A 71,728-nucleotide genomic window follows, 5' to 3' on the forward strand; every position below is an offset into this window, starting at 1 on the left:
AATTAAATCCTACAAAATAAAACAAACTAAAATTAAATTAAATATTTTCATTTATAAATTTAATCATATTAATTTGATGAAAATATTAATTAAAACTTAATTTATTTTGATTATTAAAATCAATAAATGTGTATTTTTGGGCACTAATCACCTATACTAATAATATTAGAGCTAGTAAAGAGAGGATTATATTTAACCAAGTGGGGGAATGTTATGATTGCTTAAATATAAAGTTAAGTGTATTTTCACAAAGTGGTGCAAAACACGTAACAATTTCACGTAATGGTAATGTGAAATTTGAATTTTTGTTGTAGGCATTAAAAATTTGTCTATTCTGGTCTAAAGTGATACAATGAGCTATCTAAGCATGGCAAAAAAGTTTGGGAATATTTGGAGGTGCTTAAGGTCATTTTTGAACAAGTTGGACAGACCTTATGGCGATGCATCCCCCTTATGTAGGCAATGCATTGCGCTCACGCAATTTGAAACGCTGAGATACAACAGATGACACATCACCTGTTGTAGGGTGATGTGTCACCTACTGCGTTTGTACGAACTACATTATTTTCCTCCAAAATTTGTTTTAAAAAGGTTTGATCCTATTGGTGGGACCCAAAGTCGGTGCCAAATCTATTTAAAAAGTTTTTTTTAGAGTTTTTGGGACTTGATTACTCATTCAAACTTTTTCTTTCTAGCTCTCCAAGACTCTCAATTTTCTCCAAGAAATTCATCAAGATTACTTGACTTGAGAATTTCGTAAGCTTGTTGTATCTCACTCATACTTCATAGTGGAAGCCTCAAGCAACTTGCTAGTGGTTTGGAATAAAATTTTTGGAGAAGAATATACATTTCGTGTAAGCCTTTTGTGGTTTTGTGTTATTATTCTAAGTATATGTTGAATTCCATTGTTGAGTTATACCACTAGCCCCAACATTTTTCACCTCAAACCTTGTCTTTTCATGATCTTGATTCAAGTCAACTTCTTTGCCCTTTTTCATTGGCATGTCATCTTCTCTAAAATTAAGTGACATCTCTGCTCATTATGTAATGTAAGGGCAAAACTTGACACCAGGCCTTGGTCCAGCCCATTAAAAGCCTAGAAATCTTGGTAGGCTGTACACACTCCATTCTATAAAACCCACATTCTACAAACAGAATAATCTTATTGTCTATATAAACGACTTGACACATTGGTTCAGAGAACTAAAGCCTAAGGTTCTCAATAAATCTTAGATGACTAGCCATAGTTGAAGTTTGTCCAGACAACAATATGCCCACTTTATTATATGTAGTGAATCTTACATTGCTCATTTAATTAAAGGTTGTACAGACTACGCGACCCAAATGATGGTAAACCCAAGGGCCTTAATGTTGGTGTTGATTGTGTGCAGTAGAGGGGTGACAATAAAAATGCAACCAATACCAGATCCAAGATCATACATGGACCCATACATTAAATCAAGATTCAGAATCATAGAATCATATGTCTCGTAGCCTATCAAGATTCATCGCTATCTTTTCGCAAATCAATAACGATCATCTAATACAATAAGACAACTTTGAGATCCACTCCAAGTTCTTCCAAGCTAATCCTCAACACACAAGGATGTGTGTATGCACGTAGGATATTTTGGACAAAATTTAGACTTTCTTGATGTTCTCAACACATGAGATCAAGAGAGGTTTGGAGAAGACAAAGGCTATGAGAGTATCGTGGTTTTTCAGGTTTTCTTAAAACTTGATAACTTTTATTGCTTATTTTCACAATATATAATTTAAACTTTATAAACCTAAAATTAATCTAACAAAATTAGAGTTAGTCAAAACTGATTAAGGTTTTAAAATTTTAAATTATTTTAATAAATATTTTAATAAAATTAAAATAATTATTTAATAAATAAATAATTCAAATTCTTAATAATTAATATTTGAATTGAACAAATTGAGTTGTGACATGTGTCACACGCCTATCATTGTGCAAGCATAGTGTCTGGGCGTGTGGCACACATGTGCCTCCCCAATTTTATCTCATTTATTTATTCAATTAATAAGACAAAGTATTTATGCAATAAAATAATATAGTATTTCACAAATGCATAAATATAAGTTAATTCAAAATTAACTTTATCTTATTAAGAAAAATAACTTATCTTATAATTCAAATAATTTATTATCATACAATAAATTAACTTTATCTTGTGAAAAAAAAAGCAACATTATCTTATAATTTAAATAATTTATTATCATATAACAAATTAATATTTTTCTCTCTCATTATTAATTAACCCAAAGTTTATTAATATTTAATACAACTAATATATAGCTTTCAAATACAACATAGGGTAGTCAACCATTCGGTATCTGTTGTTTTTGCAAAGTATCATTTTGGTACCTTGTGTTTACAATAATGTTCATTTGGTACCCAGTATTTTGAAATCGTACATATTTGGTACCGTGTATTTTAAAATCGTACATATTTGGTACCTTAAACTCAAATTTAATTTATAAAATTTTACCAATTTAATCAAACTACTCTCAATTATATAAGTTCCAAATTTAAATTTAATTACTTAATTACATATAACTGATGGCAGTTTGTTCATATTGACAAAATTTTATCTATCAAATCTGAGTCAAGGGTATTGTTGACCCTTGATTTGGCCAACGACACGGAGTCAAAAATACGACAGGAAATAGGATGACAATTAAGAGTGTAATCTAATGGTAAAGAATAAACACAAACGATTTATAGTGGTTCAGCCCCAATGAATGGTAATGACCTACGTCCACTTAGTGCTCTTATTAATATTGAATCCCAATGTCCTGATCAAAGAACTAGGGTTCTTGAGTTTCACAAACCTTGGGAGAATTACAACAAGACGATAGATAATTGCACTCTATGCTCTCTCTTTCAATATTCAGAAAAAAAGCTTCAAAGATCAAAAGTCCCCTCCTTGAGCTATTTCATGCATATTTATAGGCTCAAGGGGGGTTACATGGGCCAATGGGCCTTAACTATCCTTAATATCCGTGTATCAAGGCAATAAAGATGAAATAATCAACGTAATTATTACAAGATTACAATCTTAGAAGGAAATAAACTGAATCATACGACCAGCCTGGTCGTATCTAATAGTCAGGCTTGATGAAGCATTGTATAGCTGGTCGATAATCAAACAACACCGCCTTATTTCGACTCTGCCACGTGTCATCCACATGTGAGAAATCCTTGCCACGTCATAAGCAGCCATTTTTGGGTAAACAGGTATCAAGTATGTATGATTTTAAAATACAGTGTATCGTATGAGCACTATTGAAAACAGAGGGTACCAAAATGATACTTTGCAAAAACACAGGGTACCAAATGAGTAAATTCCCTAAAACATATTTGTTTATTTAAAGGTAGGTAATTTTTGACTGTCTTTTTCACTGTCAACTTAATCTGAAAGATTAAAGGAAAAACAAGGAAAGAACGCAGGATTTTACTTGGTTTAGGCTGTAAAAGAGCCCTAGTCCACGAGTCTCTATTATTTAGTGAGCTTGAAGCTTGTAGTAGTAAGCTTTAATGGTGGTTCTCAGGCAGCATATATATTGCACTGAGTTATAGAGTTTCTCTCTCTAAAAAACTGAACCCCTTACAAGTAGATACCCCATCCCTATTTATAGGGGCTGAGGTCATTAATGTTAATCATCTATCATTAATAAAAAAAATTCCCCACTTTGGGGTGTTAATGTCGAATTAACACATAAAGTCTTTTCCCTAACCTTAGATAGACTTAGGCTATAAAGGCCTTCAAAAACCAGAACCAAAGCAAAACACTCAACTCACATTCCCTCTCTCTCTCTCTCTCTTGAAGTGTTGGGGAGCTCTTGAATTTTTTTTAGGAGAATTGGCCTGGAAATCTAAGGAGCTTGGAGCTAGGATTGGTTTAAAGGCAGGTTAGGGTCGAAATTCACAACTAAGGTAAGAATTCATACTCCATTTTCTGGTGAAATTATGTATTGGTTCAAGTTTTGGCTGAGTTTTAAGTGTTAGCATGGGTTTGAGTTTTTAGGACTTTAAGTTATAATTGATGTGTTTTAGAGGCTATGGATTGTTATTTATTGTATATCTGAATTGCTGGAATAGTTTGGGTGGTCAATTTGGGGTGGAAACTGAGTTTGGAGGGGTTTTGGAAGAGATTGCGATTTCTGAAATCGCTAACTTTTCTGGGTTTGCGGGGTTGCGCTGAAGCGCTGTTCCTAGAGCGTCGCGGCCCGCATGAACTCAAGGCTAGGGCAGTTCTCTGAATTGCCTTAGTGCCACGGCGCTGGGTGGGTTGTGTCGCGGCGCGTATCCAAAGAATTAAGGGTATTGGCTCTCTGACTTGTAGAGAGTCGCGGCGCTTGTGAGGGGCGGCGGCTCAAATTGGGATTTTGGCCAAATAGGGTTTTTGAGCACTGGAACCCAAACCTAAAGGATCGGGAAGGATTCTACTATCCGATTTAGTAGAATTTGAGGTCCCGGAGGCTAGGAATTAATCCTGAAGCTTTTAATTATTTTAGTTCTTGATGATTACCCGTTATTATGTTGTGACTAGGTTATATCGTTAGGGCTCAAGAGTAAGGATTGCGATCGGGATCGCCATACTCTATCTACTCGGGACTCGAGGTAAGAAAATTGCACCCTGATTGTAATTAGGGCTCGAGCCCCTTTTAATGAATATGACTATAATTATGCATGTGATTACTTGATTAGGCAGGCTTGTATACGCTGTATCTGATTGTGTGTTGGGAAAATTGTATGTTTGATTATACCTAATCTGAAAGCTTGGCCTAAGAGAGTCGGGGTCGACGATAAGCGTGCAGAACGCATGTCGTTTTGGCTAGGGCAACCTGGGAGTGCAATAAGCACTTGTCTGGCCTGAATGCCACCTAAATAATTAGAAGTGCAGTTTGCACTTGTCCAACTCGTTTAAATTGGACTATGTGTTTGATTGAGTAGGGTTATTACTGCTAAGCATGTTATTTATATTTTGTTGCTTATTTGAATCTTAAGTTTTCTTGCTGAGCCTTGGCTCACGGGTGCTATGTGGTGCAGTGATGGCTGTCGTATACCACACAAATTTAACAATGATTTTTCTTTCAATACTTCCAATTATTTCAGTATAATAGCAAGCACAGGTCGAACTCACGAGGACTATTGTTCACTTTATTATTCAATAATTAACACTAAAACTTAAAAGGGGATTTTGATTTTTAACTCAAAATTAAATAACATAAACTAGAAAGCAAATAAAGATTGATATTACGATATTAAGAAACAGTTAAAAGTTAATCTCCACACTCAACAATTATTCCTAATCATTAATAATAAATATTATTCTAATTTCTCAATTAAACTATTAATCCCGCAGATAATGCTGAAGCAGTCAATTATCCCAGTCTCCCTATTATAAGTAATCAAGGTGAAACGCTCAATAATTAACTCTTTTATCTAAGCAATAAATCTATGAGGCATACAATCTATTTAACTTAGATAAAGCATTAAGTCCTATGGAAACAAGTTAATCTAGGCAATAAATTAATGAAGCATATAATTCATTTAACCTAAGTTCTATTTTTCATCACAATCAACAATTCTTTTGACATCACTATCAATTGCAATTTATCACATACACTTAGAATCCTAAACTATTAGGTGATTAGTAATTCTAAGATGACAACTGAACAATGTAAAACCTTAATTAGTTGGCCACCTAACAAGAAATCACAAAATTCATAGCATTCAATTAGAAAAATTGAAACAACTTAATATTGAGAGAAATTGAAGAATAATATTCATTATCAACAATCAAGAATTCATGTCTTGGATTTTGAATTAACCCTTAACCTAAAAAAAAAACCTACTCCATAATAGTAATCATAATCACAAACATAATTATAATTAAGATTGAAGAGATTAAGGGAAGAAAAGAAACTAGATTGATGAACAAAAGTAATGTAGCCTTGTAGTCTTCTCTTCAGCCCTTTCTGAGTCTTTTTCACTCCTAAACCATCATAAAAAAAACCCTCCTAAAATTAACTTTAATAATCCTTTATAATCTCAATTAAATTCTAAATAAAAAGTAATAAAAAATCTGAAAACGACGTCGCAAGCCGTGGCCTGGAAAATGCGAGCCGCGGCCTAGAACAAAATATGTGCATTAATTGGTCTCTCAGGCAGCGACCTAAAAAAACTGAGCAGCGGCCTGTCTGGAAAAAAAAAATTCTAAAACTCCAATTCCATTTAAAGTGTCGCGGCCTGAGTTTTATGAGCCGCGGCCTTCCTCCAATTTCTTCAATTCTTGATCTTAGATAGCTTGTACGTTGCCGCCACTTCAACATTTCAATCCTGAAAGCTTTGAATACTCCTAAAACTTTATTTTAACTACACTTGCCATCAAAATGTCAGATTTATCATCATAAAATGCAATGTAGAAAATATGTTGTAGAATCACGAAATTAAGTTAAAACTATTAAAAATGCTATCATAACACCATCCAAGCATAGAAAACTTAACAAATATTAATACAAAAATGACCTTATCATGTAGGTGAGGGAAATGGGGGGTTGAACCAGCCATGAGTTGGAGAGCTTTAGGGGCGGTGTGTACATTTGCAGTTGTTCGACTGCCACGGCCGAGGATTCAAGAGGGACTAGAGTCAAACTCTAATTTTTCCACTTAGGCCAGCTTGTGTTGTAATTACCTTTGGAGTTGTAAATGACTTGTAAATATTTATTTTGGGTTCCCATGTACAGACTTAAACTTTTAAATGAAAGTAACTGTTCCTATGATCAAAAATTTTAAACCCTAATCTGCCAATTAAGATTACTCTTAGTTACACGTTTAAATCCAAATGACTTGATTAACAAGTCCAGCACTATTTAAAATACATAATGTGATGGTATTGGCTATCCAGGACGTTACACAATGTGATTGAGCTTAGTTCTATTTCTAGTTATAGTCATATCTTTTAAAGATTGTTTTTGTATTTAATTTGGAATCTTATAGTTTGTGTCTCTTAATTAGCTATGTAATAGTTAGGAATAAGGAATGATGGAGGCTAAGTATTATTTTGGTACTTTATGACTTATTAAATCTAATTGTTTGGTAATGACATAACTGTGGGAATATTATTGTTCTATGTATATTGATAGATGATCCTGCTTTTATCACTAATATTTTATATATGATTGTAGGAGTTATTCCATTATTTTTTTACTTATAATTTATGGTGCTATATGGTATAAAATAAAGGATCAATTATATGTATTATTTTCCAACAGAGGTCAAAGTTTGACCTTTGACCACGCAAGTTATTGATATTACATGTCAGCCACGATCTAGGGCTGGGGTCGTGATAGAAAAATGGTATCAGAGCATCGGGTTTATATGCCTCGAAGTGTGTCACCAAATACATTAGATTTATTTTTAAAATAAAGTATTTTGATATGTAAAGGCATATGTATATAGAGAAGCATCCATTCATCACTAACTGTTTAGTTTTTTATTCTCAAACCTAAGATAATGTCTCTAAAAGGAATCATGAGGAGATGGCTTATAATTGGTGTCCCTGAGGTTGAGGTTCCCCCTCCACCAGCTACATTCCCTATGAATGTCATTCTCGAGGCTTTAAGAGGCATTCATGCCCAACAGATGGATCCAGCCACTCGGCAAGGTCATCATTTCCAAATCTTTCATTGGATCCAAATGCCTGAGTTTGAAAGTGGACAAGATCCCATGGTAGCTGAAAGATGGTGGAGGCGGATAAAGGAAAACTTCAACACTATGGGAACATCTGAAGAGTATCATGTAACTTTTGTTGTATCCAAATTGGAAGGTAGTGTAGTAGATTGATGGGAAATTTTGAGCAAGACAATTAAAACTGATGGGATGATTTGGAGAGATTTTGAAAGGGTTTTCAAGGAAAAATATTTTAACTCATCTCATCGGATGGCCTTAATTAGATCATTCGCTGGCTTAAGGAAATGAGATATGATAGTGAATGAATTCTACATGAAGTCCATAGAGTTATCTTCTTATGCTTATACTGGTCTCGTCGATCAACATTTTCTGATCGAGTTGTTCATGAGTCGCTTGAATCCTTCGATACTTGGTCCAATTTCCCCTGTGACCTTTGCCAACCTAACTGAGTGTGTGATAGTAGCCCTACAGACTAAGGCACATCAAGAAGGAATTGAGAAAAAGAGTTCGGCCTGAGAAAGAGGAAATGACCGAAAGATGAACAAGAAGAACCAAAGGCAGTGGTTTTCCCAAGGACAACAATTTAGTGGGGGTAGCATAAGTAGTGGTTCTTCAGGGATGGTTCGCATTGGGTTGTATGGGTGCTTAGTTGTGGCCAATAGGATCATAAGAAGAAGGACTACCCACAGCGACAACAGAAGTCCCAACCATCTCATGGAGGACCCACAGAGAGCTACGCTGGGTCTACTTCTTCCAGGAGTACCAGTCTCATTCTTCACCTTATGGTTTCACACCCTCACCAGTACAAAAATCTCAATACCAACATCAGTTTCAACCACAGAGTTTAGGATTCAACTAGGGGTACTCATAGAGTTTCCAGATTCCTATTTCTATTAAGACTCAAAGAGGGCTCAATCAGGGAGGAGATTTTGGTGCGAGCACAAGCCATCTTGGTCAAGGAAAGGAGAAAGCATTAAGAAAAGTCTCTAAAAAGCCTATGATCTTGGTGGCGATGATGTGTAGGAAGGTACAAGCCAAGGAGTTCTGGATGTTGTGGTTCTTATCTCACACTCTTTGGCTCGTGTATTGTTTGATATTGGTGCATCACATTCTTTTATATCCTTAATGTTTGTTAACATTTTGGGTTTGAGTTGGGAACCTTTCAGTCCTGCCTTGCAGTTGAATGTACCTATGAGAGAGCTTGGTGAGTTACCCGCCATATGTAAATCAGTTTGTATTATGCTTTATGGGCACAAGTTGTCAAGAAGTTTGATAGTGTTACACATGAGATAGTTTGATGTGATTCTTGGTATGAATTGATTGTCTAAGTACTAAGCCATTATAGATTGCTCACGCAAAAAGGTGACTTTTTTAACTCCAAGTGGCGATTTCATTGTATATCGAGCTAACATGAATGTAGTGAGGCAGAATCTTATCCTAAAGACTTGTTTAGGTGTGGAAAAAAACTTAAAGTATTATAGGAGGATGTTTGCAATTGAGGTTGAGGATGAGTCTAGGTCTCTAGACAAGTTTCCTTGGATATCAATGGTTAATGTCCTTTCAGATGTGTTTCCTAAGGATTTTCCAAGACTACCACCTAATAGGGAGATCGAGTTTTGCATTGATTTGATTCACGGGGCTCAACCAGTTTCTATAACACCTTATCGCATGGCACCTGTAGAGATGGCTGAATTGAAAAAATAATTGGGTGAGCTAATGGATAAAGGTTATATCAGGGATAGTACTTCCCCATGGGAGCTCTAGTCTTGTTTGCCAAAAAAAATATGATGGATACTTGTGACTTTGTGTCGATTATAGGAATTGAATCAGATGACAATTAAGAACAAGTATCATTTGCCAATGATATATGAGTTTTTTGATCAGCTTGGAGGTTCAAAGTTCTTTTCCAAGATTGACTTTAGGTCATGCTATCATCAATTGAGGAATAAGTAAGAGGATATTCCTATGTCTGCTTTCAGAATGTGTTATGGGCACTTTGAATTTTTGGTGATGTCATTTGGGTTAACGAATGCACTTGCAGCATTTATGAACCTTATGAATAAGATCTTTAGATCCTATTTGGAAAAGTTTGTGGTTGTTTTCATTGATGATATTCTGGTGTATTCCAAGACACCTGAGGGCCTGCTAAGCACTTAGCAATAGTGTTGCAGACTTTGAGGGATCATCAGTTATATGCTATGAAAGAGAATTGTGACGACTGGATGACTGAGGTCAAATTCTTAGGGCATGTAATCTCTCAAGAAGGCATTATTGTGGATCCTACAAAGATAGACTCTATCTTGCAGTGGGAAAGACCAAAGAATGTTACTGAGGTTCGAAGTTTTCTTGGGTTGGCATGTTACTATCATCGCTTTGTGGAGAATCTCTCTCGAATTGCTACGCCTTTGACAAAGTTGATAAGAAAGGGTAAGTTTGTGTGGGATGAAAGTTGCGAGGAAACTTTCAAAGAATTGAAACAAAGATTGATTACGACGCTTGTTCTAACTGTGCCTAATAGTGATGAATTGTATGTCATATTCACTAATGCCTCTGGTACTGGTTTAGTTGGAGTTATCATGCAGAATGCAAGTTTGTTGCCTATGTTTTATGCCAATTGAAGCCACATGAGAAGAACTACCCAACACATTACTTGAAACTTGCAACAGTGATCTTTTCCTCGAAATTTTGGGGATGTTACTTGTATAGGGAAAAAATTGAATTATATTCTGATCATAAGAGTTTAAAGTATCTATTTACTCAAAGAGACTTGGATTTGAGGCAAGGACGATGGGTTGAGTATATGGAAGATTATGATTTCACTTTGCAATACCATCCTAGAAAAGCAAATGTTGTCGTTGATGCATTAAGTAGAAAACCTCATGGTACTTTGCCTTATTTGGCTCTTGAGGACTGGAAGAGGACAATCAAAGTGGGTGATTATCATTTGTAGTATTATAAAGGGAAAGAGGTTGTTTGTGTTTCCAACATGGTGGCTACACTAGTGCTACTTTAGCAAGTTAAGTAGTGTCGGCAGCAAGATGAGAAATTGAGACATATAGAGAATTGAATCCAAAATGGTGAGTAGTTAGATGGATGGACAGTAAATGTTGAAAGGTTCTTATACTATAAGGGAAGATTGGTTGTTGCAAATATCCCTGATCTTAGAAAGTCTGTTATAATTGAGGTTTATAGGTCTAAGTTTGTTGTACATCCTGGAAGTACAAAGATGTAGTAAGACTTGAAAAGACAATACTGGTGGGAATGTATGAAGAGAGATGTGGTTAGCTTAGTAACTAAGTGTATGGTTTTTCAGCAAGTTAAAACTAAGCACCATTGGGACCCTTAAAGCATGACATTTTCTGGGTGATTGTCGATTGCTTGACCAAATCTGTTAATTTTATTATAATTAGAAAGGATTACAAGACTTCCAGACGAGCTCGACTTTATGTGGATAATATAGTTCGACTACATGGGGTGCCTTCAAGCATTGTTTCTAATAGAGTTCCTCGATTTACATCAAGGTTTTAGTGAGCCTTGCAAAAATCTTTGGGGACTGAGCTTAACTTGAGCACTGCTCACAATCCTTGGATAGATGGGCAGTCTGAGAAGACCATCCCAACTTTAGAGAACATACTTTATTCTTGTATTTTGGATTTTGGAGGTAGCTAGGGAGGACATTTTCCTTTGGTGGAGTTTACTTATGATAATAGCTAGTAGGCTAGTATAGGCATGACTCCTTATGAGGCCTTATATGAGAGACCATCTAGATCACCTTTGTGTTGGGCAGGGCTGGATGAGCATGTCACTATTGGACCTCAAATTATCTCTAGTACCACTGAGAATATCAAAGACATCCAAGAGAGACTTAGTATTTTTCAAAGTCGTCAAAAAAGTTATGTCAATCTCCATTGACGAGAAGTTGAGTTTGAGGTTGGTGACTATGTCTTCTTGAAAGTTACTCCTATGTGTGGTGTGAGGAGATTTGGAGTGAAGGATTTGTGAAACACCCTATTCTACTATCTTTTGCAAACGATAACTATTCGATATTTATTTAGAAAAATAGTACAATTGTTTAAAAGTTCAGCGGGGCCTTATCAAATCATGCAATATGGCCCATTTGTTAAAATGAAAACATAATGTCTTTCATGCAATTTAAGATAAAATGTAAAGTCCCACTAAATATATAATTCTACAAGATAAACTCATAAAAATATTCATAGGCGTTGCTAGATCGTTTTTCGTTCATCAAAGCCCCACGACATACTGTAATGACCTAAATTTCCTAATAAGGTTTAGGACCTTGATTAGGAGGTCGGGAGGACCATAATTGATTTATTATGTCATTAAATTATTATATGCATGTTTATGTGAATTATATTATTATATGATGATAAATGCATGCATATGGGTCCACTTTTCATTATAAGGGCATTTTGGTAATTTGGCCCGTTGAGGGCATATTTGTATATTTTCATGCATGTTGGTGAATTATGAGTAAGACCACATCATAAAGTGGATTTTTTCAAGCCATTCAGCATGAGATGATCTTTGAATGCAAGTTATCGGTTTGGTCATAACATGGTTAATTTCGGGGCTCGGGGTGAGTCTCGGGGTAATTTGAGGATTAGTACATTACTGAGAATTAAAGGGTAATGGGATATGCTTTATTAGCATTTAAGAATATTGGGAATAACAATAATTGGAGGGCGTTAATTATGATTAGCAGGATTAGAGGAGAAAGGACGGTCTTACCCTTGGTAGCCTTAAGAGGACTTTAAATGACCTAGGGGCATTTTGGTCTTTTTACCTAAAGGATATATATCAGTTAAGAAGATGTAGGAAGCTTAAGAAAATAGAGCATAGTTTCTTCCTCTCCCAATCATCATTTTCCCTTCTTTTCTCTTTGAATTTTGAAGCTCCATTTGAGGAACCAAGCTAGGGAGTTGAGCCTTGATGGTCTAGGGTTATGTTCTACCATTGAAGAGGGTGTGATTCTGAGCTTGAGGTAAGATTCTAACCATTGAAACTTTAGTTTATGATCTGTTTTCCTTTTGATGTTCAATTGGGATTTTGAGTTGGATGGTGAGAATTCAATGGATTTTTTGGCAAAGGTTGATTAGGTTTTGATGTCTAGGACTTGTAGAGTGGACATTTGGCTTCATTTGGGAGTTTGAATGAAGTTTGAGATCAATTTGTGAAGCTTGGAATTGGAAAACTCGAAGGAGGAAGAACCAGGACTGATTCAGCCTGGTCCTAGCACTATAGCGCCCAAGGAAGGGCGCTACAGTGTTGCCAGGGACAGTCAGCTCTGGTTGTGGCGCTAGGGGGGCAGCGCTGTAGCACTACCCTGTTTTTCCTGGTTCCTATTTTGGGCACTTTTGAGGGTTTTTGGCTCGGGGTTTCAATTCCTAAGGCTCGGGATTGAATCTACTAACTGTTTGAGTATGATTCGAGGTCCCGGGAGTGAGGTTTAGGTTAAGAACCTTTTATTGTTGATTTCATTAATTGGATTCCATATTTGGTTATGACTAGGTGACCACTAAGGGATCAAAGGATTGATCATTCTCAATGGTCATTCATTTGTTATTTCTCGCTCGAACCAGAGGTAAGAAAACTGCACCGAGTATGTGATGCATGAGATACATGTGATTAGGGCATGACATGAATATTGAATATGAGATTGATCAGAGCTTGAATCTCTGTAAATGTGCATGATCATAATTATGCTAGTGATTGTTAAGTAAGCATGTTGAATGCCCTACATTTGGATATTTGACATATGATATATGCTTGGTTGCATTGCTTACTTATGAATGGAACTGACATATGAGTCAGGAATCGGCAATGGTGTCAGTATTAACTGTGAAGCTGTGACTTATTAGTCAAGTTCAGCAGTAGTACTGAGCACCGGTCATATGAAATTGGCCTATGAGTCAAGAACGATATTAGTGTGTTTAATGCAAGCCGAAAAGATTAGATCTAATCGACATAAGCATTGAATGAATCATCATGAACATTAATGCTTGACCGACCTTAAGTTCGATGAAAATTAAAAGTGCTTGTCTAGTCTAATGGCTAGTTACTTAGAGCCAGGGCCAGAAGGCCAGGTGATTGCATCGTCACATGGCTATGGGCTACAAGCCCCAACATGATTATTAGAATCTCAAGTGTTAATCACTCATCTGATTAGGGCTACACGCCCTAGCATGATTATCAGAATCTCAATTGTTAATCACTCATCTAATTAGGATTGAATTGATATTCATCCATACAGGAGGGCAGGATCCACCATCATTATCTGGACTTATTTGCATGCATGAATAGGACTATTATTGCTAGGCATGCCTATTATGATTTAGTAACATGTTATTACTTGTTCACGAGCATATTAAGTTTTCTTACTGAGCTTCGACTCACGGGTGCTATGTGGTGTAGGTAAAGGCAAAAGAAAGTTGAACCATCCTTTAGTTGGAGAGCTTAGGTGATGATGTGTACATATGCGGCTGCTCGACCACCATGGCCGAGGGTTTAAAGAGGAACTAGGAGTGAACCCTATTTTTCCGCTTAGGTCGGCTGGTTGTAAATATTTTGTTGTAATTAACCTTTAAATTATATTTTTGGGATCCCAATGTATACAGTAAACATGTTAGTGAAACGTTGTATCTTAACCAAAAAATTTAACCCTAAATTGCTTATCATACTTAGTTACACGATTATTGCCAAATGACTCGATTAGCGAGTTTAGCATTGTTTAAAATGCACACCGTAACAGTCCCTAGGTAGTAAGGCATTACACATACATACTTAGACCATGGAACGTCCTTCATCACCATGCGTGCCAATCAAAAAACCTATCGCCTACCTGAAAGGGGGAAAGTAAGGGGATGAGATAAAATCTCAGTAAGGAAGTACAAACAAGAACGCCAATTCACATAAGTACAACACAAAACTATTCTCATCGTACATAAGCTTAAAATGACATGTCATAGACATATCATAATCTCATACACTTTATCTGAAAATTCATCATAACAAATAAAGCAAACAATTCTATGAGGTAACCAATAAAGCATAAACCAGTAAATTCTCCTCTGTGAAGTAATCGGGATCTCAGGTCTGAGAATAACCTCGGCGTGTCCACCCTATGAGTTACGACATACTTTGTAACTCATTTGTTGTGTCGCGTTCAGCACGCTAACAATACTCTACTTTTCATACAGTCATACATCACATACATATAGAACAATTTATCTCACGACTGATATCTCATACAGTTCAACATAATAGCATAAGAATTCTAGCTATCACTACCTCAAGTCCAAGCAATATTAAGAGTAGGAAAATTTCACAACGAGCCTAGGGCAACAATCAAGCACTTGTCTTAATATCATGTAGAACACACATGAACACGTCAATACAAGTTTCACCACTTTCTTAATTCTAGCAAAGTCCATACATCAAGTCATGCTTGCAAGTCTCACATAGAATCATGAAAATAATGTGATTTTACTCATTAATCCTTAATGATCTTCAAACAAGAACCATGAATTTAATCAAATAGCATATATTTGAATGTAAAAGTAAACTTGCATGTAACATGCGTACATGGGACAGGTCTTAAAAACTCACTTAAAGTTGGTAATATTTATTCTTCTATTTTCTTGTCAATTTTCACAAAAATTCAGCAAGCATAAAATAATTTACCAACTTGGTTACTACTATTTTACTTTTTTAAGTCATACAATTACTACTCATAATTTTTTATTACAAAAATTATTTTACTAAAGTAATTCTTAGCTTAAATTGTACTATATAATATATTATTTATTATTTAATAACAATAAAATGTGACAAAAATTTATAATTATTTATAAAATAATTAATTTGGAAAAATTAATTAACTTCATAAAAGTTCTCTTTTAATTTGGCAAAATTAAGTAAATAATACAAATAAAATGTGACATATTTATTTTCTTCTCAAAATAATTATTAGGTCATAAAATTCACATTATTTAAATTTGGAAAAAGGCTCATATTATTTGTATTTCAAAAAACCAAGTTCTAAGCACTTCTTAAATAAAATCTTTACAACTTTTAAATATTAAAATTCAGCATATATTGTATTTTGAAACATACAACGCTCATGTATGAAATTACACCATTTTCTTGTCTCAGTTTTAAAATAGGAATTTAAGACATATTTTACTTTCTTATTTTTAAATCTTTTTTTACAAATCACCATAAGCATAAAATAAAATCAGCAAGCATAAGTCATTCAAAATATACTCATCATCATTTTTAACACATTTTTAACAAGTTACTCTAACATGTTTCTATACTCGAACAATTCAAGAATATATTTAAACATGCAAAACTAACAACAATATCAAAATAAGCCTAAATCATAATGTATGTGCATGGTCAAATTACATACAACATAATAACCTAAAATATCACAAAAAACAAAATACTCATTACCCAAAATTTAAAAATAAAATAAAGAAACCAAAACACCACTCACAACCCTTTAATATAGCACTAGGCTGAAACCCTTATACGTACTTCTATTTTCAATTTTTCATTTTAACCACCCAAAACATCATGACCCAAAGACATGATATAAATCTTTTAACAATTAAAATCAAAGCCCTAACATGTTTCTTATCTTTCAAAAATCATAATCAAGTTTATAGAGTATTAACTAAATAAAATCAATTTCTATATGCATAAATACAAATATACACAAATGAATCTTTTATTCATAGAAAATACTCATGCATGTACCACACATAACATGGAGAACAGTCATCACACGCATAGAACCCAAAAATCTTAACACAACAATCTCATTTACATATACTTATCAAACTCATATCTCTTTTTGAAACATAATGGATTTAACATAACATCATCATCTAAAAATATAAACATGCTTTTCTTTTCATGATAACCCATTCGAATCTAAAAGAGTAACACAATCACAACAAACTCAAATTCATAAGCATGTTTATCAAAATTCAAAAGAAACAAAATGAACCCTAAAACATACACTATGCTGAAACCTAGCCTCACAACAAGCCCATCAAGAGTACAAGGATCAATACACCATCATACATCATAAGCATGCTTTCTCAAAACGTCAAACAACATTTCAAAATCATAATCAAGAATATAACAACATCATAACAACAAAAGGGGTAGGATTCTCCACTACCTCATTAATGGTGTTCAAGAACACAAAAGCTATGGTTAATCATCTTGCACACCTAGGAATTTTGATACCTAAAATACAAAGCCTCTTAGAAATAAGAAGAAGAGAAGACATTGGCTAAATGATTCAAAGCACAATACAAGATTCTTACCTAGGGATTTTCGAAACCCTGTTCCCTTTCTTCTTCTTTCTTTCTTTCTTCTCTTTTCTCTTCTTTTTCTCTCTTCGTTCCTTGTGAATTCAGTAGCCACCTCTAAGAAATGATGAGTAGAAAGCTCTCAAGGGTCCTAAGGTTCTATATATATTGTGTACTAGGTTTTCTAAAATAATAAAAAAAAAATTATTACTTATTAATTTATTTAATTAAATAAATAAATACATTTTGATCTATCCTAAAAGGAAACTGCAAATATCATTTCCCCCCCTTTCCTTCATTGGCTTTCCACACTAATAAGGAAAGTGTAATTTTCGTACCTCTAAGGTTCTGCCACTTTGGGGCTCGATTTTGACCATGTTATCTTGCGAATTAGAGAGTGGTTCCTTCTATAAAGTTTTAGGTTACCGAATTAGCTTTCCAACATATCAAGTTTCTAAATCAGACACCTACAGCTCGAGCTATGACTATTTTACTGAGGCTGGGTCTAGAGTTACGAGAACTCCAAAAAAATAGCAACTCTCTTCCTTGCTCACCACTTTTCTCTTTGTCTCATTTTCACAATATGAACACATGCATTTCTAGAACCTTCTCCCTTTAATTCTCAATTTACTTACTCAAATTTGTCAAAGACAACTAATAAAATAATCATCAAATAACATAATATCAATTTATTAAAATAATATTGATTTTTCTTTAATTTAGACGAGGAAAATATGACAATGCATAATTAAGGAAAATTCTTCTTTCCTTGCTCTTCCATGCTCACCATGCATGCTATGCTCTTTCACACACACAATCAAGAAAGCCTATCACTAATAACCATGCACACACATGCACATAATCAATACACATGCACAAAAATTCATAAATAAAACAATTAAAATCAATTTAAACAATTACACATTTAACACTTAAATAATTAAATTAAAAAATAACCAAACAGATAATCAAATAATAAAAATTTGTGTGCTACAGTAAGCTAGCCCCGAGCTATGTTGAACCTTTCGAGGTTATCGAGAGGGTTAGGGAGGTTGCTTATCGGTTGAACTTACCAGCGTCGTTGAGGCATGTTCACAATGTGTTTCAAGTATTGATGTTGAGGAAGTATACTCTAGACTCGTTGCACATCATTGAGTATGAGGCTATCCCTCTTCAGGAGGACGTGACATATGAAGAACAACCTATTAGGATCCTGTCAAGAGCTAAATGTACTAAGGATCCTAGAGATTCCAATAGTCAAGGTCTTATGGTAGAACCATAGAGAAGACGCGAGGATACTTGGGAGTTAGAGTAGGAGATGTATGAGAAGTATCCTCATTGTTTAATTTTTACCTTGAGGTTGTACTTTGAAATTTCATAAAAAAAATTCTTAACCACTACAAGCCACAACCACAACTCGATCAACCCCTCACAGGACCATCATTTCTGACATGCACTAGAGTTTTAGAACCACCATCCGGCAATGATAATAACCCCCAAGTTTAGTGGCAATCAGAGATAAGGCACACCTAAACGAAAGCTCCAAAGTTTCGCTGTCAAAACTTTAACGTGTCATTCTGGCCAACTCCAGCAACCGTTTGATGAGTGGTTGACATTGTTGGAATCAGTGTCACGAGAAAAGCATTGTCCACTAAACCATTTCGATCAATTCACCATTATTCTCCATCGAGATTTTTGGATCTCCTCCCCTTTAGGAGTGTTGTCCAGCGACACCAATGGTTTTTTTGGAAAAATGGGTTGTACTTCCGCGATGTACTCATCGAGAAGATCGATTTGATATATATAAAGTCAATATTTCTCACCATTTCCAGAGCACCACCACGATCCGCCACTATACGCAACTGAGGTGAGATTTTTTAATGTCATTGAATGTAATAAGTTTGAAGAGTAAATTGCGAAGTTGATAATTGTTTGTTCGATTAAGGATTGTAGGACAAGGTGACTTTGGAGTGGACTGTGCTACTTGGAACCTAGGAACAAGGGGCTTAGGAGAGTCTTTTTGGACAGATGATAACGATCATATAAGGAGGTATGGACTCAACTTGATTATTGAACTTATTTTATGTTTTGAATAGCATTAGACATATTCTAATTTTATGATTTTTAAAATTTTTGAAAAATTGAAAACATATTCTGCATGTTTTTCTGAATTGTTCTGAAGGCTCTGAGTGCCAAATATATATACATATATATATATTTGTATACTTATCTATGCAGGTTATGATATTTTATTTTATTCACATGCAGCCGTTATGCTGCCCAATTTTCTAAAATAAGGGGAATATATTCTTTTGTTATTCTATTTGCATGCATGTGATTATACTGATGAGAATCATGTTGATCATGATTTGTGCATATTGTTGTTTCAGGACCTAGTCTTTGTGCCATCATAGGTAGGTCAGGAGTTCACTCATCTGTAGGTGTAAAAACCTAGGACCTGTACAAGAAGTGATTGAGCCTCCCCTTGTGGTGGTTATCAGGCCCACGACCACCCAATTTAGGGTGTCGTTTTTCTATGGTGGGTATCGGGAGCTAGGGATCTAGCAAACGGTGTGATGTGCACGTGTAGTTTGTCTCTTGTGATTATTTGTGGTATCTCTCTATTTTTAGTTTATACATAATAATGATATATTTTGTTTTAAAAACTAACCATGCAGGGGTTTTATTAAACTATTGGTCAATTGATATTGGATGTTTTCCTATTGGGCTATATAAGCTCGCCCCTTTATCTCTCCTTTTCCAGGAACACAGTATGATGTGAATGGGTGATAAGGTGATTCATTGATGGGGCCAATGTGATTTTGCTTAGTTCTATATCTAGTTATAGTCCTATCTTTTAAATATTGTTTATGTATTTAATTTGAAATCCTTATAGTCTGTATTCTTTTAATAGTTAGAAATGAGGAATGATTGATGCTAAGTATTATTTTTTGTGCTTTATGACTTATTAAATCTAACAGTTTGGTAATTACATAATTGTAGGAATATTATTGTTCGATGTATATTGATATAAATGATCTTCATTTTATCACTAATATTTTTTTTATAATTATAGGAGTTATTCTATTATTTTTGGACTTATAATTTATGGTAGTATATGGTATAAACTAAAAGATCAATTATAAGTATTATTTTCAAACAAAGATCAAAATTTAACATTTGACCACTCAAATTATGAATATTAACGAACTAAGGCTCATGTTTTTAATTAATAGATATTTAGCAAGCCTATTAGCTCGAATAGATATATAGTTTAATTTTTTGACCAAAATCTCAAACTTGCCAGGGATTGAAATCATATTCTTCCAATGATTTCTGTATCAACGCAAACAAATGATTAAATATTAAAATGCATTTAGTGACAGTTCATTATATATATAAATATATATACACACACTTGCCCTCTTTTTTTAATAAGTATTTAGCAAAATTATCAATAGCTCAAATAAATCTAGTTTTCTGTCCATAGCTTTGCCTGCGTCGTTTTTCTTCAACAAAAATCATTTTTTTTATTTTAGCTATATCTTTCAGCTATTTTGAATCAACTTTTTCTTAGGCAACAAAATATATATTCTTGAAGAAAAAAGTAAAATATTGGCTATATCATTTATTATAAGAGTTTTTATTCATCACCAAACTTAATTAACTTTTAACCTAATTTAAAAGTATTTTGATAAGGATTTGTTGTTTTTGTTACCGAGATTTGATGTCAATGATTGGTGTTTCAAAAGATGCAGACGAAGAAACCTGCTCATGCGGCTCTTTATTAAATTTTTTATTTGTTGTTTTTTTTTTCATTTCCACATCGGTGCACAATCCGTTAACTAAACGTAAATGTTTGCTTTAAAATAATTGATGTAGCAAGATATAAGTGGACAGAGAATCTGTACAGAGGATTAACAAAGAAGCTTATTATTATTAGTTATAATTTTGTCCAGAGGAAAATATTTGAGCTAATAAAAACACTTATCGAGTATTTAAATTGACATTGGAAGTATCGCAAAACAAAACATGCATGTGCTATTTCCTTAAATTTAGTAACGTTATTTTGTGCACCTATCAAAATAGAAGTCAAAATATTAATTTTACAAATCCCCAAGGCCAAACGGTGCTTTATTTTTAATTTGGGTTGGAAAATGTTCATTTACATGTCACTTCCATAGAAACTTAGCCAGTGAAATGTAACTGTTATTATGATATATTATATTTGGCAGTTTTTTTTTGTTTTTATTTACGGTAGATAAAATAGTATATATAATACCAGCTGGGATCTCAAAGAAAATAAAGCAATCTCAAAAACAGATTTGATCAAGATGGGAAAATTCACTGTCTTAAATATGATATTCCTTGTGATGTTTATTGGGTGGTTAATGGTTTGGATTTTGTTACCTACAAAATCTTCCGAACTCAAGTGGACACCCAAACTGCAAAGCCAACTTAGCTCAAAATACTTCAGAGAACAAGGTTGAGAGATACATATATGAATTATTTATATATATGCATGTTGTAACCATTTTACACATATATATATATATATTCTTTTATTCTTAAAATTATTTATGCTAATTAATGAACATACTTAATTTGCAGGGACAAATATTCTGCTTTTCACATTCCCTATAATGTTCATAGCAGCTTTGAGCTGTGTTTATCTCCATCTCCACAAGAAATCACCAAACTCCAACATGTAGAGATAACTAAACATAAACTACTATAATGAATTTTTCTTATTGCAAAATCAATACTTCTATGAAAACTGCTGGTTAATATTTTTATTCTTAATTATTATAATATATATGTTTCAGTGGTCAAATGAGCGGACTTGGTCGACGTTTGGCCTCATGGAGAAGTCCAGTGTGTGTTAAAGCACCTCTGGGGATTGTTAGCTCAGTGGAGCTATCTTTTGCAGTCATGTTTGTTGTTCTCCTAATATGGTCTCTGACCAATTATTTATATTTCAGCTTTAATGGCCACCTCCACATGCATGCAGGAGAAAAAATGTAACATTTAACATTCTATAAATATAAATATATATATATATATATTAAATTTCTTAATTTGGTTCCAATACATGCATGTCTATATATGTTGTTGATAATAAATTAATAATTAATAACATTGGTGGTGTATATCTTGTCTACAGATGGCACGCAAAACTCCGGAGTGTACCATTGAGACTTGCTTATATTGGAAACGTGTGTTGGGCTTTTCTTTTCTTTCCGGTGACAAGAGGCTCTTCACTTCTGCCTCTGGTTGGACTCACATCAGAGTCTAGTATTAAATATCACATCTGGCTTGGCCATCTCTCCATGGTTCTCTTTTCTGCCCATACCGTAGGAGTCCTCATTTCCTGGATCACGGCCAATCAAATGTTTAAGGTACGTAATAATATCATATATATTACTGGCCATATAAGTATATTATGAATATAATAAAACTAACACATTTTTAAATATAATATATATATATATGTATGTTCATGTTGCAGGCACTAGAATGGAGCCAAACCTATGTATCAAATGTAGCAGGAGAGATCGCAATGGTAGTGGCATTAGTGATGTGGGTGGCGAGCATTAGCAGAGTAAGACGAAAGATGTTTGAGGTGTTTTTCTACACACACCAACTCTACACAGTGTATATCATTTTCTATCTACTACACGTTGGCGTGGCTTACTTCTGCATGATACTGCCTGGTATCTTCCTCTTCCTCATCGATCGATACTTGAGATTCTTACAGTCCCGGGACAGAGTAAGATTACTCGCCTCTCGTCTTTTGCCTGGTGGTACCTTCGAAATGACTTTCGCCAAAACCTCAGGTTTAGTGTACATTATAATATTAATTTATATATAGATTGTAAATAACTAAACCTTCTCTTTGTTACTAATGAAATAATCTTATAATTAACTCCAGGATTGCAGTATAATCCGACGAGTATTTTGTTCATAAACGTGCCATCCATTTCCAAGTTGCAATGGCACCCTTTTACAATATCTTCCAACAGTAATATGGAGACAGATAAGCTTAGTATTATGATCCGAACTGAAGGAAGTTGGTCTCAGAAGCTTTACAAACAACTTTCTTCTTCTGTGAAGCACTTGGATGTTTCCGTTGAAGGACCATATGGGCCATCCTCGTTTTCCTTCCTGAGGTTATTTTTCACACTAATATGTTACATATATTGACTAGACATGACATGAAATGACATGCATGCATATGTATAATACATATATTTGTTTATAATGCTAACTTGGTTGGATTGATTTGGTGTTGTGATGCAGGCATGAGGCTCTGATCATGGTGAGTGGTGGAAGTGGGATCACTCCTTTCATATCTATAATCCGAGAGATTATGTTCCAAAGCACAATACCCAACTCTCATGTTCCACGAGTTGTTCTAGTTTGTGCCTTCAAGACCTCAGCAGATCTTGCCATGTTAGACCTCTTGCTTCCCATCTCAGGCTCACACGCCGAACAGATTTCCCAAATAGAACTCCAAATAGAAGCCTATGTCACCCAAGAGAACGAGCAGCCCACCTTAGAAGCCCAAAAGACCATACAGACTGCATTCTTTAAGCCCAATCCAGTGGACTTGCCCATCTCTGCAACTCTAGGCCCAAACAGCTGGCTGTGGCTGGGTGCAATAATCTCCTCCTCTTTTGTTCTTTTCCTCCTCGTGTTGGGTCTCGTGACTCGTTACTATATTTACCCAGTGGATAATTCAGGAGGGTTTTACCACTACTCGTACAGATGTCTTTGGGACATGTTTTCGGTGTGTGCCTGCATTTGCTTAGCCTCCAGTGTGGCTTTTGTTTTGTCTAAGAGTTGTAACGGCGGGTTAATGGGCACCAAGCAGATTCAGAATGTGGAAATGGCAACACCAACTTCGTCTCCTGCAGCATGGTGTTACGCTGGTGGGGATTATAGAGAGGTGGAAAGCCTTCCCATTCAGTCATTGGCACAAGCTATGAAGGTCCATTTTGGTGCCAGGCCTGATCTCAAGAGTAAGTCACCCTAATCTTTAATTTTTTGCAGTTGAAAATTAAATTATATATGGATGGGATTATAGATGATACATATATATAATATATTTATCAATGTTATGTCATCATTAAATTAGAAAATAACAAGTTTTAGTGTTACATGTGAGCCTAGTTAGTAATATATATTTTAAGTACTTTAGAGGCATATATACCATCATTAGTTTTATATAAATATATATAAAGAAATAAATAATAAAAAAAAAAAACTGACTGGGCTTCCTCTTTGCATGCATGCAGAAATTTTGTTCGAGTCCAAAGCATCTGATGTTGGAGTTCTTGTTTGTGGGCCAAGAAAGATGAGACATGAGGTTGCCAAAATTTGTGCCTCTGGTTTGGCTGATAATCTACACTTTGAGTCCATTAGTTTCAACTGGTGAAGAAAAGAAATGAATTTGATTGTGAAATGTTTAAGATTTGGTGTTATTCGTTGTTCGATTATTTGCGGTTGCTGCTTATGATATCATTATCATATATATTAGTTTTTCATTAGAACAGGAGATTGAACTCTCTTTCTCTGTAATAGTGTCTCTTCTGAATTACTGGACCACGGTCCATATATATAAAAGATAAACTTATTTTACTTTATTGAAAGGAGTCTTTTCACCATCGGAAAACCGTTGCCAAAGTCTTTTGTGCTTTTGTTTTTTAACGTTATTATCTATAACCTTCCTTTCCTTTAACGAAGAAGCTTATTATTAATTATAATTTTGTCTAGAGGGATATATTTGACCGAAAAACAAATAAATTGAGCATTTATACAAATAAACTTACATTGGACGTAACGTACAAGGCACAACGAATATGCATGTGCTATTCTTTAAATTTATTAGTACGTTATGTTGTCTCACTTGTCAAAATATAAGTTAAAATATTATTTTCACAAAACCCCATTGGCCATACGATGCTTTACCTTTAATTTGGCTTTGGAAAATGTTCATTTACATGTCAATTACATAGAAACTTAGCCAGAAAATTGTAGCTGTTATTATGATAGTTTTGGTAGCTTTTTTGTTTTAAATCATGTGGTCCAAGTATTTTCTTTATAGTAACAGAAAAAAAATAGGCATGTGAAAGATAAGGAGGTATAAAATACCCGGGATTTCAAAGAAACCAGACATATTTATAAGGAAAAAAAAAATTGTTTCTAATCTGGAATGGAGAAAGAAACTGATTCCTTCCTAGGAATGAAGAAGCTCCAATCAGCAATACTATATACTGTGATGATGGTTTTTGTTGGGTATATTTTTATTTGGTTCATAATGCCCACCAATACCTTCTTTCTCCATTGGTTGCCTGACATTCATGCAAAAACTGATTCAACCTATTTTGGGCTACAAGGTTTGAATTTGACATCGCATTTCTCTTTTCTTTGTTCAAGTTTATACTTGTGCGACTACAAAGAATCTTTGTGTGATCATATGTATCTTAATATCTCTCTGTTCCTTTTTAATTTTTGTAGGGGCAAACATTCTTATTTACTCATTTCCCGTCCTTTTCATAGCTACTTTGAGCTGTTTATATCTTCATCTAAGAAAGAAAATGGTTGATAATAATACAGAAAGGTACTTGTTTTATACTTGCCTCTGGTATATATCCCTAGTTTACACAATGAAACAGAGAAACTAGTCGAAATGACTTGAGCTGCTTTGTTTTCCTTGTTATAGTATCATGAAAAATGTAAATTGGATGCCATGGATGAGACCTGTGCTAATGAAAGGGCCACTGGGAATAGTTTCTTGGATGGAGCTGTACTTCTTAGCCATGTTCATTGCTCTACTTGTCTGGTCTTTATGCTCTTACTTGCATGGTATGTTTACCAATATCAACCAACAGGCAGCACAAATGAGTGAGTCTGTGTAAGTAAACCTCCCTAGAAATTCCATTTAACTTGACCAAAAAAAATCGCATTGGTTCATTGCTCTCTCTCTCTCCATTGAAACATACGACATAGACATATCTGATGTGTTGCAAAATCAAAAATACAAATTTTCAGGTGGGAAGCAAAGTTGAAAAGCTCAGCTCTAATGTTAGGTCTAGTTGGGAACATTTGCCTGGCTTTTCTCTTTTTCCCTGTGACAAGAGGATCTTCAATTTTGCAGCTCATTGGACTCACATCAGAGTCAAGCATTAGATATCACATCTGGCTGGGGCATATTGCCATGACCCTCTTCACAGCACATGGTTTATGTTATATTCTCTTTTGGGCAAAGACAAACCAAGTTTCAGAAGTAAACTACCATTTTATGTAAAAGATTATAACATCTGCAAAATTTGGCAACTCAGTCATAAAAGAAATTGTGTTGAAATTGCAGATGATGAAGTGGGCCAATGTTGGCATATCAAATGTGGCTGGAGAAGTAGCTTTGGTGGCTGGACTAGTAATGTGGGGAACAAGTTTTCCCAACATAAGGCGAAAGATTTTTGAGCTCTTCTTCTTCACTCATCATCTCTATGTTGTCTTTGTAGTCTTCTTTGTTTTACATGTGGGGTTCTCCTATGCTTGCATAATGCTCCCTGGCTTTTACCTCTTCTTGATTGATAGGTACTTGCGGTTTCTACAATCCCATCAAAAAATTCGAGTCCTTTCAGCCCGGTTTTTACCTTGTCAGGCTGTTGAATTAAACTTCTCCAAGTGCCCAGGTGAAGAATTCAGAAATAAATTTAATGTCATCACTGACTGCTATAAAATCCAAACTTCATTAAACACATTTTCATAACTTGATTGATTATAGGGTTGAGCTATTCTCCAAGAAGCATGGTTTTCTTAAATGTACCCGGAATTTCCAAGCTGCAATGGCATCCTTTTACTGTTACTTCTAGCAGCAACTTGGAGCCTCATAAGCTGAGTGTTGTTATCAAAAGTGAAGGAAGATGGTCTCAGAACTTGTGTGAAAGTCTCTCATTCTCTCCACAAATGGATCGCGTAGAGATCTCCATTGAAGGACCTTATGGACCTTCTTCATTTGAATGTCAAAGGTAAAAAGTCCTATCAAGGGACTTCAACTCAGTAAGTTTTACGACCAATTAAGGCCAAATATAAAGTACTTCAGTAAATTCTGAGTGCAGGCATGAAACACTTGTGATGATAAGCGGAGGAAGCGGAATAACACCTTTCATCTCCATTATCCGCGAGCTCCTCTTCATAGCCAACAAGACCACCGACAAGACTCCAAGCATATTCCTCATTTGCACCTTTAAGACCTATGTGGATCTCACCATGTTAGACTTTATCATCCCATCTTCAGGCATCAGTTCTGACATTTCTCGCTTGAAACTTCAAATCGAAGCCTATGTCACAAGAGAGAAACATCCCCCAACTGAGACATCTCTCAACCTCCCCCAAACAATAGTCTGGTTTAAACCAGACTCGTTAGATTTGCCAGTTTATGCAATTTTGGGACAGAACAGTTGGCTGTGGCTTGCATTGATTATTTCAGCTTCTTTCCTCACTTTCCTTGTGCTCATGGGAATCCTCACAAGATATTATATATATCCAATTGACCATAACTCTGATATGATGTACTCTTTCTCTACCAAATCTTCTATCAACATGTTATTCATGTGCATCTCCATAGTCACAATTGCAACTGTGTGCTTTCTTTCAAACATGAAGCAAGGGAGGAACGCAAGGCCAAGCACATTGTGCCACAATGCTGGTGATGATAGGGAGTTGGAAAGCCTTCCTTACCAGTCTTTGATCCAAGCCACAACAGTGCACCATGGAACCAGACCTGATCTCAAAAGTATTTATAGACGCTTGCCATCTCTTTTAGTACTGAATCTTTCTTTCTTCACAAACCACAGTTGAATGGAGAGCTTTAACATGTATCTATTCTTCTTCTACAGGAATTTTAACAGAGCTCAAAAGCTCAAGCGTTGGGGTTCTGGTGAGTGGGCCAAAAACAATGAGGCAAGAAGTGGCTGCAATATGTTCTTCTGGTTCGGCCAACAATATACATTTCCAGTCTTCAAGTTTCAGCTGGTGAAGACTAGTTAACTGTAGCTTTCATTCAATTATTATACCGCTTGGCCGATCAATGTACTAATACATGCATAATTTTCAATATTAGGATTTCATCTTACTGTCTAGTTCCAGTTAACGAGAAAGATAAAGCACCAAGAGCAAATCAACCACTAAGCTTCTTCAAATATGAAGGGTATAAATGTAATAAGCAAATAGATATTTACAAGAGAATATGTAGAGACAGTAAGAAGACAGCATTTTGCTTAATCATTATAACTTTATAGCCTCAACGAGATTACATATGGCCAAAAGAAGTAAAATAAAATTTCCTACGAAATTAAAGATTAAAAAAGCAGGATAAAGACCCTTAAAATAATGGGAAAAAAATGAAAAATGAAGGGCCACAACAGGCCTACCCCCGAAAAAATGCCAAGGGAATAAAGAGGTGAACATAAGAGCTCCCAAAAGCAGTGCCAGCCGCCAAAGAAGACAAAAGCACATGCTTTCAAAGAAAAAAGTCACATTAAGAAAGAACTCCTAACCTAGCAAAGAGTGGATTTGACCAACCCAAGGTGGGAAAAAAAAAAAGAAACCTGTATAAATAATAAGGTTTTTCCTTAATTGACCTTTCTCTTCAACTCGTCACTGCCCAGGTAAACATTATTCCTAGGCCGTCTCTCGGCACCATTGTTATTATCACTATCGCTGTTTAAGTTGTTATTATGAGTGTTACGAGTTGCAAAACTATCTTCTTCATCATACCGAAACCTCCGCACGACACCATCTGAGTCATAACGCCTTGTTCTGGAGAACACCTCAAACCTGTCATCATTATTTCTTCTCTCATCAGCACTGCCTTCATATCTGCGTGCTCTACCACCTCCTCTTCCCATCTCGTTAAACCTTGCAGGGCGCATTGCAGGTTCAAAATAATCATCTGAATTCATTCTCCGAGATGTACCCACAGAATCAAACCTTTGGCCCTGCTGCTGCTGCTGGAATGTTCTTCCAGGCAACCTCCTTCCCCTGAAGTGATCTGAACCACCATTTGGATCATCAAACCATCTGGAATTATGTTGTGGCGAGAAACGTCGCCTTGGTGGGGACATAAATCCCATTTCGCATTTGGCTCCAAAACCTTGCTTCTGAAACGGTAATCTCATCCTCTCCATTCTAGAATCGAACCTATAATCTGGAGACCTGCTACTGCGGTGTTTTGTATCATGTTCCCTTGACATCCATGGACCAGGAGAGCGACTTCTTGATCTAGACTGGGATCTCTTAAATGGTAGTGGTCTTCTATAATAAACAGGTCCTCTAGGAGGGGGTGAAGCATTTTGGTCTCTCCTGACCATACGATTCACATGATAAGGATATTCATCGGAAGTACCATTTGGATCATTAAACCATCTTGAATTATGTTGTGGCGAAAAACGACGCCTGGGTGGGGAAATAAATCCCATTTCGCATTTGGCTCCAAAACCTTGCTTCTGAAACGGCAATCTCATCCTCTCCATTCTAGTATCAAACCTATAATCAGGAGACCTGCTACTGCGGGGTTTTGCAGCATCATGTTCCCTAGGGGGTGAAGTATTTTGTTCTCTCCTGACCATTCGATTCACATGATAGGGATATTCATCAGAACCATTTTGGGGCATGGTCCTGTGATAATCCTCTCTAAAACCCCGACCAACTCCTGGTGGATATCTTCTAAACCTCCTTCTGTCAGGACTTCCATCTCTGAAAGGTCCCACTCCCCTTTGAATATTGTGTGCATCATCCCTGCTGCACGGTGATCTTCTAGGTTGGTGCCTATAGGAACCATTAGAAGAATTTATTGACTGACGGTGTACATGATTATCAATGCCTGCAAATCCTGCTTCAGAATATCCACGACCCTCAATAACACTCTTTGGCCTGGGACGATCAGCACCAAAGGAACCATTATAAGTGGGCGACTCTCGGCGTCTTGAATCCCAACAACCTGCTGGACTTTTACATTGCATCTGCAACAAATCAGATCTTTCCTTTCCCATAGAATGATCGGCACAAGTGTCATCAGGTTGAGTACACAAGTCAAAATTGCTGGATCTGAAGCACAAAATTGGTAATTGAGCACAAAACCAAAAAGTGAATATAAGTTAGGAAGAATAATCTTTTTATATATAAAAAAATTAACCAGATCTCATTGAATTTACCTGCTCCCCTGTACAAGAATATTGTCACTCCTATGTAAGGTGTTAGAAGATGATTCTACAGTGCCAGGCAGTTCCTTTCGGGAAAACCCAGAACCAACTACTTTAGCAGAAGTATCCTTCTCATCAAAACCAGCCAAGCAGTCAGCACCATGTTTTCTAGCCATGTAGCCCTCAGGTATTTCAGCAGTTATGTCTGAAGACATTTCTGAACCTCGGGGCAATTCGTCAGATCCAGAAGTTAATACCTTTGAGCCCACAGACTGTCTCAAAGCATCTCCTGCAGCACCATGTTCAAAAATTTCACACAAATAATTAGATCCAGAACCCATTAACCTTTCGGCTTTCATATTCCTATCTAAGCTCCTAACTTCTGTGACACAAAATTCTTCTTCACTGCATTCTACTTGCATACCAAATTTACTGGACATAGAATAGTCACCAGTATCATCACATGTATCAGTTCCATAATCAACACATTCAGCTTCCCCATCCTCACAATCATTATCCTCCCAGCATGGAACATCTGACTCTCTCAACTCTCCATCCTCATATTGAGAATCATAACCAGCATCAACATCCGTATTATTTTCCTTCCCAACAATATGATCCTTGTCACAATCCGTAGTGTTCCCCTTTCCAACAGAAATATCCTTATCACAAATATCCAATATGTGGCTGTCATTGCAAGTATCTTCAGTAGTAACTCTATCTAAGCTACTAGCAGAACTGCCACCACATCTTTGAGATACCTCATGGGAATTAGAACCAACTACTGACTCTACAATAGGCATGGAATTTCCTTCAAATTTATGCACTGCCTTATCAATGCAAGGTACTAACGTATCTGTAACTAGTCCCTCTACATTCACTGTAACTATTGATTGACCTTCTCCCAAATATACACCTGATGTAGATATATCTTCATTACAAAGTTCAGTATGGCTTATACCCACATCCTCTGTTTTATTAACAGGCAATGGTGGACAACTGCCATCTGAGCTTATTATGTCTTGAGATTTCAAACCACCATCAATGCTACAGACAGTAGCAGAAGCCATACCATTTTCACTTAGAGTATCAGCCCCTTCTAACTTTTCTACCTTGCTCAGTTGTGCAACCACAGAAAGATCTTCATTATACTCTTTGGCAGAACCATCAACAGACAATGTTTTCTCAATTTCTTCTGACAACACTGAGCCTTCAAACTTATCAGATTCCTTGCAGGGAGAATTTTCTACAACAATGCCTGTAGATGTGGAAGATTCAAGGACCTTCTCAAGAGGGACACATTTATCATCACTCTTGTTAATGTCAGAGATTGATTCAAATTTATGTTCCTCATTGTCAATGATAGGCTGCACTGGAGTTCCAATATTGTTTTTATCATCTCCCAATTCCTTCTGTAGTTCACAAGCTTCCAAAACCTGCGGCTTTTCACCCTGTACATCTACTACATTTGTTTGAGAATCCACAATAATCGTATCACAAGGCTGCTCCCAAGCATCCATTTCAACATTTAAGTCCCAATGTAATCTAACATCTCTAGACGAAACAGATCTTTCCACTTTTCGTGTATCTACATCATTACAATTGTCATTAGCACCACCATGATGAGTTTTGTCTGCATGCTCAGGGAAATCTGAATCCTCTGATGCAGCTTCAACCACTGTATTTCTCGAAGAAAAGCAAGTTCCTTCCTTCGATGAAATACACTCTTTAGGGGGCAAATCATCATCCACACTGTTGTTGCACGCAGCAGCAGCAGCCAATATTTCAATACCAGAAAAATCCTCATTAAAGTCATGCTTCACATTTTTTATTTTCCTAGATGCATCCATTGCAATGAGTCGTTTCTTTGTAAACAATTTCAGACAAGAACCCTGATCTGAAGAATAAGGACCATCCAAAAACTGGTCATCGTGTTCATTAGGAGAAGAAAAGCAAGGTGGTGGTGATGGAGACCGAACTGTGAATCTCCTCTTCTTAATTGGAACTTGCTCAACTTTTTCACTGAACCGATGTCCAAGGACAGCCACACCAAGCTGCAAGATAACGTAAATAAACCATAAAATAAAGTAAGATACAGTTGACAAAATAAAGTAAAGAAACAGTTGACAACCAATACGTTAAAACCTTTATAAAAGGTGGAGGGAAAGGGAAAATCAACCTTCTCAGATTCAGACACTGTTGTCTCTGAAGGACTTTCTGTGCCCTTATCTGTTTCAGCATCGGATTTGGGGCTTCTATCAACTGGTTTCCTTGATCGCCTTGAAGATCTTCGATAGCCCTTCGAAACTGTTTTCCATGTCAAGTCAGGATTTATAAAATTTGTAGGTTCTAAACCTTTTGCACTGATCATGCTTGCAGAGATAGACCCTATCCCAATAACTGGTGATTTGCCACTACAAGTTTTGCAGTAAACTGTTGCCTGGTACTTTAGACTTGACACTAGAGTGGTGTGCACAACCCCAGTGCAAGTACAGAGACAAGCCTACACATTAAAAAATATATATTATCAATAGCAAGGTTCTGAATACTTAAATTTGAAATTCAAAATCATTCTAGCATCTCGTTAGATTCATTGGTGGGAGGGATTACTCCACCAAACCTACCCCACGAGGACAAAACTAAAAGCATTCAGGGTAAATAGAGAAACAACAATTGAATGCTCAGCTCAAAAATAATCAAGGGGATTGAATTCAAACATCTTCATGCTATAATTAGAAAAATAACCGTTATTGAAACCTAGTCTAATCACTAATTGATTACTAAAAAAAATTGAGATCAGCTGAACTTACAACTGCCTTCGGTCCTTTAATCTTTGCCGGATAGTTGACAGGAAACTTTTACCAAAACTGTCAGATGCAACTGCAAAATAATTTTTAAAAAAACAAAAAAAAAACTAGGTCAGAAAAGAAATCAGATTAAGAATACAAGATACAAGATACAACTACAATGCTCATTCCACTATAAATAACACGTTATCAAGCCCAAAAACTGATAACAAGACTGCCAGTATATGCCTCCACAAGCCATTTACCTGAGGCAGGTCGTGTTAACAAGTTTTGGACGCCTGCAAAAACTTCCGCAGTTTTTATTATTCAGAGTTGGGCATTAAACTAATTATGTCTAACATCCCAAAAAGAGATATTCAGCAAATGTTTTTTTCCCTAAAAATTAAACCCACCAAACTAGTTTCCGAATAAAAGGAAAGTTTTGATCATTGTTTCAGTATATGCAAGGTTGCATAGCTATTTCATAGTAAGAGATTGACCTGTGTCCACTTATCAATAGCCCCAGAAGAAGATACCCTCTTGAGTTTCAATATCTCTAGCATCCAAAGCTTGAGACAAGTAAGGCAAAAACAAGCAGACCTTTAGAAAAAGAAAAAGAAAAAATGGTTATGGTCTTCATATTTTTCCCTGACTCCATCCATCAGCTAGGCGCACATAAAATATATGAGATTTCAAGTCCTGTACCGGAAGCATGAAGTTTAAGGGCAGGAATTTTCTATGACCAAAGTCAAGGACATGGGGATTCTGCTTACAAAACAGAAAATCACCCATAACCCTACAGATCCAATCACATAAAATTAAGATTATAAAGTCATATTGTCTAGAAATTAACTTAGTAGACGAATCAGCAGCCTCAGCAACGGCCATGCCTCCTGGGTAAAAAAAGTCCTAATTATTATTTCAAACTCCTGGACGCTTCACGAATTGGGTACTCAGAAAACAGCAACCCAAGAACATTCGCCACGAAACCTTCGATGACATTTGTCCTAAAAGATACTTAGAAGAGAGATTTGTTACATAGATATCTGGAGCTTTTCACAGCGTTTTCCGAGCAAGGAAACATGGAAAGCAATCGCCTCGATCGAGGCCTCATACCCTCCTCCAAAATTGCTATCTAATCCTAAATTTTTATATATATTTTTTCACAAATCTTCAAGAATGAGCTTCTTCCACGACGACGAAGGAAAAAATTTAATAACAACCAGCAGGCCTTCAAGATTTCAAATACCTCTTCAGAAAACAGACGGAGCTGATGGTGTTGTTCAACGATGAAGAAAAATAACCCAAAAAATCTGAGGGAAATTTATAAAAAGGCTAGGGTTTTTCAAACTCCTGGGTAAAGAAAGTCCTAATTATTATTTCAAAGCCTGGACGTGGGTATTCAGAAAAAGCAAGCCAAGAACATTTGCCAAGAAACCTTCAATGAAATATGTCCTAAAATATCTAGAAAAGTTTATTTACATACATATCTGAAGCTTTTCACAGCGTTTTCCGAGCAGGGAAACATGGAAAGCAAATCGCCTCGATTGAGGCCTCACACCCTCCTCCAAAATTGCTATCTACACCTAAATTTTTATATAATTTTTTTCACAAATCTAGATGATTCAGAATGAGCTTCTTCCACACCCACGAAGAAAAAAATTTAATAACAACCCGCAGGCCTTCAAGATCTCTAATACCTCTACGGAGAAGAGACGAAGCCGATGATGTTGTTCAACGATGAACAAAAATAACCACAAAATCTGTGAAATTTATCAAAAGGCTTAGGGTTATTCAATACCTGTTGTTTCTTATTCTCTCTTTCTTCCGTTTCACATCAAATCGAGAATCGCCGCCACAATCGAAATTGAAATCGAAACCATGAACCAAAAGATTCAACCTTCCGCGGAGATTTCACGCATCACGACAGAGCCAAAATGAACAATCACATCATCAATAAAGATTTTCACACCCCAAACGAAACGAATCACGCAGATTTGCTTCTTCTTCGCCGATTTCTTTTTCCAAAACTAAGACGACGAACCAGGCCGATCTCCTATCGTCGATTAGCGGGTCTTAGATAACAATTACTGCATCTTATCGCTTCTGACAATCCCTCTTCTCTTCTTCTTGTTCCTTTTCGTCTTCGTCTTCGTCTTCGTCTATGGCTGCTTTCTATTCTTCCCTGTTTGGACGAAAATAAAAGGAGATCTATCACCACGTATTTATGCTCCACCTTATTCCTAAACTACCCCCATGCCTTTTTTATTTCTCTATTATACCCTTCGTGTATATTTTTATTATATATATTATTATTAACTAGTAAGAAGAAATTTAAGTTAGGAATCTCGAAGTCTCGAATTGGCTGCCGGTGCAGTATATAGTCAAATAGTGACCAATCAATTACACAAATAAAAAAAAATATTACACATATATTTGTTTAAAATTAAATACATCATAAATCTAGGGGATATTTTGACTTTTGGAATTTATAGTGAGGGCACGGCAACTTACAACAATTTACGGAATAATATATTGGTCCAAATAAGTAAAAGTTTTGATTTATTTAGTAAGGTTGGATAATTATTGGGTAAATACTTATGTAATAACTCATATTTTATTAAAATACACATTTGTTATCTTATGTGTATAATAATGATTTTGTAATTTCTATTTACAGTTCGTACAGGTTTGGTTCTCTCCCCTAGAATATGGTGAACACAAATTTCAAATATGATTATATTATTTTTTATTTTAATAATTTTTTTGATATTATTTTATTTTTGTTCTTTTAAACCGATTTAAAAACATTTTCTGAATTATTAAAACAAAAAAATATTTTATAAATTAATAGATGAAAAAGTAATTGAAAATAAATTTTAAAATGAAAATAAAAATATTTGATAAAACTATTTTAATTGGTTAAATAAACATAAATATTTTTAATTCAAAATATAAGAATATTTTTAAATTAATTAAAGTAAACTAAAAGCTTAATAATTTTTTATTTAAACTATTGTGCTGGAATTCGGTTTAAATTTCAGTTTGTAAGTTTAGGGTGTTGATTTTAATTTTTTGGTCTAAGTTTAGAGGTTATATTTTATTTTTTGTATTTTTGTTTTGGCAGCCACAACACCACTATCACCATGCACCAACACCCCTCTTTTTATCTGAAAATGGCTGTCACACACCACCTCTCTCTCTACCCCTCCGAATCTCATCTTTTTTTCTCTTAACTTCTCAATGAAAGCTACACAAAAGACACTTGTAATAGTTTTGGATGATTTATAACTTAAACTCGTGACAAGTATCGTTTTACACACTAAGAATTGCATTTTGAACAATTCTGGGCATGATTTTTGGAGTTTTTTTGTAATTTTTTTCAGATCTGAAACTTTCAAATCTGCAGAAAATCAACTTTGGTCGATGTCAGCTCAATGGGGCCTTCAAAATCAAGATTTTCATGAAGAAGAAAAAAATCGATTTTTGTCGATGGTCGCTCGATGGTGGCTCGACGCTGCTCGATGGTGCTTGATGCGATTTTGCAAGAGGCATAATTTTTTACCTAAGTGTCTGTTTGGAGTGATTTGTTTTTTGAATTTTGGTATTTTTTTCGAGATCTACACGTTTAAAATATTTGTATACACATTTGGAATGTTTGAAGCTTGAAAAAAATACAAAAATGTAAACAGGCCTTATGTTTAAGACATGTTTTGGTATGCTTTCAAGTTTTAAACTTCACAAACGTGCATATGCACATCTCAAACGTATATATCTTGAAAAATTACCCAAATTCAAAAAACAAATCACCCCAAACGGACATTCGAGTGAAATATTACGTCTCTTGCAAGTATCGCATCGAGCATCATCAGACAGAATCGAGGCACCATCGAGCAGTATCGAGTCACCAGGTCAATATTGCTCGATGCTAGCTTGATTGGGCCTTCAAAATCAAGATTTTCATGAAAAAATTTGACTTTTCTCGATGGTTGCTCGATGGTGGCTTGATATTACTTGATGGAGCTCAATGCGATTCTTGCAAGAGACGTAATTTTTCACTCAGGTGTCCGATTGAGGTGATTTTCTTTAATTTAGGTATTTTATCAAGATCTACACGTTTGAGATGTGCATATGCACATTTGTGAAGTTTAAAACTTGAAAACATACCAAAACATGTCTTAAACATAAGGTATGTTTGCATTTTTGTATTTTTTTTCAAGCTTCAAACTTTCCAAACGTGTATATGAACATTTTAACACATTTTATCATAACGTGTATACGAACATTTTATCAAGATCTACACGTTTGAGATGTGCATATGCACATTTGTGAAGTTTAAAACTTGAAAACATACCAAAACATGTCTTAAACATAAGGTATGTTTGCATTTTTGTATTTTTTTTAAGCTTCAAACTTTCCAAACGTGTATATGAACATTTTAACACATGTAGATCTCGAAAAAATACTAAAATTTTAAAAAACAAAATCACCCAAAACGGACACCCGAGTGAAAAATTACGCCTCTTGCAGGAATCGCATCAAGCACCATCGAGCAGTATCGAGCCTCCATTGAGAAAAGTCAAATTTTTCATGAAGATCTTGATTTTGAAAGCCCCATCGAGCAGACATTGAGCAACTATCAAGCAAAGTTGATTTTCTAATTTCAGAGTTTTATGTCTGAAAAAAATCACACAAAAAAAAAACCCAAATTCATGCCCATAATTATTCGAAATGCAATTCTTAGTGAGTAAAATGATATTTGTCATGAGTTTAAATTCTAAACCATTCAAAACTATTATGGGTCTTTTTTGTATAGCTTCCATAGAGAAATTAAGAGAACAAAACATGAGAATCGAAGGGGTAGAGAGAGAGAGGTGGTGAGTGGCTGCCATTAGAAAGAGCAAGGGATGTGGGTGCGTGATGATGGTGGTGTTGTGGCTGCCATTTTCATAGAAAGACAAGAGAGAGAAGAGAGAAGAGGAAATGAGAGGAGTAGTTTGGGGAAGTTGGAAAAGTTTAGCATCACCCATTAAGCATAAAAAATGAAATTTTCCTTAATCAATTAATGAATTTATACCATTTGAACCCAACATATTTATAAATTATACAACTCATATGCTATGAACTCATTTATAAATAAATCGATTTTTAATTTGTAACATGATTACTAAAAAAAAATTATGCTCGGATAAATTATCTATCTATCTATATATTTATTTAAAGGATAGTCATTAGGAGATAATGTGTCACTCTAAAATTGATCCAAAACACCATTTCTATTTTCTCAATTTTTTCATATTTTAAAATTCTTCTTTTTCCAATTTATAATTATTAATTAATAATTGAAAGGGAATTTACCACAGATACTACATTTTGCATTTTTTTTTCATTTTTACTATCCTAAAAAAACTAATCACTTTTATAAAGAATTTTTATCATTAATACTACTTACTTAATTTTATATTTTCAGCTTTACGTTTTGTTCATTAGTTTTTTCAGAGGATTAGTTTTTCCCTCTTTTTTCACGCTAACCCACCACTCCAACTCTCTCAGTCTCTCTCTTTCATTCCAAATATTATGACTCAATTGTCATTTTGACCCTCAATTCATTCAGCAGATTTCTCTTACAATTTATTTCCCTTTTATTTATTTATCCATTTTCTTCTATAATAAAGAAGGTTTGGCTATGACTTGTCATGGATGAAGTGTAGAACAATTTATTTTGACCCTCGTGTTGGGGTAACAATTTGCCTTTCTATATATGGAGGTAAAGACCCGACAATGTTTGGCAACTTGCTTCTTCTCCAGTGATGAAATCTGCCTTTGACTCGTCGGGATTTCCTGCAAGAAAGACACTCCGATGCTTAAGTCAGTTCAAAGTTCGATCCCTTTTTTCTCCTCAAAATCTCATATTTATAGGATGAAATATATAAGACAGTTAGTTGGTTCAAGTGGACCTTGAAAATGAGGAAGGAGAATAACTAAATTTCCCTCCAAAAATACCAACTTTTAAGATGTCTTGCACAGAGGTCAGAGGCGCGGATTGCCTCTGACCTACAGCTTCTGCCTTTGGAACATCCCTTTGTCTAAACGCTCCGTTTTGAATATTTGATAAATGAGGCAAGTGTTTTCGGGCCGAACATTTTGGGCCCAACAGATGCCCCCTGGCCCAAGCTTTGGACAGATGTGGTATGTTAATCTGTTAGAATCTTGGGCCGACTCTTCAACACCAAAAGGTTCGCCTAAAGCCGTCGTTCTCCGTAAACCGAGGCAATCCGTAGGTACATGATCATTCGATTACCTGACAGGTTATACTTAATGCGCACACAGTTACCGAGTAAAACGTTTGGTTCAAAATTTCACCTCTCATTTAAGTAGTTTATGTTTCAAAATAATTCTTCATTCAGATTACCAAACTTTGTTCCATCTTCCAGAGAGAAGCTTCAAAGAAAACCCTAGAGATTTTCTCCAACTCAAACCTTCGTCAATCATTCCATTCGGTGTGATAATGTCTTCTCGTTCATCTCCCGAGCCTACGGATCGTGATGGATACAAAAATGCGTTCGAACGCATGCGCAAATCGTTCGATATTCCAGACAATGTGATGGTGAGGATGCTCTCGGAGGCCGAGCTTCGAGAATGGTGATTCAAAGACGTAGTGAAGCCTTCTGAGATAGTCATGAGCTTGAGACATATCGAATGGCTTCGCTTCCCTCTCCCGGCGCTGCTTGTTCAGATAATTTCAAACTCCGGGGCTCACATTTCGCAATTCCTTCCAAATGCCATTCAATCTATAGTCGGGGCCCAGATGATAGGGAGTCTTAGGAATGTCAATATTCAATCGGACGACATTTACGCGTGCTTCACCAAGTCTACGAACAAGGTGATAGAGGGAAAGCCTTGGAAAACTTTCTACCTCTCTCCCAAAAAGGATCGGACAATGTTCACCGATTTTGATAGCTCCCATCGAAATTGGGATAAGTACTTCTTTGCTGTTGGAGGAGCATGGTACCCTGAGTACGTGCCTCAGGAAATTTTTCCCCTGGCCAGGGTGTTTATAAAAGGTGAATCATGTTTTTCATTAATTTTAATGTGAATTAATCGTATCTGGATGATTGTCGAGTATTTTAACTTTCTGTACTGCTGCTTCGGTTTTTCGTGCCAGATTTTTCTTGGCCTCAGGTCAGCATGAGTTCTGAGCGACAGAGCAAGTTGACAGAGAAGGGGCTTCTTCACGAATCTAAGGAGAATGCCATTAGTATCAGGGGTGTACTGAACTCCTACTGTATGCAGATTATGACTCGGCTCTGCTTCGTGGATCGAGTCGACCCTGGAGCTGTGCGGGTTAGATCGCAGAAGGGTGACATGGCCCTAGGTAAGATTACTGCGGCATGCGCGAAGCAGCTGGGAGCTTTCCTGAAGAAATCTCCTCCTACTCCTTCAACTTTGTCACTGACGAAAGCTGAGTTCGAAAGGGCGTGCACTGAAACCTTCAACGCGTGTGCCAAGCATCAAGGGGTCCCAGAGGGTAAAAAGAAGGAGGGTTCTGGCCTAGCTACAGAGTCTTCCCCTGACAAGTCCGGCCTATCGCGCAGGTCTTCTCGCATCCAAGGGCGGTCGTCCATGCCTTCTGACGCTCTGCAAATCAAGCCTCTTCAGCAAGTGCCTTTGCCTACAGACGCCTTGGGAAAAAGAAAGGAGCGTGAGGAGTCCTCTTCCGAAGATTCGGACGACAGGAAGTGCATTTCGTCGAAGCTTCGGATCCCGAAAGGCTCTGTCCCCCCTCCTCAAGGATCTGCTCTAGCAATCGCCAAACTTTCCCCTGGTAAATTGCCAACAGGTCAGGCCCTCTCGTTGTGCAAAAAGCCACGGGGATTTACCCCTGCTGGGCGTTTACCTGGGGCATCTTATGTTACTCCTGCAACTGGATCTTTCCTGGTAGCGGGCTCAGAAGGAGTGGCTCATGTAGAGGGCGCTTCCTCTACTCCTTCCAAATTACTAGGAGAGGCGACTGGAGACGGAGTGCAGGATGGCTTACCGATGGAGGTGAAGTCGCCTGCTGTTTGCGCGAAGCTATCAGAGGCATTGACCTCTGCTTCTGATTTAGCTGAAGGGTCTGTCGTTTGCCATAAACGTGGCTCAGAGGGCAGGCGCCCTTCCTCTGCCTCTCGTAAGAACAAGCTTCTAGAGGATGCTTTCGGGGAGGGTTTTGAATCTGCGGATATTATTTCTCTGCCAGTTGAGGCAAGTAAGGTCGTTGAGCCCGAAACTATCCTTGGGGGCCAGGAATCAGGGGCTGTCAAAGTAACAAGTGTTGACAGTCTCTGTGTTGACGTTTCTTCATTGCTGCCTGCCGCTTCTGAGTTTCATCCAGGAGATGTCACTTCTATGTCCCCGAAGGGTACTAACACTTTTGAATCTCCTAGCGCTTTCTTGGAGCAGCTCACGTCTTCTGTCGTGCAGACGCCTCCCTAGTGATTTGGGTGAGGATGATAGCTTGTTTGTACGTCCTTTGAAGACACATTCTTCTGGCGCGGGGACAGTTGCGTTGGCGTCTGATAGCATTATGGTATCGACGTTAGCAGAAGGTGAGAAGCCAGTTGCCCCCGTTGCTTCTGCGGCTGCATCTGCAGGGGGAGAAGCAAGTGACAGAACAGGAGTAATGTCGGAATATGGCCCCTCTGCATCTAACGAAGTCATGGAGGAAATGCTACGCATAAGCAGACCCCATCTACCTACAGAAGCAATTGGATCTTTAAGTGGACAAGACGATTTGTTGCAGCAAGTATCAGACCATATCTGGATGGTGAGTTAATTAAAAAATTAAGCTCTTTTCGCATTTTGTTATATGTGTGTAATGTTATTTGTAATGGGCATAATCGATTTGTCACAGAGTTATGTATGTGCTTCGGCTGCAAGGCGAGAGTATGCGGCGGCTATGCAGAATGGAGCCAAACTGGCAGAGCAGATGGCGAAATTAGAAGAGGAGCGGTCAGGGAGAAAGATGGCTGAGGCGAATCGAGATGTGCTGGTGGAGGACATCAAGAGGCTAGAAGCAGAGTTGGCAGAGGCGAAAAAGAGGGTGGCCGCCACGGAGGAGAAGCTGGTAAGCACTGTCGGGCTTAAAGTAGAGCGAGACAAACTGAAAGCTGACTTGGTGCATATGACCAATAAGTGGATGGAAAAAAGCCAATTCTGCGTTCAGCATGAAGCCCGCATGGAGAAGCTTAGCAGTATGATGAGCGACCTTGAAGAAGATATTGTATCGTTGCAGTCCGATAAGGAGACTTTAGAGAAAGAGAAAAAAGAGCTGGAGCAAAGGGCGAACAGTCTTGAGGCCAGCGCAGCAGAGGCCAAGAAGCAGAAGTTAGAAACTGAACTTCTGTTTGGGAAGAAGTTGAAGGAAGCAGAAGAGGTACGCGACTCATCTTTTGTTATTGATGCATTAGAAAATTAATGGGCCCATAAAACACGTGTGTTGATTCCGTGATGTTTTTTGTTCTTGCAGAGGGCAGCAGAGGCAGCTGTTGAAGCCACTAGGCAGCGTATTCGAGATCGAGAGATCACCGAACGCAAGCTTGTGAGAGTGGCAGAGGTGGACACTGCCAAGTATCTGGATTTGGCATTACGTAATAAGAAGCAGACCCCAGAGGAGAAATGGGCAAAACTGGAGATGTACTGTAAGAACGTTGATGTAAAGATAGGAGAGTATGACGTCGACAAGTATTTGAATGAGCTTAGGGATTTGCAGATTTCTTATCCGCCGTGTCATCTGGAGAAATTGAAGCTGAGGGGCGATACGCTGGGATCGATATATAATGCCAACGGGGAAGCCGCTGAAGATAGTGTTGTCAATGTGGCTTCTAATAAAAAAGCATCAGGTTCTGCCTCTGTAGCTGAGGGCAAGTCAGAGGGTGAAAGAGGTGCCGTAGAATAAACGACTCACTTTTGTTTTGTTTCCCTTTGTCATTAACTTCTGTAAATAAATTCTTTGGGCTCTCCAGGCCGTTAGTCTGTAATTGATTGTAATAGAACACATTGCTAATACAAGTTGGACTTTGTTTCCTGTTAGTTGCCTTGGTATGTGTACTGTATGGGTTTGTTGTCGTTTTAGGGCTTAATTGAATGCGTGTTAACAGGCGTATGTCGTATGACGTACTTGGATCAGGAGCTTCATAGATCCTTTAGGCCTTTGCGTGCGAAATACAGCGAAAGATTATACAGATGGTGGGAGAGAATGCCCAGTTAAGTGTTGTATGATTGTTCCATCTTTGTGTTTTGGTGATGGGTTGGGGCTGACAACATTGTCGTTGCAGGTGAGCACCGTGAGTGGACGAAGGTTCCCTTTTTAAGGAGAATCTTTGACAACCCACAGTGGCTTTACTCAACGTGGGCTCTGGAAGAACTTATCAGAAGTGGCATCCCGTACTATATATCTTGTGAACGCTACGGGTTAGACTATCCGATGCTAGAGAGTGCGATGGCAGAGTACATATGTCATATTGAATGGGATTAATTATGGACAAGAGAATAGAGCAATTATGAAGTCAGGGGTAGATATTGCCATTAATGTAATATAACTTATAAATAACAACTTCTGATTTATTGCTATTTTTTTAGTGTATATCGACTTTTGATTCCATGCATAGCATTTGTCAATTGAAGTTACTGTACAAATATTGAGAGAGGAATTGAGTAAATGTGTGTGTGCCCGCACTTAGCATCTGCTAATTTAAGTTGCTGTGATAACTGTGTCTTACACCCGCGATGTGGGCAATATTGCTGGGTGGTGCACCTCCTTACGCATGTGTAGTAGTTGTAGTGGTCTTGTTCGGGTCTGGTCATGCCCCTGGGGATGGAAACTTTCCCATTAGATCAGAGGGGTTGACATGATCCGGACCGAGTGCGGAGGTCATAGCGTAGAACAGGGCATCGAAGCAGATGCAAAAAGGTCAAGATTGTGGGGCGGGTATCTTTCCAGTGCATTCATACTGTGTAGTGTGGTGGGGGGAGCTTGGGCTTTCGTGCATCCTGCCAGAGGCACTCATTGTGCAGGATATGGGTGCGACTGCGGGAAAAGTTCCTCCCGGCCTTGGATTGCCAAACCAGTTGGTGTATATTGGAGAGGAATCCGAAGCATGACAGCAGGTGGTTCTGCTGTGATAGTCAGGGCAGATCAGACGGCTAGAGGCGCTCCTCTTATGCGGGTAAGAGGATAGGGTTTGCAGTGCACCTCCGTTGGTCGGCCAGATCAGCATAGTCAAGGCAGATTAGACTGCGAAATGGCTGGCCGTAGCTCCCTGTGAGCTTAGTCAAGTCAGATTAGAATGCAGTACAAAATCCAGTGAAGCGTGCATGCAGAAGCGGTAGGATCTTGTATATATGCTGTGTGTAGTGGCCTTGTTGCCATGAACTGTTGAGATTCAGTCTGGTTCCAACGTGCAGGGTGCGAACCTTGCTATTTTTTATCATCGCTTTTTGTTTATTGAAGCGTAGGCATGTGTTTTGAGATGTAAGTCATGCGTTGTATGTGGTGGCAACTTCATGCATTAGATGATTGTTTATTTATAGCCATTGTGGTAGGTGATTTTTGAGTACACGTGATTAACGTTACAAAGTTAGGTGAGGATGTAATTGAGGAACCCCCTTGAGTAAAAAGTGAATTACCACGTGTCGGACTTGGTGTAATGTGGTTGAAAATAACGTCAAGGAATTGAATACATAAGAAAAATTTCAAAGCATGTGAAAAAATGGAAAGTTGTTGTATTACTTTTGAATTGCACAGTACAGCTATTAGCAATAGTATTGCTTTAAAGACATTGAATTCCAAGTACGGGGTACGATTTTCCCACTACGTACATTCTTTAGAGTGTAAGACCCTCTGCCTAATACTTTGATGATTTGGAAAGGCCCTTCCCAGTTAGGCTCTAGCTTCTTTTTGTTGCCAGTGACCTTACGCAGAACCCAATCTCCTTCTTGAAATGTGCGTAAGTGGACCCTTTTGTTGTAGTAGCGTTCTGCTGCCTTCTGATAATTTTCCAGTCTCATTTGGGCCATTGTACGTGTTTCTTCTAGAAGGTCTAGGTTGTGCAGTAATTGAATGGTGTTCGTTGTTGGGTCAGATGCAATCTCTGTCCGAAGTGTAGGCAGACCGACTTCTGTTGGGATGATAGCTTCTGTTCCATAAACCATGGCGTAGGGAGACTCCCCCGTGGAGGATCTTTTTGCTGTTCTATAAGCCCATAACACTTTCGGTAATTCTTCTATCCATGCTCCTTTTTTGTCTTCCAAATTCTTCTTAATGTTGGCAAAGATGACTTTGTTGGAAGCCTCTACTTAACCATTGCCCTGTGGGTAAGTAACAGAGGCGAAGCTTAGCTTGATCTTGTACGTGTCGCATAGTTCTTGTACCTTTGCATTTTGGAACGGAGTGCCGTTGTCGACGACTATCTCCCAGGGTATTCCAAATTGACATATAATATGCGTCCAGATGAATGACATAGTGTCTGTTTTGCTGACCGTGACGTACGCCTCTGCCACAACCCATTTTGTGAAATAGTCAGTGGCTACAAGAGCATACCGTCGTCCTCCAGCGGCCTTAGGTAGTTCACCTACCACATCCATACCCCATTTTGCAAATGGCCAAGGTGCAATGATGGAGTGTAAGGTTTGAGCAGGTTGATGGATGGTGGGTGCAAATCGTTGGCATTTGTCGCATTTTTTGGCATAATCCCGCGCTTCTGTCATCATGTATGACCAGTAGTACCCTGCTGTAAGTGCCTTGTGTGCCAAGCTCCGTCCCCCTGTGTGATTTCCACATGTCCCCTCATGTATTTCTTCTAACAATTTTTTAGCTTCTGATGGGCGCAAACATCGTAGGTATGGTCCATTGAAGGATTTTCGGTACAACGTTCCATGGATCATGGAATAGCGTTGTGCCCGAAGTCGCAGAAGTTTTGCATCTTTTGGATTAGGTGGGAGCTCGGAGGTGGTCAAGTACTTGATGATCAGATCTATCCAGCATTCAGGTTCTGACGAGGTGGAATAGACTTCCATATTTTTGCTTGATCGGCTTATGGATATGGAGGACTGGCGTGTGCATCCTCCTGCAGAAGCTAATTTGGCAAGAGCGTCGGCCTTCTGATTTTGCTCCCTGGGTACTAGTATGAGTTCAAACTGGCGAAAATGCGATCACAAGTCAGTTACCTTCTGTAGAAGGCTAACCAGATCGGGTGCTTTGGTGTCGAAATTTCCAGCCACTTGTTCTATCATAAGCTACGAATCACCTCTGACGTTCAAACGTTGGATTCCCATTTCTCGTGCGAGTTCCAAACCATAGATTAGTGCCTCATATTCTGCTTCATTATTCATTGCGGATTGCTCTAAACGGATAGCTTCTTCAATTTTGAGTCCTGAGGGAGCTTCTAATACGACGCCAATACCAGCTCCTTGGGAATTGGATGCTCCGTCAGTGTACATTGTCCACAGCCATTGATCTTCTGATTCTAGTAATTCTGGCAGGGCGTCAGGAGTGAATGACTGAATTTCAACCAGGAAGTCAGCGAGTAGGATTTTTGCGGCAAAAACTGAATATCGTATGTCCCAAGCTCAATGGCCCATTTAGATAATCTTCTAGAAAGGTCGAGCTTACTCAGTACCTGCTTTAATGGATAGTCCGTATATACGATGATCGTGTGGCTTTCGAAGTATTGTCGTAACTTCTTTTTGGCCATGAGGAGTGCGAGTGCCAATTTTTCCATCATACTGTATCGGGTTTCAGCATCTAACAACATCTTGCTGCAGTAGAACACTGACCTCTAACGATTGGCTTCTTCTCGAAAAAGAACGGAACTTACAGCGAATCGCGAGACAGACAAATATAAGGATAAATCTTCATTAGCAATAGGAGAGCTCAATATAGGAGGTGAGCTCAAATAAGTCTTCAACTCGTCCAATGCTTTTTGTTGTTCTGGTCCCCAGGTGGTGTTCGTAGACTTCTTTATGCACTGTAAGAAGGGTTGGCAGCGGTCCGACATTCGTGATATGAATCGACTTAATGCTACTATTTTGCCGGTCAGAGCCTGTATGTCTCGGATGGTTCGGGGTTCCTTAATTTCTGAGAGGGACGCAATCTGAGTTGGGCTCGCCTCGATGCCCCTCTAACTGAGGATGTATCCCAAGAACTGTCCGAAGGATACCCCAAAGACACATTTCGTGGGGTTTAATTTCATTTTATAGGCATCAAGGATGTCGAAACATTCCGTCAGGTCGTCTATATGTGAAGAGCTTTATTTGGACTTGATGACCATATCGTCAATATAAACCTCCATATTTCTCCCGAGTAATGAGGAAAATAGCTTGTGCATCAACCTCTGATATGTCGCACCTGCATTCTTTAGACCGAAGGGCATAACTTTGTAGCAGTATAAGCCATCTTCTGTTACGAATGCTGTATGAATCCTATCCTCTGATTTCATGGGGATCTGATTGTAGCCTAAGTAGGCGTCGAGGAAGCTCATCCTTTCATATCCTGCAGTGGCGTCTATCATCTGATCGATCTTTGGTAGAGGGTAGCTATCTTTGGGACAGGCTTTGTTTAGATTTGTATAGTCTATGCATACTCTCTTTTTCCCATTCTTCTTTGGGACCACGACGGGGTTGGTAAGCCAACTGGGGTATAAACATTCTTCGATTGCCCCCGTGCTCAGGAGCCGTTGGACTTCCTCTTGTATGACTTGATTCACCTCTGGAGCGAATCTCCTCTGCTTCTATTTAACGGGTGGGAAGTAGTTGGAGATATTCAAGCTGTGGCTCATGACAGAAGGGTCTATTCCGGGTATGTCGTGTGGTGTCCAGGAAAAAGTTCTCATTCTGGTTTGGAGAAATTGTACGAGGGTCTGCCTCTCATCTTCACAGAGCTTGGTACTTACCAGGACCGTTTTTGTAGGGTCAGCGTCGTCCAGACCTACTTGTTCTAAGGTATCTAGTGTAACTTGGGGTTTTTCTTGGTCTTCTTCTAGATTGATTCCTTTTAGGCACGCTGGTAGGTACTGCTGTAATTGCTATTTGTCGGGAGAGTCTTCATGGGAGGCAGAGCTATTTATTTCTTTTAAGGTAAGGAAGCACTTTTTGGCCTGCTTCTGGCAGCCTTTGATGTTGACAGTGTATCGGCCGTTGAGTGATTGACACCGCATCACCTGATGTAGAGTGGATACTACCCCCTGCATCCGGTGGATCCAACCTCTCCCCATGATGGCGTTATAGCTCGTGGTGGAGTCTATAATGAGGAAGTCTACTGGAAGGGCGCGTTCTGCAGCTACCACAGTTAATCGAACGACGCCCTTCGGATAGACTCTGTGGCTATTGAATCCCAGAATGGGCATGGTGGACGGTCGGATCTGATCCTCCTCTAGTCCCATTTTCTGGAAGGCTTCCCAGAAGAGGATGTCGACCCCACTACCCCCATCGATCAGAACTCTGCCCAGCTAGCAGTGGTCAACTTGTAAGGAAATGACGAGTGGATCGTCATGAGGCAGGTGGACGCCCTTCAGGTCTTCGTCAGTGAAGGTGATAGCAGAGGCTGTGTAGCTTCTTTCTTCTGAAGTGACGAGATTGACTACGTGGCCTAATGATTTATACCGCTTCACTCGTTCTTCCATCCTTTTATGGATTTTAGTCGCGTGCTCTTGATTATCGGTGGGTTCTACGATTCCGTGGATCATAAGGACTTGTTTAAGAGGCTCCGGGGTACTGTCAGAGGCGGTGTGTACGGGGTCTGACGCCGGCGGAGCGGGGGCAGAAGCTGTGTTCTGCCGCGAGGCGGCTAGTCTGCCTGTCTCCTTGATGTATTGGGTAAGCCGCCCACTCCTCATGAGGGCTTGGATCTGATTGTTCAGATTGTGGCATTCAGCGATCGTATGACCGTGATCTTTGTGGAAGAGACAGTATCTGCTTTTATCCCTTCTATCAGATGGAGTGTTAATTTTGTAGGGCTCTCGCCAGATAGGCCTATCTTTATTTTCTTCATAAATGACTTCTTGCGGGACGGTGTATTCGAAGGATGGGTACCGCGATGGCTGTCGATCCTGTCTTGGCCTTTTTCCTTCCTTCGTATGATCTGTTTGGTTCCGCTTCCTCTTGTCATCCCTGGCAGGTGGTGGAGGGTTATTTGCTGGGGGAGCAGAAATGAGTGCAGTCTTCTTCTGTGCGCGCTCTCGAAATTCTAGGACCCTGAAGACGCCCTCCGCTCGGGTCTGCACGTCTGCCATGTCGTATGGTGGTGTCATAGTGAGATTCTCATGCAAGAGTGACCCCACCTGCAAGCTTTTGACGAAGAGATTTGCTGCGGTGAGTGGGTCGACGTCGTGGATTTGATGCACGAGGTCAATGAAACGCTGTAAATATGCCTTTGGATGTTCATTCTCCCCTTGTTCAATTCGATAGAGATCGGCCATTGTTCTGGGAGCCTCTCGGTTCGCGCTGTACTGCTGTAAGAAGGACCGTCGGAGATCATTAAAACTGTTGAGTGATCCGGCCTTTAATTGTCGGAACCATAACAGAGCCGGCCCGGAGAAAGTTGTTGAAAAGACTTTGCATTGTATGGCTTCGTTATTAGCTTCTAATGCCATCTTTTGTTGAAATTGAAATAGGTGGTTTAGCGGGTCTCCCTTTCCATTGAATGCAGGCAGGGAAGGGATGATGAAGTCCCGTGGCTTTGGCTCATTCAGAATCCATTCCGAGAAAGGCGATTTTTTAGTGGTTCTTGATACAAGATCCAAATGGTCGGTGGCGTAGGCGAATCGCCCATCTGAGAACTTCTGCATCATTTCCCTCATCATGTCCTCTTTCCAGCTATCCAAGAAACAGATCGAGGGAACACGACCTTCAGAGGGAGAATCGTGTGCGACTTGAGGTACGGTGTGTTGAGGCCGGGCGTCGGTTGTTGGCTGAGCGGGTCCAGCAGGCTCTGCTTCGGCCCGCCCTTGCGTGCCAGAGGTTGGGGCTTGTCGCCCGTCGGTCCCAGAGGATGGGGGGATGGCTTGTGATTGCCCGTTACCCGGGTTCGTGTTGTGAGGTGGGGGATTAACACGGTCGACTAGAACGTCAGATCTGTTAGAATCAAGATTCTCGTGGGCTTGGGTGTTGCGAGTTGCGCCAGCGGACCTGCGCAGCTCAACAATCTCTGCTTCAAGCCTAGCTTGGGCTTCGGTTAATGTCTTGATTGCCTCGTCGGACCGCTGCTGGCTTGCCTCCAACAGACGACACATCCTTTCGATCTGGTCGCTCATGTCCGTCGGAGGGACGCTTTGTGCAACTGGGCTCGAAACTCCGTTGCCTTTGGGTGGCATAACTTCTGGGATTGCAGTGGATCTTGATTTCTTGGTTCGACGACGTGGCTAAGGCCGATACGTTTATCGACTTCCCACAAACGGCGCCAATTGTTGGGGCAACAATTTGCCTTTCTATATATGGAGGTAAAGACCCGACAATGTTTGGAAACTTGCTTCTTCTCCGGTGATGAAATCTGCCTTTGACTCGTCGGGATTTCCTGCAAGAAAGACACTCCGATGCTTAAGTCAGTTCAAAGTTCGATCGCTTTTTTCTCCTCAAAATCTCATATTTATAGGATGAAATATATAAGACAGTTAGTTGGTCCAAGTGGACCCTGAAAATGAGGAAGGAGAATAACTAAATTTCCCTCAAAAAATACCAACTTTTAAGATGTCTTGCACAGAGGTCAGAGGCGCGGATTGCCTCTGACCTACAGCTTCTGCCTTTGGAACATCCCTTTGTCTAAACGCTCCGTTTTGAATATTTGATAAATGAGGCAAGTGTTTTCGGGCCGAACATTTTGGGCCCAACACCTCGATAAATGAAGATTTAGATTAAACAAAACTGCAAGATTAGGTTTCTATTACTTAATTGAGCTCTAACCTCTTGACTCCATATAATAAGTCATTTGATCCTTTTTTATTTTTCTCTTTTGGTTATTACAGAGGAAGACAAATGTGAGATATATATATATATATATATTTCTTCATAAGTAATTGTAAAGAAGGACATATATGGGAAAAATGCAATACTAATCCCATACGAGAATATGCCCATTTAATGGGTTAAAATAATTGGGAGATTCTACACTAAAAGCCCTACACTGCTATTTATAGAGTTTTTATTTAATTTAATTTTATTGGAATACTGCTTGACCATGTGAGATTATGGTATATAAAACATATTTTAACAAAGGTTTGATAAAAACTTAATCGGATAAAAATATTTTCTTTATTAATAACATAAGCCTTTTATGCCACTACATAATTCTCTATTTAAGGAAGGTTTTATTAAAAATTATTTACTATTATCAAGAAGATTACTTGATCATACCTTTGGCATATATAGATAAGTAGTTGTTCACTTCTTTTTGAATAATAATCAAGTTGTTGTTATTATGTGTTGTCAAATAAGGTTGTAGGATATTGAAGTTTACAAGGATTTTGAGGTTTCAGTTCAGGTTACAAATGTTGCAACAGTGGTTGCAGATGTTACACCTCAAGTTACTATAATAGAAGTTGCAAATATTGTCAATAGTTGCAATAATGGTTGCAAATATTGCAATGGAGGTTACAAATGTTACAGTAAAGGTTGCAGATATTGCCAATGAGGTTGCACCTTAGGTTACAAATGAGGATTTACTTTAGGTTGCAAAGGTTGTAATAAATGTTGCAGATGTTGCAAGGTTGCCAAAGAGGTTTGCTCATGTTACCAAAGAGGTTTCCATACAACCCCGTACAACTCATGACAACTTAAAAATTCATATGTTATTTCATCCTTATGCAACTCACTACAACTTCAAATGCAATCTCATGCAACCTAATGCAACTAATAGCAACTTAAAAAATTTATAAGCTCCAGAAAAATGATGTTACACTCTAAAATTGCTCTAAATCAATCTATATATTTTCTGAATTTTTCTCTTTTTTTTATTCAACTTTTTCTAAAAAAAATATAATAATACTAGCAATTAACGCTATTTTATTTATAAATATCTATCTATATATAATAATAAATTAATTACTATTAACTCTATTTTATTTTATCTTAGTTTTTAAATATCTATATATAATAATAAATTAATTAATTAATTTAATGAGATATATTCAAGTGTTTTTTCAAATGAGAGATATTTTTTAAAAAATATTATAATTAATATGAAACGTACATGCATATATAAATATATATTTAAATGACTAAAAATTAAACTACAACACAATTTTATAAAAGAAAATATATTCTGATATACTCTATTTTAGTCAAAAATTTTTTTTCGAAAATTCAATAGTAACTCTTTGTTCAATAAATTTGTAATAATTTATTTTACAATTTTCAAAATAAAAAGTCTAAATAAGTAATCGACCAAAATACATATGGTTTAAATAATCTATGTATATATTCTTATTTTTTAACGTTTTGACAAAACACGAGATCTAAAAGTTAATTTTTTAAAATAAATGCTTAAACAAGTAATCAGCTAATATAGAAGGTTCCAATTGATGTGAACCATTACACAAAACATATTATATATATAATTTACTTTTTATAAAAAAAAAAATAACATTTTGAATACATACATGGTCCATAGGTTAATTTTTTAAAATAAAGGTTCAAAACGGGTAATTGGTCAATATAGAATGTTCAAATAATCGATCTATCTATTTCTATTTTTAACATTTTGACATAAAAAAAATGAGGTCTAAAAGTTAATTGTTAAAAATAAAAGGTAATCGACCAAAATAATTATTATACAAAACATAAATTTCTTTATACATAATTTAGACTTTTATAAGAAAAATCATGCAAAGTGTATAATAATAATAATAATAATAATAATAAATATATAAATAAAATTACGCGTACAACAAACTGTTTGAATTTTATTTTCAGCACTTTAATTCCTCGTTATACAATGAACACAATCATAAAAAATTGGGTCAAGATGCGTCCACGTATCTATATAACGAGCATGTTGTACATGTACGGTAAAAAAGATTCATTACCACACAATCTTCTAAAAAAATGTAAAAATATATTTTTTTAATCATTGCAAAAAACAACATAATGTGCGATTATGTTTTCTAATTTATAAATAATACTGAATTTCAATACGATATGAACTCATAATACATGAATTTCATTACGATATAAACTGTTGTTTAAAATATATATCTATTTATAAAAAGTGTGTGGATAACAAAAATTGTTGGTTTTAATGGTTTCTTTTGTTAACTTTAACTAATTTTTTTGAATATGTAATGGAATATACTTTTAAAATAAATTAAAAATATGTATTTATTAATTATATTAATATAAATTCAAATATTATAAAATATCATTGTTATAATTAGATATTTATTAATTATATTAATATAAATTCAAATTTTATAAAATATAATTATTATAATAATACATAATACAAAATTAGGTATTTAATAATTATTAAATTAAATATATATTTATTAATTATATTAATATAAATTCAAATATTATAAAATGTTATTATTATAACTAGATATTTATTAATTATACCAAAATGTTATCATATTATTTAAAAAAAAACATAAAAAACACAAGCAATGTTTTGGTTTAATTTAGATAATATAAATTCTTGATTTTAACAGTTTCTTTTGTTAACTTTAATAGAATATTCTAAATATTTAATAGTATAAAAAATATATATTTATTAATTATATTAATATAAAATTAAATATTATAAAATATCTAGATATTTATTAATTATACTATAAGGTTATCATTTTAAAAAAAAAACATAAACAATATTTTTGTTTAATATTTTTAATATATTTATGTCATTATCTAAATAAAACTAAGTAAAATGTGCATTGTATGTTGATTGCACCATATAAATATATACGAAGCCTTCATAAGTATTTAAAGAGTGATTGGTATGGGGGTTTGGTTTGGCGGGAATGAGAATGTCAAATCTAACTCATATTTGTTAAATTTATTTTTAATGATTTGAGAGTTTGTATTTCTAAATGAGTCTAATTTTTTAGTTTAATTTGAAAGTAATCTTAACTCTTTTAAATACTTGAGTTTCATATTTTCTTAATCTAAACTCCTTCTAACTCTATTTCCACAAATTCAAACCTCATATCAAACTCTCTCTTAATGCACAATATATTGTTTTTAATTTAAAAAATATAATTTTCTACACATGTCTTTTTTTTTTTGAAAAATTCTGCACTTGTGTCTTTATCAGTATCTAAATTGTATAATGAAAATCCCCACTTAACCCAATTTCACATTCATTCCCAAAGAATATTATATACATTCATATATGCAATTGTGAAAATTAAATAATAAATTTTTACAAAGAAAAATTAAATAATAAAAGTTAAGGGGAAATTTCCCCTTTCTTTCCAAGTTAACTTTTATTCCACGGAATGAACCCCACCCACTACCGGAGCGGGTCCCACGGCCAAAGAAATTTATAAAAAAAGTCAACATTATTCCTTCTCTCTTATTAATGGAAAAGTCCAAACGAATCAGAAGCGTTGATATTATGAAAGGGGAGAACAAGGGTGCAGATCGAACTAAAAATGGAGGGAGGGATCTCATCCGCATTCGGCGTTGGAGTCCAGACGAAGCCGTTACGCATAAAAACAAATGGGCCCTTCCTTGATTGCAACAGGTTCTGCTATTTTCTTAGGTGCCCCTCAGTTTCTTCGTTGGCAACATCAACTTCACCCAAATCTGTGGAATGGACATTATTCCACTCTAGGATGGGTGGAATTCTCATTCAATTCCATAGTATGTATCTTTTTGCCCTATTTACCCTTTTTCTTCTCCTTTCTTCATCTCGTTTTCTCACCTGTAACTTTTCTTGCCCATACTTGCCAAGCCTCAGAGATTTGCTGACGTCTGATTCCTTGCTGCCGAGGTCTGTATCTCACTCCAATTCTTCTCGATTCTATGATTTTTTTTCTTTCTTTCTTTTTATTAGAGATCTTCGAAAGTGTGTGTATATATATGTGTGTGAAATCACTTCTTCCTACTAGATTAGGATTGATTTTTTTTTTTTTGGTCTGCTGGACAGGTTTATAGGTACTACAGAGCATCAAATTGAAAATTAAAAGAACCATTATGTTTCTTTCATGGTTGCTTAAATAGAAATCAATCTCATGGATGATTTTATGGAGATGGATAACTTTGCTGCATTGCCAGTCATTGAAAGTGGAAGCAACTGTGTCAGATCAACCTGATGGTGGTGAAAGCCTTAAAGCTGCTGATCTTGATGTTGTGATTTCAAAGGACTGTAAAACTGGAGGAGAAGTTAGAGGAAATTGTGAAAGAAAAAAGAAAAAATGATTTTGAGATGGCACTGGGTGCAGGCCGAAAGCAGCTTGAGGCATCAGGTACATTGGTGTTATGATTTATGTAGATCAATAGTAAATGTTGGGAGCATAATTATGATATGCTGATATATGGAGATGGAATTATGTTTGAGAATCCTATATGGTTCTTCTGCTATACAACACATGATTGAACTTGTAATAAAAATCTGTAATTTGGAGACGTATATAATGATAAATATCAAAATGAATCTTCTGGTTTCCTTGTTATAATAGTATGTACAATTTCAAGCATTGTTTTTTTCATCAAGTTGCTGATAGAGTGTGACTTGAAACTATAAATCTGGTGAAGAGATATATGTACTTGCAGAGACTTGTTTTAAGACACAAATCAAAAATCAATTTATGTAAATCACAGTGATAAGCCTATTCAAAACCGCTACAAAGTGCACTGTGTTCTTTCATTGTAGGTGGCTCATCCCAATCAAGTAAGTACTATTACTTGTTGACTTTTTTGTTTTCTTTGTTCACCTAGAAAAACAAAAGAGTCAGCAGTTTGCAATAAATATTGCAATAATGCTTCTTTATAATGTTTTTTTTCTTTAAATATGTTAAAGGAAAAACTATAATAATCCAAAATGACCCAGAATGTAACTTAAATATGTAATTATAAATTACATAAACATCCATTCAAAAAAGAGTCAATCATTTTCTCCAATGTTCACATGGGATTGATTTATAACAGATTTTGCAAAAATAGCAACTTGCCAGTCATCAAGCATGGTTTAGCACCATGACGCTAGTAAAAAAGAAACACCTAATAGGGGTAGCAACTTGCATGTGTTTCCTCCACTTCAACTCATCTACGTCACTCATGAAATTTTTATATAAGTAAATAGTATGAGTCAGATTACATTTACCTAGCTGACCAAGGACCCCTCCCTCACTTTAAGTTCACCATATTACTTCCAAAGTAGAAATAACAAAAAGTGTCAAAATATGTGTACCAGTTCCATACCATAGAGTCTGACGTTAGGCTTGGTTTGTTATAGTCAGAATTCATAACCCCCCACACAAAAATATCACATATAGACAAGAATATTATAGTGTACAAGTCTAACTTTGTCATTGACATAATAAAAGACACCACAGAAACTCCAAAAAGTTTTCCTTACTTTCCAGGAACATCCCAATTCCCAGGGACCATTTTCAATCCTTAAAGGGAATTCTCAAAGTGTGTTCTGGTTGACTGATTAAATAGTACAAGTATGAAACATTTTTAGTAAACAAAATCATCACAAAAACAACGGCATTTCAAGTTTATGCACTTTCATAATCAATGCTGCAATTCCATTAGGCTGACAATGCTGCAATTCAGGAACACTTAATAAACTCATTTATTGAAAAAAATAAAAATAAAAAATACTTGGACAAAGAGTACTTTCATTTTTGTGATTTTGTGAGAAATTTTCCAGGGTAGCAGATAAAAATAGGGGGACCAAAACTGAGTAACGATCATATATAATAATCCTCCAACAGTTATCCAAATTTCAAAGATGTTTTGTTTTCTCATTAACCACACATCGTTATCTTTACAGCAAGACATGAAAACATAAAAAAAAAAAAAAAAAGACCGGGAGAGCTCTCAATGGGTATTCTTCTTTATTTTTTAAAATAACTCACCAAAACACTAATTTATCTATTTTACCTCAAATTTTTACTTTACACTATAGATCAACTTCACTATTTTTTTTTCTATATTATTTAAATATTATATTTTAAATATATTTTATTCAATTTTAATATTTTAACTATAAATAATTAATATCAATATTTTTTTTTAATATTTATAATATTTGTCTATATTTTCTCAAACTATTAATATTGTAATATTATTATAATATAAATTATTTATACATTACATAAAGTATATGTATTTGGTAATCAAATTAAATTAAAAAATAATAATATATTAAAAATGATTTTTTAATGTGGCCTATGTATATGGAGAAATATATAATATATTTGTATATATGAAAAAAAAAACATAATATATATATCCAAATATACGGAGATAAAGAAAGAAAGAGAGTGAGTGAATAATAAATATGTTATTTATATATATGGTGAAATAAAAAAAATATTAAAATATTTTTGAAGGAGCTTAAAGTTTAGTTATATGTGGAGATGTACTATTCATGAGGTATATTAAGGTGTTATCGCTCATCCAATGAATATACATTTTAAGAGTTTTGAGCTATATTTTAACCAAATAATTATTATAGTTCTTCCATTGGGAGTGCTTTAAGAGTGATACTCATCGAGGCAAGGATGGTTGTATCATGAAATCATGGGGTTTCGAGCCACGCGAGATTGAGCTGGGGTTGGGGTTAGAGAAAGAATGGTGAGTCTGGAGTAGGATATTCAGGCATCTTTTCTAATTCTAATTGATTCAGAGGTAATAATATTTGTTAGTTAAGATTCAACAAAAATGGGTCTGTGTGACATTGTTTTTTGTTTTCAAAGTTATTTTTATCATAAATGAGAACAAAAAACTGTTTTTGTAGTTCTAAAAAAACAAGAAGTGTTTTGTTAATGTTTTCTAAAAGCAACATTTTAGTTTTTTTTTCTTAAATCTTAAATAAAATATTACTAAATATATTTACAAAAAGAAAAATCTTTTGAAGTTTGCAATAAATAATGTGAAAGAAAAAAAAATGAAAAATAAGGAGTGAGAAAGTAAGGAGAGAAAATTAGAAAAAATAGAAATTGAGAAGAGAGGAATTGATGCAAGAAAAAATGAGAAAGAAAGTGAAGAGAGAGAAGTGAGGAGAGTGAAAGTGATGAGAGAGGAAATGACGAGAGAGAAAATGATAATATAGTAAGTGATGAGAGAGAAAATGAGAATATAGTAAGTGATGAAAGAGAAAATGATGACATAATAAGTGATGCGAGATAAAATAAAGAGATAGAAAATGATGAAAAAGAAAATGAAAAGATAGAAAGTGAGAATAGATAAAATAATGAGAGAGAAAGTGAAGTGAGAGAAAGTGAGGAGAGAGAAATTAATGAGAAAGAAAATGTTTTGATAATAAATTATGTGAGATAATAATAATTAAAAAATGTTGTGAAAAAAAAGATAAACAAAATTTTTTTTTGAGAACAACAGAAAACAACTTTTTGTTGTTCTAAATTTTTTTTGTTTTTTATAACTTTGTTTTTAAAAATTGTTTTCTTAAAACAATGCCAAACACCCCTACTTGTTCTCAAAAAATAATTTTTAGCTTTTAAAACAAAAAACAGCTCTTTAGTTAAGGAGTCAAACACTCTCAAAGTAACTTCCACAAGATAAAAGTAAATAAAACCACTCACCCTTGGGAGAATCAACCTCAAAAAACTAGGGGTGAACATTTGACCCGCAAAACCTACAAACCCACTCGACCCGTAACCCGAAAAACTCATTTTTTTAACTAAACCCGTCGGATTCGAGTTAAATCTGGCCCGAACCCGACAGGAGTCGGGTTCGGGTTCGGGTTTTGCAATCTGGTTTTCACTTGGCAAGCTTTTCCAACTTCAGCTGCCGAGATCTCTTGTCCACTTCCAACTCTCATGGTCACCTCTCCATGAGCCAGCTTCCTTGAGGTACAAAGACTTTGCGAAGAAAAACAAGTATGATTAGTGGCTCCGAAATCAACTATCGAAGATGAAAATCACCTTTTACTAAACAAAATTCTAAAACAAGCAAATTAAATTTACCCTTCTTTTTGTCTTTCAGTTCAGCCAGGTACTTAGGACAATTCATTTTCCAATGACCATAAGCTCCACAATGAAAGCATGATCCTTTCAGTGCCTTCTTTTTAGAGTTCTTTGCAGAATTATTCTTCTTGGAAAACTTGTTGCTCTTCTCTGTTTGTTTGTCCTTTTTCTTGTCCTTTCCTTGTACACCCTTCCTTTTCTTCGAATTACCATTTGAAGTGGAATGCTTGGTTTTAGTAACATTTGCCTCTTCAACCTTGGTGGAACTTTTGTTTAGAGACTCAAAAGTTTGCAACTCATTTAGCAGTTGGGTCATGTTGTAATCTAACTTGTTGATAACATAGTTGGTAGTGAATGCCGCAAAAGCTGGTGTGAGAGATTCAAGTATCACACTTACTTGAGTTCTCTCATCAGTGGTTGCACCATGGATTTCTGCATCGTGCAATATGTTGATCATGTCTAGGACATGTTCTTTGACAGAAATATTTTTCTTCATTTTCATATTCATGAAGCTTTAGTAGCATCATGTCTGCACTTATCAGATTGCTGGCCAAACATGCCTTGTAGAGATTCCTAAATCTCATAGGTTGTTTCAACAGTTTCAAACTTCTTTCTAAGCACATCGCTCATACTAGCAAGCACATAACATTTGACCTTATTGTTATATAAGATCCAATTGTCATACTTTTCTCTAGCAGTTTTGGCAGCAGTGAGAGTAGGAACTTCATGACATTCCTCATTAAGGATAAACATGTGGTTTTCACATATCAAAACAATGTTCATGTTTGATTTCCATTTCATGTAGTTATCACGAGTCAATTTCTCTTTAGCAAGTAAGGCAGTTACAGGGTTTGGATTGGACATATTGCAGAAAATTAAATAAATAAAATATAATGAATTAATGCATATAATAAATATCAGTTTATATTTGGAATAGTAAATATGATGCATGAATGCAACACATAAAATAACACATAAAAAGTAGTTACTAGTCCACGATAGATTAATTTGAAAATTAATGGACTGCTTTAGGGTAGGTCAGACTAATCACAAATTAATCTTGAGATAAGATCTCAACTCCATAAGTGAAAACTTAAAAACTCATTTTTATCTTTTGATGACTTATGAATTACTGTTAGTTTGGCCAAGATGCACTAGTTGTGCTCGAAAGCGTAGATACATCACAAAAACCTATCTAGTCTAACTAGATCTTGAGACATGAACTTGAGGGTTGAGATTAATTAGCTTTCTTCCATGACTTCAACTACCACAAAAACCTTTAGAAATACACAAACTTTGACACAAAACAAAAGTTTAGAGATATCTATTTTTTATTGTTGGGGATTATGCTATAGATAACCTTTGGTTTGTGATACAACTCAAGACAAAAGATACAAGTAAATCAACCTTTGAGAATAGTTAAACACAAATTACATAAACACAATGAGATAAGAGTTTAGAGTGGACCTTCCTTGAAGAACAAACCCTAGGAAGCAAGCTATGATTTTATGTGAAACAAAAAAGTTGCAAGGCTTAACACAAATGAAGATTTATTTTCCAAAAATCTCTATTCCTAGCATTCTCTATGAAAATGCTTGAAGCTACAACAATGGAATAAGATTGGGATACACAAGCCTTGATCCTTCATACAAGCCAAGTTTTCTTGATGAATATCATGGAGAAAACTAGTAATATTGTATTGGAGCTAGAGAGAGAGAGAGTTCTTCTTTTAGAAAGATAGAGGTAAGTGATCAAATCACCAATTAACTCATATGAACCTCTTAAATAGTATAAGAACCTTATTAGACTCAACCAATGAGATTACATCATTTAAATTTAAGTTTTAGAGCTAATTTACGTAACCATACGGACACCCCATAATGGCCCAGGCGACGCATTGCCTGGTCTGTTTAGTCTAGGGTTTCAAAGCTTCGGGCGACGAGTTGCCTCCTAGGGGGCGACGCATCACCGACACCTTTGTTTTGGCTCTCCAAGAGTTGTCTCAAAACACCTCCAAGTACTCCCAAACTTCTTGGGTACTCTTATATACTCCAAATAAACATTTTGGACCCAAAACGTTGATTTATAAATGTCTATACCGAAAGTCAACTTTCACTTGTTGACTTTTGTGAAATCGTTATTGTTTTAGCACTTCTTAGTACCTAAATAATTTCACCATGTATTTAACCAATCTCAACACTTTTTCTGCAAAGCTTCCCAAATCTTCTTGGTGGTCTTGGTGTTGGTGCAGAGATCATATAACCAGTCCGATAGCACATTGAGGATGTGACCCCTACAAATCAATTCATCTTCTCCGCGCTTCTTCCTTTCTTTGATGACTTCTTGGGTGTCATCTTCCTTGGTGAGGTCCATGGGATTTAGGTCTTTGTCCAAGACATAGAAGACCTTGAGAGTGTTTAGCAAGAATCTAATCTTGTCTTGCTGACGAACAAAGTTAGTGCCATCAAATCTATCCAACCTAACAAAGTCTTGAGTTATGAACTTCAAAGTCAAAAAGGATTTAGATTCTTCCATGATGTTGTTTCTCGGATAATAGAGAATTAGAATGTTGGGGGAGAGTGAGATTACACCACCATAATATATAGAATCTACACAAAATTATGCTTCACAAAGACCAAAGAAATATTCTGAAAGATGATGCAAACCGTAGTATTGGAACACAATTCTTCAACCTTGATGATACTTCAAAACCTTTGTTGAATCCACCACTTTGAACTTCTTCTTATTCCTTGTAAAAGCACAAACAATGACTTATACACGATTTGTATTGTTGTCCTAATTCTCTAGTTTCTAGCCCACCATTGATGCTTGGGGCCTTTTCTAAGAGGAAATGAGAATTGAGATTGAACAAGCCTTAAACTCACAAAGTCAAACACTTTCTTTACGAGCTTCTTGGAGAAAACTTGAGATTCTTGAAAACTAGAGAGAGAGAGTGAGAGGTTAGAAAGAGATTTGAGAGAATGATCAAGTCTTACAAAACTCTATGAGGACCCTTTATAGTGTAGGCACTGTCATTAGGTCTAATCAATAGGATTAGAGTTAAAAAGATCGTCATTTGGAGCTTAAAACACGTATCCATATGGACACGTCAGGCGACGCGTTGCCTACTAGCAGGAGATGCATCGCTTACTAGGACTTTTGAGTCCCTTTGCTTCTAGGTGATGCAACGCCTCCTAAGAGGCAACACATCGCCTCCTCTGTCTTGTGCCCCTCTAACAGGCCTAAAATTGCTCCAAATGCTACCAAACTTTTTGGGGATCCTTAGATACTTATTACCTTGGACCCAAAAATATAGTTTTTAAGTGCCTATAATTGAAACTCAAATTTCACATCTTCATAATGTGAAATTCAATAAGTGTTTTATACCTAACTTGCTTAAAAACACTTATCCTTTGTATTTAACCAATCATAACACCTCGCGGGTCCCCTTGTCAATCAGAGGGTTGGCCACATTATAAGTGACTAGGCACCCTCGTTCTCCTAGTCACTTTGGGGGCATAAGAGATATCATTCGCATGGAACAAAGCAACAAAAAATGCAAAGTTCATATAAAGTGGGATGCAAAGGACATGTAATGTAATGCCCCCAATTCTCCGATGTGTTTAACGGCATGAAGAGTTGGCCGGGAGGGCCATACTTGCTTAAATATGTTGTTAATTGATTAAATGAATGTATATGTTGATTATATTATGATATGATGTGAAATGCATGCATATGAGTCCATATTTACAATTACAGGGGTATGATGATAATTTGGCCCGTTGAGGGTAATTTGTGTATTTGGGTGCATGATATGATTTGTGAATGAGATTCTATTATTATGGAGATATATTCGAGCTAAGCAACATGAGACGGTTATCTTTAGTGGATTAGCGGTTTTACCATAATGGGGTCAATTTTGGGGTAATAGAAATGTTCATTTGATGATAAATTGGGAATATTTGAGATCAGGGTGGAATTTCGGAGGTTTTGACTATAATGTCCCCGAGGGTGTTTTCGGGACCCCGAGCATTAGGTTTTATTTGAGGTTACTTAAGGTTGAAGTAGCTTATCAGATAGAACATACGATAAGAAAAACCTTCCGTTCTCCCTTTCCAAAATTCGTTTTACCGTTTAAGCCTTGTTGACGAAATCTTGAGTTCTAGGAGTCGGAATCGAGTGAGGATCGAGGCATAGCGATCCTAGGGCAGATTAGAAGCTTCTTAACCAAAGGATTCGACGGAAAACAACCCAATTGAAGGTAATCGAAGTTTAAGTTTTGAGTTTTTCCGAGTTTCTAAGCTTTGAATTGATTTTGTGAATTGTTGAGTTTTCGGTTCGTTCGAGCCTTGGGTTTTGAGAGTTTTGATGCATGGGGAAGCTTGGGAACTTTGTTTTGATAAATGGGGAATGCTTAGGGATGATTTTGGAGGCTTTGGAGTGTTGAAAACGCGGTTGGGAATGGCCCAGGGTGGAGCGCCGCATCCCTGTTCTTGAGGCGCCGCGACCCTTCTTTGAAGAAGCAGGTGGAGGCCTTGTGCTTGCTGGGCGCCGCGGCCCTAGCCTCTGGGAACCCTGGGGGCCGCAGCCCAAGGTGCTAGGGCCGCAGCCCTTGCCCTGTTTTCGCCCCGTTTGCTCGTTTTGACCCCGGAAACCTAGTTTTAGGCCTCGGGAGTGTCCTTGCTACTTGGATTAGCTTGGATTGATCTCTTGGGAGGTTAGATTATGGTTTGAGACCCTTGATTATCTTGATTATTAATGGTATCCCAAATGTGTTGTGATTAGGTAACCGCTAAAGGACTAAAAGCTAAACTGTTCTCAAAGGTTGTTCTTTTGCTCATTCTAGCTCGAATCAATGGTAAGAAAACTGCACCCAAAGTGTGACATGCATGGATATTTGTGAGGCATGTTGATTGTATAAATATGGACATGGATTGGATACAGAATCGACAAAAGTGTTAGTATCAGCTGTGAGGCTGTGACTTACTTGTCAGGCTCGGCAGTGTTACTGGACACAGGTCAGGAAGCGCTGACTTACTTGTCAGAACGGCCTTAGCGTGAAACACGCAAGCCAACAGAGATTAGATCTAATCGACCATTAGCATTGAATGACTCAAGGAGCATTAATGCCTGACCGACCCTGAGGGTCGATGAACAAACAGAGCCTGGAGGCTAGTGGCTTACCTATCAGCCACTCTCCCGCTACAAAACAGAGCTTGAAGGCTAGTGGCTTTCCTATCAGCCACTCTCTCGCTAGAAAAGAGAGCTTGGAGGCTAGTGGCTTACCTAACAGCCACTCTCCCGCTTAAATCATGTGATGTTCATTTGCTTGTTGAAAGCTTTATGTTCAGTGTGATTATAATGATAATCATTTGATAATGTTTATGAAAAGTGTTATATTTTCTTGCTGGGCTTTGGCTCATGGGTGCTATGTGGTGCAGGTAAAGGGAAAGAAAAGCTCACCTAGTCTTGAGTGGAGAGCTGATGTGGTGATGTGTACATATGCGGCCGCTTGACCACCACGACCAAGGCGTTCTCAGAGGAACTAGGGGTTTACCCTATTTTTGCCGCTTAGGTCGGCGGGACTGTAAATTTAAACCTGTAATGACTATTTTGTACTGAGAACCACTTGTAAATGTTTTGTTTAGCTCTGCAGAGAAGTTTGTAATGAAATCTCCATTTCCTTTTTATTGGTTTACACCTTAACCTGTTAATTACACTTAGAGCACGTTTTGACCAAAGGACTCGGGTAACGAGTCAAATTTCCGGTCCACCGTTCACCGTAACTGTTCTGGGGTAGCCAGGGCGTTACATGTAAAGTTTTTGCAAGGCACATACATAATGAGGCAGGCAAACAAAATAACATCAAAAAAGCAAAATTTAGAAACTTTTACAAAGCAACATCAAGCATGGATACAAGAAGTAAGCACAGTCATCATCAATATATACATCAAAAAATGACCAAGGAAAGACCAATGTTCATACATACAGGAGTGAAGTTCAATGTAAAGTAAAATAAAAGTGAAGTAAAAGTGGTGATGACAGCCTGTGCGGGGTTGGTGGGATGGTCGCCGTCTCTGGGACCTCCTTCGCCTATGGTGCCTTCGCCAGGGGACACCTCGTCAAAATGACCCTTGCTAGAAGCGACCCCCTCAACAAGCCTTGCTCCATGACATTCTCGTCAGCGACATCCTTATTAGAAACTTCAATAACGATGTTCTTCAAACCTTCGACGATTTTATCCTCGACTTCGCCCGTCTCCTCGACTAGGCGAGTCTTGCAGTAAGCGAAGATGTTTGTGGCAGCTGGCTCGCGCATGAAACTGAAGTCAAGGTTGTGGTTGAACCGGCAAAGAGAAAACAACATATTGTTAGTCTTTTCACTACCGCCCTTTTGAGTCGCCTCGACCTCGCGACGGAGCTTGCCACACTCATCCATGCGGATCACGTCAATAGCATCATGCTGAATCTTCCAAGCAATGACATCCTGTTGGGCATGCTCCGCAACTTTGGTGGTGTCCTCGCAGGAAGAACGATCATTCACAAGCTTCTACTCTGGGGAAACAAGTGCTGAGCAGGCACTCTCAAAATCCAAAAGGGCACTCTCGAGGTCTAAGTGGATCGTCTGAAAATCCTCGACCTCTCGCTCAAGTTGACGATGAAGGTTCACCACGGTTAGTGCTGCCTAAAAAGCAAAACAAATTGCGAGAACAATTATAAGAGGCAAAATACATTTTGTAGAAAGGAAATGAGACAAGCTAAAGTGGCTACCATAAAGTATTCTCCATCTGCTGGCATAATAAATCAAGAAAGGGACATGTCGTCGCCAATGGCCAGCTATGAAGAACATTGGGGCCCAGTGCCACAGACTCTAGCATCCTCTTTTTCATGCTGATTTCTTCCTGAAAGGGCCTGAGATGAGGCAACTCTGAAGGTGTCGGTGCAGCGGGGGGCACAACGCTTGCCGGTGCCGCAGGGAATGGAGTACCCCACTGGAAAAAGCGTGAGGATGCATGGTTGGTGGATGTCGTAACCTGTAGGCGGATCTGAACTCTTTTGGCTTTCCAGGGCGATTGGTCTCGGGAAGAGGGTTGTTTCTTCTTCTTCTTCTCGGGCCCCTCCCGAACAGTCAGTGGCCGAGAGAAATACTCTGACAAATCTATAGCATTTGCAATTAAAGGGTCAAACAGTCAATCAAGCAAGGTAGAAGTAAAATCATGATATCACACTAACGCCTAGAGAAATACTAGAAGGTGCCTCTGTTGGAAATGTGCCCTGAAAGCATATGTAGTGGACATTGTTTTTTATGAAATAAATAAATAAATTGAATTTGTTATGCATATATTTTATGGACTATATTATTATATGATAATATTATGTAAATATCAGGAAAATTCCTAAGTTCATGAATGTAATCTCAAACACGTATTAGTACGAGATGATTGTGTTTGAGATAAATAAACTTGAATAGTTCGCAGTAAAATAAAGTTATGAGATCTTTAGATTTATTACTGCAAGTACGGTCCACTAGTATTATGAATACATGTGATCTAGATCCGGATCACTAGTGTGGTAGGACACTTTAGTGGAGGTGCTTTATATATTGAGAATATATAGAACTGGACCAGATATGTTTATTAATACTTAGTTAAATACCGTTTCGAAGTATTAATTAAATATATCAACTGATGATCATATACAAATAGATCTTAATCCTGAGGTTACTATGAACTCCTGTTTATGTTATATGAGTTCTTTGATTCACTTGTTAGGGTCTGTCAGAATGATCAGGCTAAAAACTTTTGTTTTGGGAACTCATGAATATAGATGGTTGGGGACATAGTATACAGATATGGAATCTATACCTTCTCCCAAGAGATTGAATGATGGTTCTCTTAAGGGTTGACTTTTGGGACTGAAAGGTTATTGAGCTCAAATTCATAATTTAGTTATGAATTAACCTTCACTAGTAGAGTCAATGGTACTTAAGGAAACAAGACATAATTAAAAGGGTAAAACGGTAATTTTATTCCCGATTAATTATGAACCATTATTAGAGGGTCAAGTTGTATGCAATGATTAAATCAATGGACGCTTTATGATTATAAAGTACTCAGTAAATGAAATGTCCATAATTACAAGAGTGCAGTCTCATATTTATAGTGGAATAATCATGAGATTAATAAATTAAGATTATTTAATTAAAGAGTTTAATAAATAATCTCAAATTTATTGGAGCTTGGAATTATAAGTCCATAGGTCCCCATAGCGGCTTTATCAACACTATTCAAGGTAAGAGTTGATATGAAGGGAAAATAGTTTAAAGACATATTTATGAAGAAATTTGTTCTTCAGGCCAAATATGCAATTATATGATAATAGTGATTAATTAATTAATTACAAATTAGTTGTAGTTAACCAAATTAATTAATATTTAATTATTATATAATTTTCGAAATTATATTAAATAATTAAATTAATTTTTGAAATTTAATTAAATAATTAATTAATTGTAATTTTCGAAATTATGATTAATTAAATATTTATTTTCGAAAATTTTGGGTTTAATTAATTAAATATCTTTATTTGAGTGGGAGAAAATAATATGATAAGTTCAAATTGGATTTGAATTTAAAATATTAATATTTATTCTAATTATTAATTATATTTGATAATTAATTAAATAGATAGTTAATTTGAATTCAAATTTGAATTAGCTATCAGGCTGTTAGATCTTATTTGACAAAGAAATTTGAATAAATAATTAAATAAAATTTGAAAAACTAATATCCCTAGAAATTAGGAAGCTACACGTTCACACACAGTCCACTGTGTGTGGCGTGTAGGGCATGGTATTTTTCAGGGATGGGATTTTCAATTTTATTTATTTAATTAATTAATTAATGGATAATTCAAAAATTGGTTTTTGGATTTTTTCATTAATGGAATAATATATTAATTAAAAAAATTAAATTGTAAAATTGTTATAGATTTAATTTTTGAATATTTTCTGTTAAGTAAGACTGATCAGATTATTATTCAAAATAAGAGAAGTGAATGTGAGACAACTCAGAATATTCGCTCTGTGAAAAATAGAACGATAGTTTTCTCTCTCCCTGAAAATAAAGAACCAATTCTCAGGCCTATTCTCTTGATCTCATGAGTTGAGTACATCAAGAAGAATCACAAATAAACTATCCTTCATTCTCTAAGTGCCCACACATTTCTTGAGGTGTAGAGAACGCTTTGGAAGATCTTGGTGTGAGTACGTGGGAGCGACTTGGATAGGAAGATCGTTCTAAATACGAAAAGATAGCAAGGACACTTGATAGGCTTCAAGAGGTATGATTTCTATTAGTATCTTGTTTATGATTAATGTATGTATATTAATGGATCCGCATATTTAAAGGTAGTTTAAATATGTTACAAAATTTTGTTGTACACTGGGCCAACCACACCACCTTTCTGCTGCGTATTAGGAAACTCGTTCCTAACAACCTCTTCACTCAAATAGGGATCTAAGAAATTCAGGTTGGCCTAGTTCCCTAAGGGAGGCCCCACTGACGCCTCAGAGGGCTTGGCCAAGTTCAATGACTAGTGTGCACCCAGAAAGGCGCGTGCTCGCAGGTTGTGGTCAGTGAGGAGATAGGGTGTGGTCTTGTTCTTCTTCTCGACCCGGGTCTGAAGAAACTCCAAGCGCTCCTTGTAGTCGGGCCATGTCGTCGGACAAGTAAGGGCACCTGTCAAAAGCAACAAACGCATTAGAGAAAGGTAGGGAGGAACTAATCAGGCGATCATCACCACCCATGTGGAGGAGCTTTCCAATCACTAGTAACGAGGGCCCCCACACCGGTTGGTCAGAATAACGTGCTAATGCCCCAAAACATCGTTCCATAAAGGAATGGAATTAGCCAACTTGCCAACTCTCCTGAAGGACCTGTGAATGGAGTTGATGCCTTTCATGAAGAAATACTTGTAGGGATATTCTCCCGTGTTAGATTTCCCACTGACTACCAAGTCGGATAGCCCGTCCTGGGCGTAGAGATTATAGAAGCCATACCTCCCATCCTCTGGGTTGAACTGGAGGTCATACAGATAGTGAATCTCACGAGGCGAAGGAGGCTCTCAGCCTATGGTTTGGAACAAGATGTGGAGCCCGATGATGACCTGGTAGGCGTTGGGAGTTAACTGGAATTGCGCCACCTAGAAATAGTTGGCGACGCTGATCAAATAATTGTGTAGTGGAAGAATAGCCCTGGGATCATAATGTCGAGGGCTCCATGTCTGCCAGCCCTTGGGGGGACGATCAACACACTCTTTGGGCCTGGGGAGCCTATATTCGACCGTGTTTGGCATGCCGTGCGTGAGATCATTTGGTCCAGTTGGGCCTCATTCATATCAGAGGGAATGGCGAAAAAGTTATCCTCAAGAACGTGGCACGTCGTGGACCCGCCCGATGACCTCGGTGAAGTCCCCACTGATGGATGTCCTAGACTCCATAATGGCTGGACAAAATGCACCTCGTCTTGGATGAGCCTGGTCCCGAGGAGGTTGTCGGGGAGCCATGACAATGTGGCTAAGGACTACCACGAGAATCATTGTCTCCAAAGGATACCTGAAACAAGCAACACACAGAGAGTCAGTATTAACAATTAAAAAGGGAATTTTTAAAAAATATCCTTTTATACTATCAATGTGCAAAAATATTAGAATTACACTTTTCTTAATTTGTACGAGAAAATTTATTAAAGAAAAAATTAAAGTATGAGAAACACAATTAATAGCTAGCTAAAATATGGAAATGCCACATTTTTATCATAGTTATGTTTTCTTTGATTTTAAAGGTAATTTTATTAAAAAAAAAATTCAATTTTTTCTTCATTTTTTAATTATTTTTTCTTTCTTTTTTTTCTTTGCTTATTTTTTCCGTGTTTTCTTTTTACCAATTTTTTCCTTTATCTTTTTTTTCTTTCCATTATTCTTCTTATTTTCATTTTTATTCATTTATCTATTTTTTTCTTCCATTTGTATTGTTTTGTTTTTTTTTGCTCATTTTCAGTTTTTTTCCCTTTTTTTATTCATTTATTTCCTTCTATTTTTTCTTTATTTCTGTATTTATTATTTTCTTCTTCCATTTTATTTTTTATTTTTTCACATATATGAGCTTTTTTTCTACCAATTTTTTCATTCATATTTTTTTTATCCATTTTTCCATTATTTTTCTTCTTCTTCTTTTCAGTTTTATTCATTCATTTGTTTTTTTTCCTTCATCATTTCTTTTGTTTTTTTTTTCTTATTTTTTTAGTTTTCTTTCCTAAGTTTTTTTCCTTCTTTTTTCTTCATATTTTGTACTTATTCTGTTCTCATTCCATTTTCCCATTTTTTCACACATATATTTTAACATTACATAATTATTTTATTTATTTATTATCTTTTATTCTTGTAATTTTTTTGTAGTTTTTTTCACTACAGATAAAGAAAATTAAAATAGTTTTTTCAGCCTTTTCTTTTTACTGTAACCCTTATGGGAACATCAAAATTTGGAAAGAAAACTAATAAAAATATGAAATCGTAAATGGGTAACCACTTACCCTGATGTGAACATTCAAATCTTGAAAAAAAAATATATGAAGAAGATGGGAGAGAAGGGAAAGGGGGTGGATCTTTTTTTTTTCTTTCTATCTTCAGATATGTGGTAACTGGTTACCTATGTTACTAAAATCACAATTACTTTTTCTTCCTTTTTTAATGAAGTGTTTGTTACACCCAGATTTCAAGATAAGAAGTTATGACCTCGAAAATTGGGCTCGTCAGGAGTGAGCTCGAAATACATGCGGTCATCATATGTTCCAACCATCAAACCTCTTTAGAGTAAACAACGACCTTGAGGATGTGTAGCCTTGAGTATTCTCTTAGCTCGCAACGACATGACACTTAAATATATTTTTCACCGATTGCCTTCAGGCGAGATAGCTTGAGCTCGGGAAGTGCAAGCTCGGATGCGATAGCCTCGTCAACATCTACTTGTCCTGAGCATAACGCGAAGTTGGGTGTCAAACTCGTGATTGACTCATAGACTCGATAGACTCAATGCCAATTACTGATCTCGAAGATTTGATGAATCATCTGGGATAACCCATTACGTGTGAACATGTTTATTGTTGTACAATCCCAATATTTAAGGGATGTCATTTAATCTGTTATCCATTCCCAATCTTCAAGGGACATTTCCGTGTATGTAGGAGATAATGCATTTAATAGCATTATGTTAATTGATTTACACAATATCTTCCCAAAATATGTGGGAATGAATTCTGCAACATTCCCTATAAATAGAGAAGGAAACACCATTTGTAAAGGACCTTTTTTCTGATTTATGGAGAGAACACTCTGCGTAACTCTTCTTGGAAAAGTTTCCAGAAAACTCCCAAGTCTTAATAATATAGACTCGTGGACTAGGCAGAGTTAACTGCTGAACCACGTAAAAATTCTCTTGTTTTCCTCTTTATTCATTTGCTCAAGTATTTTATTGT

At 36.7% G+C, this 71,728-nt stretch overlaps 5 protein-coding genes and 1 long non-coding RNA gene across 8 annotated transcripts; 4 read left to right on the top strand and 2 right to left on the bottom strand.

Annotated features, from left to right (window-relative positions):
- The first annotated feature begins 21,407 nt into the window (after positions 1-21,407).
- Positions 21,408-24,767, top strand: LOC133834686 (ferric reduction oxidase 4-like). 2 transcript variants are annotated; one of them, XM_062264364.1, is made up of 8 exons: positions 21,408-21,558; positions 21,685-21,781; positions 21,900-22,094; positions 22,238-22,472; positions 22,583-22,910; positions 23,006-23,243; positions 23,374-24,095; positions 24,372-24,767. In XM_062264364.1, the coding sequence occupies exons 1-8, from the start codon at positions 21,408-21,410 to the stop codon at positions 24,509-24,511; spliced, it is 2,106 nt and encodes a 701-aa protein (XP_062120348.1). In that variant the 3' UTR covers positions 24,512-24,767. The 2 variants fall into 2 exon arrangements, with proteins under 2 accessions (XP_062120348.1, XP_062120349.1); XM_062264365.1 differs by having other exon boundaries at positions 21,912-22,094.
- Positions 24,768-25,288: 521 nt separating this feature from the next.
- On the top strand, positions 25,289-28,218 carry LOC133778987 (ferric reduction oxidase 2-like). The gene is made up of 8 exons (XM_062218996.1): positions 25,289-25,472; positions 25,594-25,696; positions 25,799-25,990; positions 26,128-26,362; positions 26,447-26,774; positions 26,867-27,110; positions 27,201-27,877; positions 27,981-28,218. The coding sequence occupies exons 1-8, from the start codon at positions 25,289-25,291 to the stop codon at positions 28,118-28,120; spliced, it is 2,103 nt and encodes a 700-aa protein (XP_062074980.1). The 3' UTR covers positions 28,121-28,218.
- A 115-nt stretch (positions 28,219-28,333) lies between these two features.
- Positions 28,334-35,269, bottom strand: LOC133834684 (uncharacterized). Of its 2 annotated transcripts, XM_062264363.1 has the most exons (6): positions 34,872-35,269; positions 33,571-33,670; positions 33,095-33,164; positions 32,464-32,787; positions 30,297-32,338; positions 28,334-30,189 (listed from the first exon to the last, which is right to left on the bottom strand). In XM_062264363.1, the coding sequence occupies exons 4-6, from the start codon at positions 32,653-32,655 to the stop codon at positions 28,716-28,718; spliced, it is 3,708 nt and encodes a 1,235-aa protein (XP_062120347.1). In that variant the 5' UTR covers positions 32,656-32,787; positions 33,095-33,164; positions 33,571-33,670; positions 34,872-35,269; the 3' UTR covers positions 28,334-28,715. The 2 variants fall into 2 exon arrangements, with proteins under 2 accessions (XP_062120347.1, XP_062120346.1); XM_062264362.1 differs by lacking the exon at positions 33,571-33,670.
- A 6,367-nt stretch (positions 35,270-41,636) lies between these two features.
- LOC133778988 (uncharacterized) lies at positions 41,637-43,007 on the top strand. The gene is made up of 3 exons (XM_062218997.1): positions 41,637-41,876; positions 41,964-42,485; positions 42,579-43,007. Exons 1-3 carry the CDS (start codon positions 41,637-41,639, stop codon positions 43,005-43,007), a joined length of 1,191 nt encoding a protein of 396 aa, XP_062074981.1.
- A 2,399-nt stretch (positions 43,008-45,406) lies between these two features.
- LOC133778989 (uncharacterized) lies at positions 45,407-47,106 on the bottom strand. The gene is made up of 4 exons (XM_062218998.1): positions 46,927-47,106; positions 46,729-46,834; positions 46,364-46,656; positions 45,407-46,246 (listed from the first exon to the last, which is right to left on the bottom strand). Exons 1-4 carry the CDS (start codon positions 47,104-47,106, stop codon positions 45,407-45,409), a joined length of 1,419 nt encoding a protein of 472 aa, XP_062074982.1.
- Positions 47,107-54,569: 7,463 nt separating this feature from the next.
- On the top strand, positions 54,570-55,713 carry LOC133780334 (uncharacterized). The gene is made up of 2 exons (XR_009869233.1): positions 54,570-55,028; positions 55,185-55,713. It is a non-coding gene; the product is annotated as an uncharacterized LOC133780334 (long non-coding RNA).
- Positions 55,714-71,728: the final 16,015 nt, after the last annotated feature.

Source organism: Humulus lupulus, chromosome 5, assembly GCF_963169125.1.
Source record: "Humulus lupulus chromosome 5, drHumLupu1.1, whole genome shotgun sequence".
In the NCBI taxonomy this organism is placed as follows: domain Eukaryota; kingdom Viridiplantae; phylum Streptophyta; class Magnoliopsida; order Rosales; family Cannabaceae; genus Humulus; species Humulus lupulus.

Bases quoted from the DNA above. Each gene is read 5' to 3' on its own strand.
- LOC133834684 (XM_062264362.1), bottom strand. From the start codon at position 32,655: ATGATCAGTGCAAAAGGTTTAGAACCTACAAATTTTATAAATCCTGAC. The intron at 32,339-32,463 runs GTTGATTTTCCC...GTTATCTTGCAG, and splicing joins CAGTGTCTGAATCTGAGAAG to CTTGGTGTGGCTGTCCTTGG. The intron at 30,190-30,296 runs GTAAATTCAATG...TTTGTGCTTCAG, and splicing joins ATTCTTGTACAGGGGAGCAG to ATCCAGCAATTTTGACTTGT.
- LOC133778989 (XM_062218998.1), bottom strand. From the start codon at position 47,106: ATGTCGGACCGCTGCCAACCCTTCTTACAGTGCATAAAGAAGTCTACG. The intron at 46,835-46,926 runs GTAAGTTCCGTT...AACCCGATACAG, and splicing joins TGTCTGTCTCGCGATTCGCT to TATGATGGAAAAATTGGCAC. The intron at 46,247-46,363 runs GTCAGAGGTGAT...CATTTTCGCCAG, and splicing joins TGGGAATCCAACGTTTGAAC to TTTGAACTCATACTAGTACC.
- LOC133778988 (XM_062218997.1), top strand. From the start codon at position 41,637: ATGGTATCGACGTTAGCAGAAGGTGAGAAGCCAGTTGCCCCCGTTGCT. The intron at 41,877-41,963 runs GTGAGTTAATTA...GATTTGTCACAG, and splicing joins TATCAGACCATATCTGGATG to AGTTATGTATGTGCTTCGGC. The intron at 42,486-42,578 runs GTACGCGACTCA...TTGTTCTTGCAG, and splicing joins AGTTGAAGGAAGCAGAAGAG to AGGGCAGCAGAGGCAGCTGT.
- LOC133834686 (XM_062264364.1), top strand. From the start codon at position 21,408: ATGGGAAAATTCACTGTCTTAAATATGATATTCCTTGTGATGTTTATT. The intron at 21,559-21,684 runs GTTGAGAGATAC...CTTAATTTGCAG, and splicing joins AAAATACTTCAGAGAACAAG to GGACAAATATTCTGCTTTTC. The intron at 22,095-22,237 runs GTAACATTTAAC...TCTTGTCTACAG, and splicing joins ATGCATGCAGGAGAAAAAAT to ATGGCACGCAAAACTCCGGA.
- LOC133778987 (XM_062218996.1), top strand. From the start codon at position 25,289: ATGGAGAAAGAAACTGATTCCTTCCTAGGAATGAAGAAGCTCCAATCA. The intron at 25,473-25,593 runs GTTTGAATTTGA...TAATTTTTGTAG, and splicing joins AACCTATTTTGGGCTACAAG to GGGCAAACATTCTTATTTAC. The intron at 27,878-27,980 runs GTATTTATAGAC...CTTCTTCTACAG, and splicing joins AACCAGACCTGATCTCAAAA to GAATTTTAACAGAGCTCAAA.